General features: G+C 42.2%; 1 protein-coding gene across 5 annotated transcripts; it reads left to right on the top strand.

Moving 5' to 3' along the window:
- The first annotated feature begins 31547 nt into the window (after positions 1-31547).
- PFKFB2 (6-phosphofructo-2-kinase/fructose-2,6-biphosphatase 2) lies at positions 31548-67378 on the top strand. 5 transcript variants are annotated; one of them, XM_075853695.1, is made up of 17 exons: positions 31548-31990; positions 32758-32881; positions 33295-33420; positions 43567-43663; positions 44535-44601; positions 47280-47354; positions 47962-48018; positions 48980-49104; positions 50108-50315; positions 50508-50654; positions 51335-51439; positions 58507-58636; positions 61849-61911; positions 62187-62251; positions 62541-62720; positions 65163-65185; positions 66547-67378. In XM_075853695.1, exons 2-17 carry the CDS (start codon positions 32797-32799, stop codon positions 66614-66616), a joined length of 1623 nt encoding a protein of 540 aa, XP_075709810.1. In that variant the 5' UTR covers positions 31548-31990; positions 32758-32796; the 3' UTR covers positions 66617-67378. The 5 variants fall into 5 exon arrangements, with proteins under 5 accessions (XP_075709810.1, XP_075709813.1, XP_075709811.1 ...); XM_075853698.1 differs by having other exon boundaries at positions 31548-32026; XM_075853696.1 differs by having other exon boundaries at positions 31548-32042.
- Positions 67379-72089: the final 4711 nt, after the last annotated feature.

Below are 72089 nucleotides of genomic sequence, written 5' to 3'. Positions count from 1 at the left end.
AGCGGCGGCGACTGGAGCAGGTAAGGGATTTCTATGTATGTTTGTGTTTCAGTGTGTTTTACTAGTGTATGTAAACCTTCTACACTGTGTGTTAGCTCAAAAAATGGCGACACACAGTGTAGGAGGTTAGACCGTTCAAACCCCTCGTTTCTCCCGGCACTAGCCAGGATAAAGGAGGGGGGGATGCTGAGAGCTCACTAGAGCGAGGGCTTTTTACCCAATTTTGCAGCATAAAGCAATGTGGTTGCTTTACCACATGCAATGCTGCAATTTTGGGAATGGCTCCATCTAGTGACCAGCGCTGGGAAATATTATAAATTAGAATCCAATTGAATCCAATTTATAATATTTCCTGACTCGTGAAAAAAAAATAAATATTAGAACAATGTTTAATCACCTATACACTAATTGTTTAACTAAAAAAAAAAAAACATGTTTTGCTGGCAACACATTCCCTTTAAAGAGGCTCTGTCACCAGATTTTGCAACCCCTATCTGCTATTGCAGCAGATAGGCGCTGCAATGTAGATTACAGTAACGTTTTTATTTTTAAAAAACGAGCATTTTTGGCCAAGTTATGACCATTTTTATAGTTATGCAAATGAGGCTTGCAAAAGTACAAGTGGGCGTGTTTAAAAGTAAAAGTCCAAGTGGGCGTGTATTATGTGCGTACATCGGGGCGTTTTTAATACTTTCACTAGCTGGGCGCTCTGAAGAGAAGTAACATCCTCTTCTCTTCAGAACGCCCAGCTTCTGACAGTGCAGATCTGTGACGTCACTCACAGGTCCTGCATCTTGACGGCCACATCGGCACCAGAGGCTACAGCTGATTCTGCAGCAGCATCAGCGTTTGCAGGTAAGATCGACTTACCTGCAAACGCTGATGCTGCTGCAGAATCAACTGTAGCCTCTGGTGCCGATGTGGCCGTCACGATGCAGGACCTGTGAGTGACGTCACAGATCTGCACTGTCAGAAGCTGGGCGTTCTGAAGAGAAGAGGATGTTACTTCTCTTCAGAGCGCCCAGCTAGTGAAAGTATTAAAAACGCCCCGATGTACGCACATAATACACGCCCACTTGGACTTTTACTTTTAAACACGCCCACTTGGACTTTTGCAAGCCTCATTTGCATAACTACAAAAATGGTCATAACTTGGCCAAAAATGCTCGTTTTTTAAAAATAAAAACGTTACTGTAATCTACATTGCAGCGCCTATCTGCTGCAATAGCAGATAGGGGTTGCAAAATCTGGTGACAGAGCCTCTTTAAAGAGCCATAACTTTTTTATTTTCCTGCCAATGCAGCTGTATGAGGGCTTTTTTTTTTTTTTTTGCTAGGACGACTTGTAGTTTTTATTGGTACAATTTGAGTACATGCAACTTTTTGATCACTTTTTATCAAATCTTTTTGAAGGCAGGATGAACAGAAAATAGCAATTCTGGCATGTTTTTTTATTTATTTTTTTATGGCGTTCACCTTGCAGGTTAAATAATGTAATTGTTTTATAGTTGGGGTAGTTACGGACGTGGCGATACCAAATATGTGCAATTTGCTTTTTTTCATAATAAAGTATTTTGTAAGGGGAAAAAGTGGGTGGGTTTTTATTTGTTTTTTTACTTGGGACTTTTTATTTATTTCAAACTTTATTAAACCTTTTTAACTTGTTTTTTTAGTCTCAGTAGGAGACTTTACATTGCGATCTTTTGATCACTTTTATAATACACTGCAATACTCCCGTATTGCATTATATTATTGCCTGTCAGTGTAAGGGTATGTTCACACGGCCTATTTACGGACGTAATTCGAGCGTTTTAACCCCCGAATTACGTCCGAAAATTCGGCTCGATAGCGTTGGCAAACATCTGCCCATTCATTAGAATGGGTCTTACGATGTTCTGTGCACACAGGCATTTTTTTTACGCTCCGATGTCAAAAGACGGCGCGTAAATACACGCCCGCATCAAAGAAGTGCCTTTTCACTTCTTCAGACGTAATTGGAGCCGTTTTCCATTGACTCGATGGAAAAGCAGTTCCAATTACGTCCGTAATGGACGCAGCGAAAAAGCGCCTCAACATGCCGTTACGGCTGAAATTACGGAGCTGATTTCTCCTGAAAATAGCCCTGTAATTTCAGCTGTTACGGACGCTGCCGTGTGAACATACCCTTAAACCTCTGGCATGGCCTAACATGCTATTACTAGAAGCAGACCTGGGGACCGTTGTTAGGCCCCCGGCTGCCATAGAAACCATAGACACCATGCGATTGATCGCTGGATGCCAGTGGGATGAGAAAGGGAGCCCCCTCCCTCCAAAACCACTTAGATGCAGCGCTCAATATTGAGCTCCGCATCTGAGGGGTTAAATATGATCGGAGACCACTACTATTCATGGGGCACAGTGTTCACATCTGCTTAGCGACTTTTGTTTATAACTGAAGCCACAATGCCACGACTAATAATGGGGTCCATCGGGTGCCATTTGTGGTTTCCGTCATTTTGACGGGAAGAATAGTGTTGCATGTAGCCCTAGTCTTAGAAATTTGCCCTAGAAATTGAGATGGAGTCTACGAAAAGAACGTCCACTTCAACCCAAAGGTGAACACAGTCTAACAAGTACATTTTAATCAGTGGCGTTAGTACCGCCGTAGCAGCCATAGCGGCTGTTTATGGGGCCCGCGGCCTGAGGCACCGCTAGCAGCCACCATGGCTGCTACAGCGGTAGCGAGCCCACCTTCACTATTATCTGTGTCCTTAGTACGCTGATACCATTGAATCCTGTGGCAGAGCAAGGAGGTATCTCCCTGCTCTGCCATTTACTAGGCTACAGACCATGTCACTGGATCATGCCAGCCTATGCAAGGATCCCGTCAGTGTTGTGGAGCAGCTCCATTTGTCACGGAATGGGTGCCTAGGTGAGTACAGTTTTTTTGTTTTATATGTTTGGGGGTACTGTCTACAAGGTGGAGGTGGGGGGCACTATTGACAGGTGAGGCAGTATGGCACTATCTACAAGGGGGATGTCACACTACAGGGGCTGTATAGCACTATCTACAGGAGGGCTGTATGGCAGAATCTACAGTGGGCTGTATGGCAGAATCTATAGGGGGGCTGTATTGCGATATCTACAGGGGGGAATGTATTGCACAATCTACAGGGGCTGTATGGCACTATCTACAAGGGGGGCTGTGTGTGGCACCTAGGGAAGGGGCCCAGTCTCTCCTAGTTACGCCCCTGATTTTAATGGCCTCTGTAGCAAGGCCCTCTCCATTCAAGTCTGTGGGAGACTTTGCAAACAAGCAGCAAACTGCTGATATATTTTTTGTTTTGCAGGTTCCACTGTCTACATCGTAGATTTTGTGAACTACATCATAGATTCGGTGGACTACTGCGATGATCTATGTTTTTAAAAAAAAATAAAAAGGTGAAAGAGGGTTGTATTTTTTTTTTTATATCAATAAAAAAATATTTTCTTATGTCTCTGTATCGTTTTAATACTTTATTAGCGCCTTAGTTATGGCAGTTGTCTGTTTGACAACATCCATTACTAAGGCGTGGCTTCGAGTTAGCCAGGAAGAGCTGGGTACAATCCAGTACCCAACCATCTGTCGTGATTGTCGGGTACTGGGGCTGCCACAGGCTTGTATTATGAGGCTGGGAAGGGCCAAAAACCATGGTCTTTCCGACCCTTGTAATGCTAGGCTGTGGCTGCTTTATTGCATCTGGCTGGTTATGAGAAATAGAGGGGACCGCACGTCGTTTTAAAAAATAAATAAAATAATTGACGAAAATGACGTGGGGTCCCCCTAATTTTCATAATCAGCCAGATACAACATAGCAGCAGTAGGCTAGCATTACCAGGGTGGGAAGGGCCACTGATTTTGGCACTTCCCAGCCTAATAATACCAGCCTGCAGCCGCCAAGGTGCCCGGCCATCGCTGCAGATGGTCGGGTACCAGATTATACCCGGCTCTTCCCGATACCCCTGGTGGCAGTGGGTACTTGGGTAATAATGGGGGGTTAGTGCTAGCCTTTTTACTGGCTAGCACTAAGCCCCACATTAGTAATGGACCTCATCAAACAGACAACTGCCATTACTAAGGTGCTAATAAAGTATTAAAAAACAGACATAACTCCCTGTTCACACAGAGATTTTTGGCACGGAAACCACGTCGGAATCCGCGCCATAAAACCCCTGAAATTGCCCCGCATTGATTTCAATGTGATGCAGAGACGGCCTCTTCCCTGGCAGATTTGGTCACTTGCGGGAAAAAAAACGGTGTGTCCTTTCTTGGTGCAGCTTCCGACTCTGACCGCCTTTTGAAATTAATTGGAGGCAGGAAAAACCTGCTGCGCTAATTTCCAAGCGGTTTTTGTGGTGTTTTTTGCCCGTCATCGTTGCATTAGATTTAATGGCTGCGGGCAAGAACCGCACCGATAACCACGGACAAAAAAGCGCAGGCAGTTCAAAATCGACCTCAAAATTCCTGAAGGAATTCTGAGGCAGATTTTTTTCTGCCTGCAAAAAACTGTATGAGCAGAGGCTTAGGGTATGTGCACACACACTAATTACGTCCGTAATTGACGGACGTATTTCGGCCGCAAGTCCCGGACCGAACACAGTGCAGGGAGCCGGGCTCCTAGCATCATACTTATGTACGATGCTAGGAGTCCCTGCCTCGCTGCAGGACAACTGTCCCGTACTGAAAACATGATTACAGTACGTGACAGTTGTCCTGCAGCGAGGCAGGGACTCCTAGCATCGTACATAAGTATGATGCTAGGAGCCCGGCTCCCTGCAGTGTGTTCGGTCCGGGACTTGCGGCCGAAATACGTCCGTCAATTACGGACGTAATTAGTGTGTGTGCACATACCCTAAGAGTGTATACACAGTGCGGTATTGCTACGTTTTTTCCTGTGTGGTCGAAAAGCACATAGAAAAGTGCGTGCATTTTTATGGCAATTTTTCTATGCAGTTTTCGCCCGTGCTGCGAAGACGTAGCAAAACCGCACTGTGTGAATACACACTTACAAAATAATATATTACCCTTTTTAATTATTTTATTTAAAAAAAAAAAAACTTAGATCGACGTAGTCCAAACGGTCCAGCTGAACATGCAAAACAAAAAATTTAAGTTAGTAATATTGAAAATTAAAAAAAACTTACCTACGGCAGACTTCTGTCTTCTCTCTTTTTTAAAATACGGTTTTGTGCGCGTTTTTTGCAAGTTTTTTGGTGCATAAGGACTCCCACTGACTATGGGAACATTTGGAGCGTTTTACGCACCAAAGAATTGACCTCACGCCTCTTTTTTACGCAATGCGCTCTTTATTATTGCTCACGTAAAAAAGCGCATTGTATGTACTAACAGCGCACTTTACAATTGATGTAAATGGGAAGCTTAATCGAGCGTTTTTTGGCGTATAAAATGCGTAATATAATGATAAGTCATTCACCACAGGATCTGCCCTCTTGACTTTCATCATTCTCAGCCTTTTGGTGTGTTTTATAGCTGCTACTAGCTAACATTGTACAATCTCTTCAAAAAATGGCAGTTGGACACTGGTTGACAATTTGAAGACACCTTTTCCTGGCTTGTAGCCAAAAATAGGGAAGGGTTGGTGAGTCTCCCTCCCACATTTACAGCAGCTGTGAGTCAGGTCGCTTTGCCTGATTCACCTTGCTGTAATTTTGGGAAGTGCTCCCCTGGTGGCCAACATAGGAAAACATGTCAATTTATTATTTATTTTTTAATACTTTCCACTTTCTGGGAAAAAAAATACACCAAAAAAACGTAAAAAATATAATAAAAATAAGTAACTTGCTTGAATTTTTTTTAAAAATCGCGCCACATTCCCTTTAAGTTTGGCTGGCCTATCAGGCGGACGCATCATGCTGGATGCCCGACCAACTCACGGCAGTTCTATACAAGTGTTATAGGACTGGAGTCGTTCTATACAGCTACACAGCACCTAGCTGCTGAGCCCACAGTCTGCTTGCTCCAATGCACTGTTATCCCTACATGTAAATATAGAGATAACAGTGAAGACCTTTGAACAAGCAGACTGTAGATCACTCACAGTGGCATATAAGTTTGCGTGATACTAGAGGAGCCTACAGCCCACAACTCATCCTCAGACAGCGAGCGTGGAGCAGCTAAAAGAAGGGAGGAAACCCCCTTACTAAAGGTATGACAGTGGATTTGAGAACATTGATAGGTTTCTTTTTCAGTGTAGATTACAGCTGGGCAAAAAAAAATAACAGCCCAAGATGGAAATAACCCTTTAACTTTATTCTGTAGGTCAATACGATTATGGCGATACCAAATTTATATAGTTTTTTTTAAATCTTTTACAAAGAGAAATTTGTTGTGAGCCATAGCTTTTTTATTTTTCCATCAGTTGAGCGATGTGAGTGCTTATTTTTTGTGGGCAAGCTACCGTTTTTGGTACATAAGACTTTTTGATCACTTTTTATTAAATTTAATTTGAGAGCTAACGTGACAAGAAAACAATTCTGTTTTTTTTTTGTTAACTTGTAATAGACAAGACTTTTACGGATGCAGCGATACCAATTATGTTTTCATGTTTTTGTTTTTTTACATAACTTTAGAAATAAAATAGGAAGGTATTTTTTTTTACTTTTAATATATATATTTTTTTACATTACTAAAAACTTTATTTAACACTGTTAGATTGCTGCTACTATAGAATGCAATACTAATGTATAGCAGTATATTGTGAATGATACCTCCTATAAAGCCCTGCCATGTACAGTGTCATCATGGTGTGTCAAGGGGTTAATACTTCAGAACACTAGGTAACTTCACAATGAATGAGGTGTGCAGTGGTAATAATCACCTGTAGTAATGATGATGAATGTGCTGATGTCATAAATATGTATGTTTATGACATAAAGAAAATTCCATATTAGGTTTTAATGTCATGTTCAGTGCCATATTTGATGCAACTGAGGACCTTGAGCTTGACTTCCCCACCAATGCCTACCTTGATTCAGTTTGGAGGTTCTAGCAGGGAAGCCCCTTCACCGAAGACTTCTTGATGCCATCTTCTTCATAAGGGTTATCTGCTTTAGACAACCCCTTTACATACGCTGTTTAGGCATATCAATGTAATAGAGGGGGCAGGGGCATGACTAGGAAACACTGGGCCCCACGGCAAACTTTTGACTGGGCCCCCTCCCCTTGGTGTCACACAAAGCTCGCCCTTGTAGATAGTGCCCCCCTGTAGCTCGTGCCATACAGCCGCCCCTGTAGACAGTACTATACAGCCCCCCCCCCCCCCGTAGACAGTGCTGCACAGGCCCCCCTGTAGACAGTGCTATACAGCCCCCCTGTAGACAGTGCTATACAGCCCCCCTGTAGACAGTGCTATACAGCCCTCCCTGTAGACAGTGCTATACAGCCCCCCTGTAGATAGTGCTATACAGCCCCCCCCCCCTGTACAGTGCTATACAGCCCCCCTTGTAGATAGTGCCACCACCTCCTTTGTATATAGTGCGATATATCGCCCCCCCAAAAAAACAAGAATTTATTCTCACCTGGGCACCGTTCCCTCAACGCCGACAGGATCCTTGCGTGGGCCGGCGTGATCCAGTGACGTCATCACGCCGGACTGCGCAGAGATCCTGACCCTGCGCCTGATAGACTGCAGACCGAATGTGGCCTGTAGCCTATGGCAGAGCAGGGAGATACCTTCGGACGCAAATGCTATTGAATGTGGCGTCGCTACCGCAGTAGGAGCCATAGCTTCTATCAGAGCCTTGGGGCATGGGGGGCCGCGTCGGTGGGCGGCACGGGCCCCGTCATGCCGTGGGCCCCTTAGCAGCCGCTATGGCTGCTACAGCGGTAGTTACGCCACTGAGAGGGAGGTTTCCAGCACGAGATCCCCCTTTATTAGCCAGAGCAAAAACGGCTGCTACAAAGAGGCATCTGGAGGAGCCACCTTATGCATGCATTACATGGATGACCCATTAATTTGAATGGGTGCCAAGGAAGAAAGAAGAAATCTGCCTAGCCAACCGGATCAGCGGAATTAAGTGTTACTGGTAAAATGTACAAATTCTGTTCATACTGTAATGTTATATTTTGGCACCTTCTTAGCCCAGAGGAAAGGCAATCCTCCTGCCATGATTTCCCCCACAGGGGATTTTCTTCTCCTCCACGGTGGAGGGTGAATCTTTGCAAGTCGGAAGTTTGCTATTTTGGGTGTGGTCATATTACCTTAAATAAAGCTTTGACAATTTAACACCCAATTAAAATGTTTTGTGTCTTTATTTTGCATCTTTTCTGTTGATTCGTTTTGTTTGGGAGTCTGGGTCTATTCCATTTCACAAGTCTTAAGGCCAGACATCTACAAACAAAAATAGCCTATCCCATGGAGGAGTTTTTGACCCAGTTCACAAATAATTCTGCCATCTAATAGTACCAGCAATATCAGTGCTATATAACGAAACAAGCCATGCCAGTGCCTATATACAGTATGCCCTTAGAGTCATATTTCTAGACTCTATAAGGCTATGTTCACACAGCGCATTCGCTTGGGTTGCCGTAATGAGTTCTGTCAAAAAAAACCTCACCAAATTGTGCAGTTTTTCAGCCGAAGTGTCCGCTGCGGAAAACTGCACTTAAAAAAAAATAAAGTTTCATACTTACCCATAGCCGTGGCGGCATGTCCCTCTACCGTCCTGCACCCCGGCCTCCTGGGATGACATTTCATCCCATGTGACCGATGCAGCCTGTGATTGGCTGCAGCGGTCACATGAAATAAAACGTCATCCCAGGAGACCGGCCTGGACGAAGAAGCAGAGAATTCTGGGTAAGTATAAAAATAATTTTTTCGGAGTTACGATTTTTGCGGCGGAATTGCAGTTTTTCAGCCGCAAAAATCGCAACATCTCCTATTTGTTGTGAATTTTACCTCCCCACTGAATTCAATGGGGAAAAACCGGCAACAAGAATGCAGCGATTACACAAATACAATTGACATACTGCAGATTAAAAAAAAAACGCACCGCATGTCGATTTCTGAGTGTTTTTTCCACTTATCATTTATGCAGCCTGTAGATGAGATTTGTTCAAATCTCATCCACTCTGCTGTTACTGTATTAAATCTCATCCACTCTGCTGCTACTGTATTATGCTGCAGATTTTCCGCACCGAAATCATTTGCAGGAAAATTCTCAGTATTTTCTCTACGAGTGAACCCGGCCTTACGGTGAATTCACACGCTGCAGATTTGTTGCACAAATTTCATCTGAATGGGGCTTGCCGAAAACCATGTGCTTTCTGACAAAACAACCCTATTCAGGTAAATCAAGCTAATTTTCTGTCGCAAACATTCCTGCAGCAAATCTGCCTCGTATGATTTTACACTAAGGATCAAACGTAAACTTAGAGGTTAATAACCTATAGGTGGCACTAGAGAGACCATTTTCTTCTAGAGGAGAGCTATTTTGCATACTTTTTCCCCAGAAAGCAATGTTTGTACAGGTTTCCATCCAGTAAGGCAAAATGCACAAAGTGCCTCAACGTTGCAACAAATGTGTGTAGATGACAGGTATGACACATCTGATTTAGTGAATTAAGTTTTCCTTAGGCCCCTGATTTTTTAATAACGGAGCTCCTACTTTCTCTTATTTTAACCCCTTCCCGCTGCAGCCACTTTTGACCTTCCTGACAGAGCCTTATTTTTCAAATCTGACGTGTCATTTTATGTGGTAATAACTTTAGAATGCTTTTACATATCCAAGAGATTCTGAGATTGTTTTCTCATGACACATTGGTGTAATGACCGGGGGGTAGGGAAACGGACAAGTGAGCCCTAATCTACCCGCCACTCTGTCCCTGCCTACCTGCAACGACCCGCCCTAGGCGACGGGGTACAACTGGGCGGCGGTCCCTGCACTCAGTAAGTGCACGACAAACATACAAGGGAATACAAGCAAGGGAAAGGGGCAGTTGCCCACGGCAACACCGTGAGCAACCAGAGTGGTGAACGAGCCGAGTCAAGCCAGGAGTGTGCGAGGTACCAAACGAAGAGCAGAAGAGTAGTCAGTAAGCCAGGGTCAGTATGGAGCAGGAACAAAATAGAAGGAGCTGTAGCTGGGCCAGGAAACCACACGAAAAAGAATAACAAGCACTGGAGGAACAGGAAAGGCAGGTATAAATAGACCGAGGGCGGGAGCTAGCTGAGTCTGGCCAGGCTGCGATAGGCTCTCCCAAGTCCTAAGCCTGCCAGCCTGAGTGGTGGAAGCTGGAGTCAGTCTCAGGGATGTAGATTCAGGTGCTGACTGATTAATTAAGGGAGTTAACCCCGAAGCTGTGCCTGGCAGATCCTTTACAATTGGACTTTAAGTTAGTGGTAAAATTTGGTCAATACATTCAGTATTTAATTGTGGAAAAACACCAAAATTTTGTGAAAAATTGCAAAAATTTGTATTTTTATCAATTTAAATGTATCTGCTTGTAAGACAGATAGTAACACCACACAAAATAGTAGCTAATTAACATTTCCCATATGTCTACATTAGATTGCTATCATTTTTTGAACATGTTTTTATTTTTCTGGGATATTACAATGCTTACAACTTTAGCATAAATTTCTCACATTTTCAAGAAAATGTCAAAAGGCTATTTTTTCAGGGACCAGTTCAGTTCTGAAGTGGTTTTGAGGGGCCTATACAATACAAATCCCCAGTCACCCTATTTTAAAAACGGCACCCCTCAAAATATTCAAAACAGCATTTAGGAAGTTTCTTAAAGGGGTTGTCCCAAGTTGATAAATGGAGCTATAAAGCTCCCCCATGTAAAAATAAGAAGAATTCTAATTACCTGTCCGTCGTCCAGCGATGTCGTTTTCTTGATATCGTTGATTGAAGTTGCGGTCGGTCCCTCTTTGTATCTGGCTCGTTGCCTAGGTTCCCGGCCACCGCTATTTACCTTTAGCGGTGGCCGCGCATGCGTAATGACATCCTCTGCGCCCTGAGCAGAGGATGTCATTTGCTCGTGAACGCGCATCTCGGCGCTTCTCGGCGCATGCGCAGAAGATGCAGTGGAAGGCACCCGTCGCAAGGAGAAGTCTGCGCTCCGCTAAAGGTAAGTGTGTATATGTTTGTGTGTGTGTGTGTGTGTATAAATGGGTGTGTTTGTGTATATGTGTTTGTGTGTGTGTGTGTGTGTGTGTGTGTGTGTTTATGTGTGAGTGTATATATGGGTGTATTTGTGTGTATGTGTATATGTTTGTGTATATTTTTGTGTGTGTGTGTGTGTGTGTATGGGTGTGTTTGTGTATATGTTTGTGTGTGTGTGTTTTTGTATGTGGGTTTGTGTATATATGGGTGTGTTTGTGTACATATGTTTGTGTGTATATGTTTGTGTGTATATGTGTGTGTTTGTGTATATATGGGTGTGTTTGTGCATATGTGTAAAGGTTTGTGTGTATGTTTGTGTATGTTTTTGTATACGTGTGTGCTTGTGTATATATGGGTGTGTTTGTGTATATATGGGCGTGTTTGTGTATATTCGGGTGTGTTTGTATATGTGTGTGTGTGTGTGTGTATATATGGGTGTGTTTGTGTATATGTTTGTGTGTGTGTGTGTGTGTGTGTGTGTGTGTGTTTTTGTATATGTGTGGGTTTGTGTTTGTGTATATATGGGTGTGGTTGTGTACATATGTTTGTGTGTATATGTGTATATGTTTGTGTGTATATGTGTATAGCTTTGTGTGTATGTTTGTGTGTGTTTTTGTATACATGTTTGTGTATATATGTGTGTGTTTGTGTATATATGGGCGTGTTTGTATATATATGGGCGTGTTTGTGTATATATGGGTGTGTTTGTGTATATGTTTGTGTGTGTGTGTTTTTGTATATGTGTGGGTTTGTGTTTGTGTATATATGGGTGTGTTTGTGTACATATGTTTGTGTGTATATGTGTATATGTTTGTGTGTATATGTGTGTGTTTGTGTATATATGGGTGTGTTTGTGCATATGTGTATAGGTTTGTGTGTATGTTTGTGTGTGTTTTTGTATACGTGTGTTTGTGTATATGTGTGTGTTTGTGTATATATGTGTGTCTTTGTGTATATATGGGCGTGTTTGTGTATATATGGGCGTGTTTGTGTATATATGGGCGTGTTTGTGTATATATGGGTGTGTTTGTGTACGTATGTTTGTGTGTATATGTGTGTGTGTGTGTGTGTGTGTGTGTGTGTATATATATGTGTGTGTGTGTATATGTGTGTGTGTGTATATGTGTGTGTATATATGGGTGTGTTTGTGCATATGTGTATATGTTTGTGTGTATATGTTTGTGTATTTTTGTATATGTATATTTGTGTGTTTGTGTACATGTGTTTGTGTATAGGTTTGTGTGTATATGTGTGTTTTTTGGAGTTTATGTGTGTGTGTTTGTGTATATATGGGTGTGTTTGTGCATGTGTATATGTGTGTGTTTGTGTATATGTGTGTGTTTGTGTATATGTGTGTGTTTGTGTATATATGGGTGTTTGTGTATATGTGTGTGTTTGTGTATATGTGTGTGTGTTTGTGTATATGTGTGTGTTTGTGTATATGTTTGTGTGTATGTTTGTGTGTTTGTGTATATATGGGTGTTTGTGTACATGTGTGTGTGTCTATATGTGTGTGTTTGTGTGTGTTTGTGTATATGTTTGTGTGTATGTGGTTATGTAATATATGGGTGTGTGTTTATATGTGTTTGTGTATATGTTTGTGTGTGGTTGTTTGTGTGTGTATAGGTGAGTATAAGTATCAGTATTGTTCACATTGATAACTTTTTTTTATGTTGTTGCAGATTTTGATGTACCAATTGGACTACGTCTTCGATTCGTTGGACTACTGCGTAGATCTACGTTTTTAGAAAATTTTTATAAAATGGTTAACGAGGGTTTTGTTGGGGATTTCTTATTTCAATAAAAAAAAATTGTCTTTGTGTTTTTTTTTTCAAACTTTATTAGTGCCTAGATAATGGTAGTTGGCTGATTGACAGCGTCCATTATAAAGGCGGTACTTAGTGTTAGCCGGTGCAGAGGCTAGCACTAACCACCCATTATTACCCCGGTACCCACCACCACCAGGGTTTCCGGGAAGAGCTTGGTACGATCCAGTACCCGACCATCTGTTGTGATGGTCGGGTACTGGGGCGGCCGTAGGCTGGTATTATGAGGCTGGGAAGGGCCAAAAACAGTGGACCTTCCCACCCTTGTAATGCTAGGCTGCTGCTGCTGTGTTGTATCGGGCTGGTTATAAAAATGTGGGGGACCCCCACGTAGTTTTTTTTTTAAAATTTAACAATAGACGTTGGGTCCCCCACATTTTTAATAACCAGCCATATACAAGGCCGCAGCAGCCTGGCATTACACGGGTGGGAGGGGCCACTGGTTTAGTACATTCCAAGGCTAATAACACTGTGTTTGTGGCTGGTTATGATAAATTGGGTGGAACCCCATGTCTGTTTAATAAAAATAATAAATAAATAATAAAAAAAAATGACGTGGGGTCCCCCCCATTTTTATAACCAGCCAGATACAAAACAGCAGCAGCAGCCTAGCATTACAAGGGTGGGAAGGTCCACTGTTTTTGGCCCTTCCCAGCCTCATAATACCAGCCTGCGGCCGCCCCGGGGCCAGACCATCACAACAGATGGTCGGGTACTGGATCGTACCCAGCTCTTCCCGGCACCCCTGGTGGTGGTGGGTATCGGGGTAATAATGGTGTTTAGTGTTAGCCTCTGTACCGGTTAACACTAAGCCTCCCCTTAGTAATGGACCTTGTCACTCAGACAGCGGCCATTACTAAAGTGATAGTAATAAAACTTGAAAATAAAACACAAAGATATAGATAAAATATTTTATTGAAATAAAGCACCCCCAACACAACCCTCATTAACCATATTGATGAAAAAAAAAGTGTCATCTAAGTAGTCCTCGAAACCGAAGTAGTCCAAACACCAAACCTGTAAAAAATTAAAAATATAAGAAAAAAAATGAAATAATTTATACATTTATACAAACAAACATACATACAGACATGCAAACATACATGCACATATACACATACAAACATGACAACATACATACATGCAAACATACATACATGAAAACATACATACAAGCAAACATACATGCACATATACACATACAAACATGACAACATACATACATACATGAAAACATACATACATGAAAACATACATACATGAAAACATACAAACATGAAAACATACATACATACATGAAAACATACATGCAAACATACATGCACATATACACATATATATATACACATACAAACATGACAACATACATACAAGCAAACATACATACATACAAGCAAACATACATACAAGCAAACATACATACAAGCAAACATACATACAAACATGACAACATACATACAAGAAAACATACATATACATACATACATACATGCAAATATACACATACATGACAACATACGTACAAAAATAAACTCACCCAAGACGTTCCCACGAAGAGCTGAAAGGTCCCGTCACTTTTCTTCTTACTGCTCCCATTCACAATAACAGAGCGGTGGGCGCAGATGACGTAATCACGTGTGCCTGATATGATTACGTCATCAGCGCCACAACGCATTGTTACTATGAATGCGAGCGGCGCCAAGAAGAAGGAAGATGGCAAGTGACGGGACCGTTCAGAGCGCCGTTAGAACGTCTTAGGTGAGTTTATTTTTTTTATATATTTTTAGTTGTTCGCCGGGTGCTGATGCAGCACCGATGCGGCGGGTACACAAATTACATGTAGTGACAGGGGGGGAGAGAGAAGTTGTTTGCCGAAACGGGGTGAATGTAGTGTAGTGTAGTGTATTGTAGGGTTGATGACATTCACGGTAAGTTCGTCTCAATCGGGCTTACCATGCCCGCTTGAGACGAACATTCTCCCGATGTTGCTAGAACTACAGTATCTAGCAACATCGGGAGCGCGCACACTGCAGAGCAGAGCGGCTTGATTGACATCAAGCCGCTCACGCCCCTTTTTAGAAAAGATAACCAGCACTTGCTGAGTTATCAAGTGTAAAAAAAAGGCACTTAGGAAATTAATTTTTACATTTTTTTAACAGCAAATGTTTTAAAATTCATTTCCTGCTTAGAATGTTTAAAAAAAAAATTTGAGTCAACTTGGCACAACCCCTTTAACCCTTAAAGAGGCTCTGTCACCACATTATAAGTGGCCTATATTGTACATGATGTGATCGGCGCTGTAATGTCGATTACAACAGTGTTTTTTATTTAGAAAAATGATCATTTTTGATGGAGTTATGACCCATTTAACTTTATTCTAATGAGTTTCTTAATGGACAACTGGGCGTGTTTTACTTTTTGACCAAGTGGGCATTGTGGAGAGACGTGAATGACGCTGACCAATCAGTGACCAATCAGCGTAATACACTTCTCACCATTCATTTACACAGCACATGGTGATATAGCTATATCGCTATGTGCAGCCACATAAACACACTATAACGTTACTGCAGTGTCCTGACAATGAATATACATTACCTCCATCCAGGACGTGATGTGTATTCAGAATCCTCACACTTCGCTAATACAATCCCGACACTACAGCACAGCAAGCGTAATCTCGTTTGAAATGACAGTTTACAGCGTAATCTCGCGAGATTGTATTAGCGAAGTGTCAGGATTCTGAATACACATCATGTCCTGGCTGGAGGTAATGTATATTCACTGTCAGGACACTGCAGTGACGTTATAGTGTGTATATGTGGCTGCAAATAGCGATATAGCTATATCGCTATGTGCTGTGTAAATGAATGGAGAGAAGTGTATCACGCTGATTGGTCAGCGTCATACACTGCTCTCCACAACGCCCACTTGGCCAAAAAGTAAAACACGCCCAGTTGTTCATTAAGAAACTCATTAGCATAAAGCTAAAATAGGTCATAACTCCGTCAAAAATGATCGTTTTTCTAAATAAAAAACACTGCTGTAATCTACACTACAGTGCCGATCAGATCATGTACAAGATAGGGCACTTATAATGTGGTGACAGAGCCTCTTTAAGCGTTTCACAAGAATTAGAGCATAGTAGAGGTGAAATTTACAAATCATTTTTTGCAGAAATTCATATTTTATCAATTTTATTGTGAAATACAGAAGGTTTTACCAGAGAAACGCAACTCAATATTTATTGCCCAGATTCTGCAGTTTTTAGAAATATCCTATATGTGGCCCGAGTGTGCTAATGTACTGAAACACAGACCTCAGAAGCAAAGGAGCACCTAGAGGATTTTGGGGCCTCCTTTTTATTGCAATATATTTTAGGCACTATGTCAGGTTTGAAGAGTTCTTGTGATTCCAAAACAAAGGAAACACCCCAACAAAAGACCCCATTTTGGAAACTACAACCCACAAGGAATTAATATACGGGTGTAGTGAGCATTTTAACGCCACAGGTGTTTCATAGATTTTATTAGAATTAGGACGTGAAAATGAAAAATTTAAATTTTTTCCAATAAGATGTAGTTTTAGCTAAAAAAAAAACAATGTTCACAAGGAATAAAGAAGAAAAAGCCCCACAACATTTGTACAGCAACTTCTCTGGAGTACGGCAATACCCCATATGTGGGCATAAACTGCTGTTTGGGCACACGGCAGTGCTCAGAAGAGAAGGATCGCCAGTTGGCTTTTGGTGTACGGATGCTGGACTGGTTTCTTGGCACCATGTCACTTTTGCAAAGCCCCTAAGGTACCAGTACAGTGGAAACTACCCAAAAGGGACTCCATTTACAAAACTACACCCCTTGAGGAATCTACGGGTGTAGTTATCATTTTGACCCCACAGGTGTTTCATAGATTTTATTAGAATTGCGCTGTGAAAAAAAATAAAAAATCCTGGCTGGTTCTGACTGCTGCTATTCCTGATATCCACTTGCTTACTGATTTGGGCTTTCTGTTTACCCTCTGGCTGTCTTGTTACCTGTTCTGGTATAGCCTGCATTGCACCTCTTATCCAACACTCAACTCTGTTAAAACATCCTTGTTTCTTTGCAGCAAAAACCAACCTGTCTTGCGGTGGGCTCTGGTGAACACCATAGAGTAGCCTTAGGGTATGTTCACACGGCCAAATTTCAGACGTATACGAGGCGTATTATGCCTCGTTTTACGTCTGAAAATACGGCTCCAATACGTCGGCAAACATCTGCCCATTCATTTGAATGGGTTTGCCGACGTACTGTGCAGACGACCTGTTATTTACGCGTCGTCGTTTGACAGCTGTCAAACGACGACGCGTAAAAAAAATACAGCCTCGTCAAAAGAAGTGCAGGACACTTCTTTGGACGTTTTTGGAGCTGTTTTCTCATAGACTCCAATGAAAACAGCTCCAAAAACGGACGTAAAAAACGCCGCGAAAACGGCGCGAAAAACGCCGTGAAAAATGCGAGTTGGTAAAAAAACGTCTGAAAAGCAGGGTCTGTTTTCCTTTGAAAACAGCTCTGGATTTTCAGACGTTTTTGTTGACTACGTGTGAACATACCCTTAGACTCTGTTGATCAGAGTTGTGACTGATTTGGGGTTGCAGATTTTTTTTTGTATGCTCACTCCCGATACTCTCTAGCAGCCTTTGGGGAATCACTCACCTAGCAATTCCATGAACTTCTTCACTGGGAATTACTCAACTAGTGATTCCATAACAGAGTGCCATTTGGCTTTTTGAGTGCAGATTTTGCTGGATTGGTTTCTGTTCGCTATGTCGCATTTGCAAATTCCCTGTGGAACCCAAACAGTGACCCCATTTTGGAAACTACACCCCTCAAGGTATTCAACTAGGGGTGTAGTGAGCATGTTAACCCACAGGTATTTTGCAGAAATTAGTGTGCACTCGAAGTTGCAGGGTGAAAATGTGAATTTTTTGATAGATATGCCAATATGTGGTGCCCACTTGTGCCACCATGAAAAGACAGCTCTCTAATTACTATGCATTGTTTCCCGGTTTTAGAAACACCCTACATGTGGCCCTAATCTTTTGCCTGGACATACGACCAGGCTCAGGAGTGAAAGGGTACCATGCGAAATTGAGGCCTAATTTGGCATTTTACAAAGTATTGGTTCACAATTGCAGAGGTTCTGATGTGAAATAATAAAAGAAACCCCTGAGAAGTGACCCCATTTTGGAAACTACACCCCTCAAGGCATTTATTAAGAGGTGTAGGGAGCATTGGTGATGCTGTGGCCGGGGATTCCCTCCGGGAGGAGCCCCTGACACCACTGTCCATATATGGACAGTGACATCAGTGGCTACTGATTGAGCAGAGTCCCCGTTGCCTATGATCTGGCCAGGGATTACGCTCCTAGAGGAAACCCCTGAGGTTACTGTCCATATATGGACATTGATGTCAGGGGCTCCTGGATCGGAATCCCTGGCCAGAGTCGGCAACGGGATTCCGCTCAAGGAGTAGCCACTGACGTCACTGTCCATATATAGACAGTGGTATCAGGGGCTCCTCCCAGAGGGAATCCCCGGCCACAGCATCGGCAATGCTCCGGCCGGGAATTCCGCTGCTAGAAGTGGCGCTATCTACCGGGGGGCTATGTGGCACAATCTACCGGGGGCACTGTGTGGCATCATCTACAGGGGGTGCTGTGTGGCGCTATCTACAGGGGGGCACTGTGGCATTAGCTACAGGGGGATGTGGCACTATATACAGGGGGTATGTGGCACTATCTACAGAGAGCATTGCGGCATTATCTACAGGGGTGTGTGGCACTATCTACAGAGGGCACTGTGGCATTATCTACAGGGGGGTTTGTGGTACTATATACAGAGGGCACTGTTTCATTATCTACACATGAAATTCATCAGTTTTTAAAAATTGGACAAAAACGGGAAACAAGGAACGGATACAAAACAGATGCAAAACGGCCGTCAAAAACTGACCTAGACGGCTGTTTTTAATGGCCGACACCCGAACCATGTTGTGTGAATAGAAACAGCAATCCCTGCGTGGTGTGGGGTGGGTAGGAGATGCGAGGTGGGATTGGGTATCTGTAAAGGCGCCAAAAACAATCTACTCCCTGAAGTTAGGGCTACTGTTTGGCCTCTTTGCAGGCTCACAAGGCTGCTTCGAAGATTTGATCTGAGGCCAGTGGACATCAGCTATCTTCTGGGCTCTCTCTCTCATGGCGCAAGCCTTGGCGCTGCACTGAATATGACAGACGTGACATTACAATGTGTGTGTCAGACTTCAGTGTAGCGCCAAGGCCGGAGCAGAGAAGGAGAGGCCTGACATGGTACACAACAAGTATCTAATCTATCATGTATCCAATCGAGGGGCGTCGCTAGCACCGGGCCTTCAGGGCACAAGACCCGGATCTTTGGCCTGGTACCCCGGATTCCCTGGCGACTGCCACATTTGGGTCGCAGCGGTCGCAATTGCGACTGGGTCCCGCCCGCACCGCATCTATAAAAGATACTATAGTAACTGGGGCCAATGTAATAAAATACACGGGACCACGTTACTATAGTAACGACACATACTTACCCATCTTCCTTCCGGAGCGCAGCGGAAGTACTGGCGTCTTCTCGCGTCATGACGTCACGGTGCTGAGCTCCCCAGATGACATCACAACGCTAGATGGTGTTGGGACATCTGCTGCACCCGGAGCCGAAGAGGAGGGTAAGTGTAACGTTACGGTCAGCTGGCGTTCTGTATCTAAGCCTACCTTGTGGTAGGCTTAGATACAGGGTCTAACCGACCATGCCACACATGAACCCTGTATCTAGGCATACCACATGGTATTCTTAGATACATGGCCCATGTCTGATCCTGTCTGATGGGCCCTGTATCGAAGCTTACCACATAGTAGGCTTATATACAGGGCCCCAGCAGACCGTAATTTTATACAGTATAAGGTTACTGTCTGCTGGGGCCCTGTATCTAAGCCTACCTTATGGTAGGCTTAGGTACATGGTCTTACAGACAGTATCACACATGGGCCCTGTACCTGTATCTAAGCCTACCATATGTGTTACTAATGTGTTTTTTGTTGTGTTTGTGGTTTTTTACAGGTTCACTCGTTGGACTACGTCGGATTCGAGGACTACTTAGATCACAGCTTTTTTTATTTTCAATAAAATGGTAATGAGGGTTGTGTGGGGGGGTTTATTTCATTTAAATATTTTATCTATGCCTTTGTATTTTCTTTTAAACTTTATTACTACTGCTTTAGTAATGGCCGCTGGCTGATTGATAGCGTCCATTACTAAGGCGGGTGTCACGACCCACTGGGACCCACTGGGCCGTACCGCGTAGCGGGATGGCAGCTGGCCAAACAGGTAAAGTACAAGAGTCAATAGCTCAGAGAGGATACCTGAGGCAACGTAGACAGTAGCAAGACAAAACACATCTGGGACCAGGCGGCGGGTAGACGTCAGGTGTGGCGCAGCAGAACAGGCGTGGAACACAGCACAACACGGCAACAGCTCAGCATGGCACTAGAACAGGATAGCACGGAAACGGGATACAGGAACAGGGTACATTGGGAAACTGGAAGACACTAGGAGACCATTAGCACAACAAACTTCGGGAAACAAACAACGCTCTGGCAAGTAGCAAGAGGGCAGAGCCCCTTTTATAGCCCAGAGCATCCTGGGCTAGATTGCAACTTCCTGCAATATGCGTGCACTGGCTGTAAAGGATCTGCCAGACACAGCTTCTGTGTCGACGTCCGTGGTTAATCAGTCTGCACCTGCTCCTAGGTCTGATAGAGTGACTCGATCTGCTACCACTCAGGCTGGTAGGCTCAGGAGTGGGAGAACCTATCACAGCCTGGCCAGTCGGTTCTAGCTCCCGCCCTCGGCCTATTTATACCTTCATTTCCTGCTTGTCTTTGCCTGTGATTCTTTCCTATTTCCTGGCTCTGCTGCTCCTGCTATTATTATTGACCTTGCTTCATTTTGACCCTGGCTTTACGGACTACGCTCCTGCTCTGTGTTTGGTACCTCATACACTCCTGGTTTGACTTGGCTCATTCACTACTCCTGTTGCTCACGGTGTTGCCGTGGGACACTGCCCCATTTCCCTTAGCTTCTGTGTATGTTTGTCTGTCGTACACATATTGAGCGTAGGGACCGTCGCCCAGTTGTATGCCGTCGCCTAGGACGGGCCGTGCAAGTAGGCAGGGACTGAGTGGCGGATAGATTAGGGCTCACCTGTCTGTCTCCCTACCCCGTCATTACACTGGCCCTTTAAGACCGTGCACGCACGGGCGCGCGCACCCTCCGGAGACAGTCTAGGTATCCGGAAGTGAGTGCCGGCGCCTCACAGGAGGACAATGCTGCACACAAGTCAGATGTCCATGGCCACGGCCGTCGAGGGGTAAGTCAGAAATACGGGCTGTTGCCATAGATGTTACAGCTTTGGCTTAGTGTTAGCTGGTGCAGAAGCTAACACTAACCCCCATTATAAGCCTGGTACCCACCGCCACCCGGGGTACTGGGAAACGACAGGTATTATCCAGTACTTGACCATCGGTAGCGATGGTCGGGCACCGGGGCGGCCGCGGGCTCATATTTTTAGGCTGGGAAAGGCCAAAAACCGTGGGCCTGGTAATGCTAAGCTGCTACTGCTGCTGTGTTGTATCTGGCTGGTTATGAAAATTTGGGGGGAACCCACATACATTTTTTTAAATTAATTTATTTTTTAAATTAATAATTGGAAAAAACTACAATCCCCCCCCCCCCCCCCTATTTTTCATAACCAGCTAGATACAACATAGCAGCAGCAGTCTAGCATTACCGGGGTGGGAAGTGCCGCGGTGTTTTGCCTTTCCCAGCCTAATAACACCAGCCTGCGGCCACCCCATTAGCCGAGCATCCCTACCGATGATCAGGTACTGGATCGTACCCTGCTCTTCCCAGCACCCCTGGTGGCGGTGGGTACCGGGTAATAATGGGGGTTAGTGTTATCAAATATGCAAGTGTGAATGAGGCACACGCCTGTAAAACAGTCCACGTAGGCCGTATATCAGGTATGCTGCCGTACAGGCTCAGTCAGTGGAAAATACCCCAGCACAAGCAAAATCCAAGGGAGCATGCCACAATTTCTATAGAATTCATACGGTATCCAATAGGAAAAAACAATATATATAATTGGAGGCATATGGAGGTACAGTAAGGGCTCATACCAGTGGTCCTTAGGACGCAGATACAATACAGTACTGTGGCGGGGCAGGGAGCTATCATCTCCCTGCTCCATTCATTCATCAGCTTATAAAACGCTGGGACAAGATTCCTGCACAGGTCGACGTCATGACTTCACTTCATCGTGTCGGCTTACGCAGGGGTCCCGTCTCGTCATCTCATAGGACTGAGGAGGCCGTGAGGTTGTGCAGCTCTGTTCGTTGAGGGAATGGGGCTAGGTGAGTATAATATTTTTTTTGCCGTGGTGAACCAATGACATGAAACTGTCTTCCACAAACTGATCATTGTAGCAGAGTTTGGCTGTTCCTAATCCTGTTTTAAGCCTCCTACACAGCTGTTTCTGTTACAGTTAACGATTGTGTTTCAACCTACATGTGAAAATGATGATCATTATCACCTGTTTGGTATAATTGCTTAATCATATACCTGAATATAATTCTACAAAATCCATGATTTTGTGCAAGTGTACCTAGAAGAATTGATGCTGTTTTGAAGGCAAAGGGTGGTCACACCAAATTTTGATTTGATTTAGATTTCTCTTTCTCTTCTGTTCATTCACTTTGTATTTTGATAATTGATTAAAAAAAAATATTAACCCCTTCAGGACCCAGCCTGTTTTGGCCTTCTGACGTGTTACTTTATGTGGTAATAACTTCGGAATGCTTTTACCTATCCAAGCGATTCTGAGATGGTTTTCTCATGACATGTTGTACTTTATGTTAGTGAAAAAATTTGGTCGATAAGTTCGGTATTTATTTCTGAAAAACGTTTAGCATTTTTCGAAATTTAAACGTATCTGCTTGTAAAACAGATAGTAATACCACACAAAATAGTTACACGTTAACATCCCCCATATGTCTACTTTATGTTTGCAGAATTTTTTTGAACGTCCTTTTTATTTTTCTAGGACGTTACAAGGCTTAGAAGTTTAGCAAATTTCAAAAGGCCATTTTTTCAGGGACCAGTTCAGTTCTGAAGTGGCTTTAAGGGCCTTATATATTAGAAAATCCCAATAAATCACCCCATTTTGAAAACTGCACCCCTCAAGGTATTCAAATCAGCATTCACAAAGTGTTTTAACCTTTTAGGCGTTTCACAGGAATTAAAGCAATATAGAGAAATTTACAAATTAGATTTTTTTTTTTACAAAATTCATTTCTAATAAAAAAAAAATTGTAACACAGAAGGTTTTAGCCGAGAAATGCAACTCAATATTTTATTGCCCAGATTCAGCAGTTTTTAGAAATATCCCACATGTGGCCCTAGTGTGCTAATGGACTGAAACACAGGCCTCAGAAGCAAAGGAGCACCTAGTGGATTTTGGGCCTCCTTTTTTTTAAAATATATTTTAGGCTCCTTGTCAGGTTTGAAGAGCTCTTGTGGTGCCAAAACAGTGGAAACACCCCAAAAGTTACCCCATTTTGGAAACTACACCTCTCAAGGAATTTATCTAGGGGTTTAGTTAGCATTTTGACAACATAGGTTTTTTGCAGAATTTAGTGAAATTAGGCCGTGAAAATGAAAATCTATTTTTTTTCTGAAAAAGCATAGAAATCTTACATTTTTACAAGAAAAAAAAGAACCACAACATTTGTAAAGCATTTTCTCCTGATTACGGCAATACCCCATATGTGGTAAAAAAAAAAACCTGCTGATTGGACCCATGGCAGCGCTCAGAAGGGAAGGAGCGCCATTTGGATTTTGGAGCACGGATTTTGCTGGATTGGTTTTCAACCCTGGAGGGACCAAAACAGTGGAAACCCCCCAAGTTACCCCATTTTGAAAACACCCTTCAAGGAATTTTTCTAGCGGTATAGTGAGCATTTAGACCCCACGTGTCTTTTGCAGAATTTATTAGAATTAGGCCGCAAAAATGAATATCACAATTTTTTTTCCACGAAAATTTTGCATTTTCTCATTTTCACAATTTTTGTAAAGCAATTTCTCCCGAGTACGGAAATACCCCACATGGGGGTCATACATTTTTTCATTAGAAATGAATTAACCCTTTCAGGACTGATCCATTTTTTGCTTTCTTATTTTCATTTTTCACTCCCCGCCTTCCAAGAGCCATAACTTTTTTCTTTTTCCATCAGTAGAGTGATGTGAGGGCTTATTTCTTGCGGGAGGAGTTGTAGTTTCTAGTGACACCATTTAAAGTGCCATAAAATGTACTGGGAAACTGAAAAAAAATACTTTGCGGACTGATATAGGAAAAAAATCTGATTCAATTTTCTTGGGTTTTCGTTTTTACAGCTATCGCTGTGCGATAAAAACAAAAACGTTACTTTCTTCTGCGGCTCAATACAATTACGGTGATACCCAATTTATATAGTTTTTTTTATATTATACTACTTTTACAAAGAAAAATCTATTTGTTAAAATAAAAATTGTTTTGTTTCACCACATTCTGAGAGCCGTAACTTTTTTATTTTTCGGTTGATTGAGCGGTGGGAAGTCTTATTTTTTGGGTGATGAGCTGTAGTTTTTATTGGTACTATTTTTTGGTACATAAAAAGTGATCAAAAAGTTGTATTACATTTTTTTTTTGAGACCTAAGGTGACAAAAAAAAATTGAGATTTCGGCGGTTTAAAATATTTAAGTTTTTTACAGTGTTCACCGTGCGAGTTAAATAATGGTATATTGTAATAGTTTGGCCTTTTACGGACGTAGCGATAACAATTCTGTTTATTTTTTTACATTACTTTAGAAGAAAAATAGGAAAAGGTTTTTTTTTTACTTTAATTTCTTTTTTTCTCACTACTAATAAATTTAGGGGACTTGAACCAGCGATCATTGGATCGCTGGTACAATATACTGCAATACTAATGTATTGAAGTATATTGTTATTTTTACAGGCCTCTGTAACCGCACGATCACTGTTCCTATCCGTTAGTCCCGGGTATCAGCTGACACCCGCAGCGTATGGAGCGGGCTAAGCACGTGAGCCCGCTCCATAAATCAACCCCCGCACCATGACGTGCTATTAAGTCATAGTGCGCAAAGGGTTTAATGCACAGTGGCTGGTTCAAAGTGAATATTGCATTTTTCCACTGATATGCCATTTTAGTGCATAATATGTTGTGCCCACTTTGTGCCACTGAAGACAAATACCTCATAAAACGTTAAGCGGGTTCTCCCAGGTATGGTGATGCCATATATGTGGGCGCAAACTGCTGTTTGGGCACACTGCAGGGCTCAGAAGGGAGGGACGCCATTTTGCTTTTGGAGAGCAGATTTTGCTTGGTAGTAGTTTTGTCTGGAGTTTTGCTGGTATTTCAGTTTATAATGCGGGGGGGGGGGGGGCATATGTAATCAGGGTATAATAAGAGGGTATAATAATGGGGTAAATAAATAATAATTCATAGATATGTGGCCGGTGTCGCACACTGATTAATGGTGCCCGATCTTATCCACTTTTGGACACTGCACATTTTGCATCGCCATATTCTGAGAGCCAGAACTTCTTTATTTTTTCACCACCGGAGCCGTGTGAGGGCTTATTTGTTGCGGGACAATCTGTAGATTTCATTGGCACCATCTTGGGGTACATGCGATTTTTTATCACTTTTATTCCATTTTTTTGCAAGCAAGGTGACCAAAAACAAGCAATTCTGACCATGTTTTTTGAGTTTATTTTTATGTGGCGTTCACCGTGTGCTATAAATGACAATTTTACTTTATACTTTGGCTTGATACGATTCAGTAATACCATATATATATATATATATATATATATATATATATATATATATATACTTGAGAAAAAAAGAGTCCAAAGATATCTAATATTGGGAAAATACAAAATTCTTTATTGATCAAACACAAAGGAATCTAAAACACATTAATAACTGGATCAAAATAAGCATATACATTGAGTAGAATTTGAGTATAGGTAATATATGGCACAAATGAAAGTTAAATATATACAATATATGGCATGAAAAGTCACTCATCTATTGTAGCACATGTTAGTAATATACTCAAATAGCTCGGCATATGTCAAAGCAGAAAAAGTGAAAGAGTTGAAAGTGACGTTTACCATCTAGTAAGCACAGACGTCACATTCAACTGTGTGTAAGGCCTGACAGGGCCGTTGCCATATGCATACCCATAATCAGTGGTGTAGTAGTATGACCCAATGGATAAAGTGATGCCCCAACGCGCGTTTCGCGTGCAGCTTCTTCAGGGGGTATTGTTTCCATGTCCGGACCCCAATTAAATACTAAACCCTGGTGGTCATATGGTCTGTCACTGGCCAATCCCCACCGGGAATTACGGCGCATGCGCGCGATTTAGCAGGGAGACGCGAGATCTCCACCGCCGGACGCCGCCGCTCATCAGCGCATGCGCGAATCCCAGGACGCGTCACCAGGGAAACTGCGCACGCGCATAGAGCGGTAGTTGGCGGCCGACGGAGGAGGACCGCCCCCTCATCACAGCTCATGCGCACCCCGGTAAAGATACAGGACGTAAGTATATCAGATATATAGAAAGCCTTCTTTCATCTTACGTGATACTTAAGATATAATCAGTATATGTATTTCTATACATGTTTGAAATATATGTATGTTGGTGCCATCTTGTGGATTTATTAGGAATTACCAAAAAATATGCCAAAATATAGTGCACATATAACAGAAGAAGTTATATTGTTATAAATACCGCAGTGTTTGTCTGAAATAAAATTCAATTCAGCATTGCAGTATAATTAATATACAGACCAAATAAAAAATACATTACCAATATATAACAAAACACAACAAAAATAAACAAAATTGTGATTAAGGCAATACATAGTATGCAGGAATAATTATATGAGGGCTGCCGATGTGCTTCAAACCACTTAAATGCGGCGACGGCAATCCTTTCGCCGCACTTAAGGGGTTAATTGCCGAAAGCAGCGGCGATGGTCCGCTGTCCGGCGAGACTGATGTGACAGCTGTCTAGGACAGTTGTCAGCGCGCGCCTGTCACTCTGTGTTTACACTGAGTGAGTTTGAAATACTGACGAAAATGAACGTCATGGTGCGGGAACTAGCAGCCGACCATGACGTTCATTTTCGTCATTGGTCGTGAAAGGGTTAAAGCCATTTTATATATTTATGTATTTAATAAAAAGGTCAGTGTTTGGTGAAACTTTATAAATAGTTTTTATTAAAAATTAATTTTACTTTTTAAAAACCAGCTGCTCTGTATTCTCTATACAGAGCAGATGTATCCTTCGCTAAGACCTGAATCTTTCAGTCCTGCGGACCTGACGGGTTCAGTGTCAGAGGGTCCTGCGCGCAGGATCCACCTGTAATCTATCACATCTAAGTTATGAACTTAGATGTGATAGAGTACAGGTGGATCCTGTGTGTCAGAGACACAGGGGCGTAGCTAAGGGGGGCAGGCAGGGCATGTGCCCCGTATCAAAACAGCTGACCGCTGCTGATATGTGCCCTGTACCCTGGGCGGCTACAGCAGGCATTAGCTAGCTGATCGCTGCTGCAGCCTGCCCGACATATGGGGCGCCCATGAGCTGCGATCAGCTGTTTTTATATGGCTGCTCAGCGGCAGGCCCATCCTACCAGAGCCCCGTGCTGCTATAGGGCCCACGCCGCCCAACACATCACATTTGTGGGCCGGGCGGCATGGGCCCCCTCATACATGGTGGCGTCACTAGCACCGAGGGGGCCCCGGTGCTAGCAACTGCCGCATTCAATTGTATCTCTGTCCCCAGGACGCAAATACAATTGAATACTATAGCGGAGCAGCTCCCTGCTCCACCATCGCTACGCTACAGGCCATATCAACCCTGCAGCCTATAAGACGCTGGGATAGAGTCTGAGCGCAGGCTGGCGTAATAACATCACTGGATCACGCCGGCCTACGCAATGGTGTCAGAGCAGGGAACGGGGCTAGGTAAGTAATTTTTTACAATTTCTTTCTACAAGGGAGGGGCTGTGTGTGGCACTATCTACAAGGGGGGGGCTGTGTGTGGTGCTATCTACAAGGGGGGACTGTGTGGCACTATCTACAAGAAAGGGGCTATATGTGGAGCTGTCTACAGGGGGCTGTGTGTGGCGCTATCTACAAGGGGGCTGTGTTTGGCGCTATCTACAAGGAGGCTGTGTGTGGCGCTATCTACAAGGTGGCTGTGTGTGGCCCGATCTACAAGGCGGCTGTGTGTGGCCCGATCTACAAGGCGGCTGTGTGTGGCCCGATCTACAAGAAGGGGGCTGTGTATGGAGCTAATTACAGGGGGCTGTGTTTGGCGCTATCTACAAGGAGGCTGTGTGTGGCGCTATCTACAAGGTGGCTGTGTGTGGCCCGATCTACAAGGCGGCTGTGTGTGGCCCGATCTACAAGGCGGCTGTGTGTGGCCCGATCTACAAGAAGGGGGCTGTGTATGGAGCTAATTACAGGGGGCTGTGTGTGGCACTATCTACAAGGGGGGCTGTGGGCTGTATGTGGTGCTATCTACAAGGGGCTGTGTGTTGTCTCTTTAATATATTTTCTTTTAATTTATTGTTATGGCAACTCCCTTATAGAACTATATTGCTTGTAAAATGTTGAAATGTTTTTATGCTCGAGTTACCTTAAAAAAAAGAAAAAAAAATTACACCTCATTGATTGGTAGAGAAAGCAGAAATTTCAGAAATAAGTTAGGGGGGGGGGGGGTGCCAATCTGAATCTCTGCCCCTCACCTTTCCGTCTCCCTATCCCGTCATTACATAATCACAGGCCCAATACCTTTTCTACCCTGGTCCCTGACACAACCATGGACCCCCTTGAGGCCCTGGCTCAGCAAATGCAGGGTCTCTCCCTACAGGTCCAAGACCTGGCTCAGAGGTTCAACCAGCGTGATGCGACCCAGGTGGTGCCCTCCGCCTCACCTCTTGAACCCCACCTCAAGTTGCCTGACCCGTTCTCAGGGGACCGGAAGACTTTTTTTTTCCTTTCGGGAGAGTTGTAGAGGTAAAGAGGGAAAGTTGGGAGGTATGCGTAGGCCTTATTTACACGAGTGTATTTCACGTCCGTGATACGCGCATGAAAATCACGCACGTCAATTGGGCCATTCAGACATTCCGTGTTTTCACGTAGCGTGAAGTCAATGGGTGCGTGAAAATCACAAACATCACACGGACCCACATGTGGTGTGCGTGATTCGCGCAACAGTTTCTCAAAAAATGATGAGAAAAAGAAAACCACCTCCTTCATTTCATTTTGCATACGTCAAAACTACTTGACATAAGGATGCCATATGCGCAAAAAAAACACAGACACGCACCAAACACTGATGACACACGGAACTGCAATGCGCACAAAACGCTGCATTTTTTACGCTCGCAAAACGCACACCTTCGTGTGAATTAGGCCAACTGTCATTGTGACGTGACAGTCACACTGACCGGAAGCCTTGGAGGACTGGCCGGAGGCTGCTCCTCCGAGGCTTCCGTACATGGCAACCCGGAGGTCATTGTCTGGCCTCCGATTGCCACGACAAGCATCGGCAGCCCCCACAATCACTTCGTGGGGGCTGCCGATGTGCTTCAAGACCCTTAAGTGCGGTGATCGCAATCGGTCGCCGCATTTATGGGGTTAATTGCCAAAATCAGCGGCGATGGTCTGCTGACCGGCAAGACTGGAGTGTAAGCTGTCGGGCGCAGCTGACCTCCAGGTTCCCGGACACTGTCCGTCAGCAGAGTGTGCGCCGGGAACGGCTCCGCAACTGTACGTCCTGGTGCGGGAAGCAAGCCCTCTGCAGGACGTACAGTTGCGGCGCAACGCGTGAAGAGGTTAAGGGCCTGTTCACATCAGCGAAGGCTTTCCATTGAGGGGTTCAATCGGAGGCTTCCGTCGGGAGAACCCCTCAATGGAAAGGCAAATGGAAACCTTAGCTTGATATCAATGGTGACGGAAACATCGCTAATGGTTTCCGTTTTTGTCACTATTCCGTCAGGTTTCCGTTTTTTTGACAGAATCAATAGCGTAGTCGACTGCGCTATTGATTCCGTCAAAGAAACGTAAGCCTCAACCAGGTAGGCCGGAGAGAGCGTCAGAGTAGGGAGGGGGTAAATTTGTGCGATAATTTACGCAGCAGTATTTACGCCCGAAAAAATGCACCACAGTGTGGTGCGGTATTTCGGACAGCATTCCCTGCAATATTCAGGGCGGATACGCTGCACAGGTTGACGCAGTGTATCCACCCTGAATACGCTGGGTGTGTTTGTACCCTTAAAGTGTTAGCTCATAAGATGGATTAACCTCTTTGTGCACCACGACGTACTATTGAAAGTTAACATGCCATTTTTACTGTATGGTGAAAGCCGTAAAAACAAAAACCCTTCAAAAGATTGAGGAATCGCTGTTTTTTTTCCTTTTTCACCCCACAAATAATTTTTTTTCAGTATCTAAATACATTATATGGCACAATAAATATTGCCGCGAAAACCTACAACAAGCCCTCATATGGCTATATCGCCGAATAAATAAAAAAGTTATAGCTTTTGGAAAATGGGGGGGGAACGAAAACGAAAATCCAAATAATGGCTGCGTCCTGAAAGGGTTAAGGTCTGTTTGGACCATAGTGAAACTAAGCGTATGTTCACACGCAATGTTGTCAGCCATTTTTCAAGGCGTAAACGCAACAAAAAACGCCTAAAAAGACGGAAGCTGAACGCCTCCGAACATCTGCTAATTGATTTCAATGGGAAAAACAGCGTTTCGTTGAGACGGGCCGTTTTTTTACGCGGCCGTTTTAAAAAAACGCCCTGTAAAAAGAAGTACATGTCACTACTTGAGTCGTTTTTCGTGTCAATAGAAAAATAGCTCCAAAAACTGCTCCAAAAATGCATCAAAAAACATTTGATGCTTTAAAAACGGCTGAAAATCTGTTTTCCCTTGATAACAGCTCTGTATTTTACAGCCGTTTTTACTTTAGCGTGTGAACATACCCTAACAAGTGACTTTGATCTCAGGGAATATTTACATGAGACTTTTTTTCTGACACATTTTTTGCTCTGATTTTTGTAAAAATGGCAACATATTAGTAAAAAAAAATGTTGAAAATCGCAACACTTCTCTTGTAAACATAGCCTGACAAAAGACAAAGACACTTTCCAGTCACCTAGGGTTACAATTTCTAATAAAATCACGTGTGAACTCGGCATTTACCACAGCCCGTTGCCATGGTATCGCAGTTTGATTGCTATTGGGACACCTTACACCGCAGCTAATTGGCTGTTCTGAACACACCTCTCCAGCAACACCACCTTAGCGGACCAATCAAATATCAGGGGCAGGTCATATTTCTTGCGCAAACTTTATTACGGCAAGCCTTGAGGCGTTTGGTGCGCTACTGAGGAAGACATGTTTATTGTGGGCAAATGTATAGTTCTCAGACTGATTTGTGTCATAACATGGCTGTAGGATTACTCAGAACATAATGAAACCGTCCCATAAATTGCGGCCTTTTGTAAAAGGAGACATTGCAAAAAAACGTAAGCCACGCAGTGATAGCCGGTAACGAGCCGGAATGACTGTCTCCAGCACAAGAGGGAAGATAATACACGGTGCACTGCAAGCCTCAGACCTGGCTCATTTATATATAATGCAAGCGGCTGTACACGACTATATGGAACCTAGTTTCCCTCAATAAAGAGGGAGTCCACGGAGTCGCTTCCCGCCCTTCTTGACGTCACTTCAGAGCCGGTGCCGCGTCCTTCAGCTAAGCCCCCACCTGTGTGACCGAGTCAGCGAGGACAGCGCCGGTGAGAGCCCTGTTATCCGCATTTACACGCCGTCTGGTATACGTGGCTATTGGTAACTGCTGACTCCGGGTTCAGGCTGTATACGTAGTCGGTAGTCCTAGTGTCCTCTTACCTGCGCATTCGTAATATACTATAGTGTGTATGTCTGTCCTTCAGCCGGTGTATATTGTAATGCCTCCTGTCCATACACTGACTCCAACTTGATGATGGAAATCCATCTATGAGAATTTCATCTACCGGGGTCCTTAATGTGGTCACATAGTAGCCATGTGTGTCTTTTCTTGTGATTGATCTGAGCTAGCAAGTATCCGTATGATGTGAAAGTACTACCCGCTATGTATAGAAAAGAGACCATCCTCGCTTCATGTGATTGAGCTATTTAAAGGGAAGCGATCGAACCCTAGATCTGTGTTGTAACGAGCCATTGTGCAGCCTTTAGGCGATCACCGTAAGCAGCACGGTCTGGATCTCAGTACTGGAGCGGCTTTATGGGGGCTGTGATTTCTGTAGGGTAACTCCTATATCCAATTCTTGAGTATTGTCATACATTTACCGTCCGCTTTGTGGAGACTGTATAGTTACCCTGTCCTATATTTTGATGATCTATAATAATGAAAGCTATTGGTAAACCGTGCTCATCCCGTACTGTCAGGATGATCAATGTCAAGCTCTTGCGTTTATGCGCAGGCTGTTCTGATCAGAATGCACTGCAGGAATCCAGCTAGACCAGGAATATACAAGTTTGTATCTATGCTTCATTTTTGCAGCGCGTGGAACGGCTCGGTTGGTGACTGTCAGTTGCCATCATGTCAGAGGAGAAGGATCAGGACCCCGGACAGTTCAACAGTGGGGGAGGCAAAGTGCCGATGAGGGGCGCAGAGAAAAAATGCTGTAAGTATCGGCTTTACTCCTCTTGTGAAATCTTGCTACTATTATGAGGCTTGTTTTTAGCCCACTTTTATGTTTGTACAGTTACATGAGATTAAAGTTTTCTTTGTACCACTAGCCTCAACTCCCTCCATTAACCTGCACGTTCAGCTCAGCCAAACTTCCATGTTATTCCAATAAGGGTGAGACAGATAAGCGGTGTTAGGCACACTTGCTGACGCTTATCTCTGAGGGGAAGAAAAGATCTGTCAAGTTTAAAATTAAACTTTAGAGTAAAACCTAATCTGCCAACTAATATCTAATCTCTGACCACCACTGGATCTTGTGGATTAAATTTGTTCATACCGTCCCATTTATAGCAGTCTTTGTATTCCGAGGCTTGTTCTCTAAAGCTTACGTTTCCATTCTTTCCGCAGCGTGGGCATCATATATGACGAACTCTCCGACCTTGATTGTTATGACTGGTTTGCCTGCTAGAGGCAAGACCTACATGTCTAAGAAGTTAACACGATACCTCAACTGGATTGGCGTGCCCACTAAAGGTAGGTATTGTAAGATTGCAATTTGCCATTGTATGCTATAAGGAAGTATTTAAAAAAAGAAAAGCATCGTGGAGTATTTTCGGAATATTTGGAGGCATTTGCTAAATCAAAATAATCCACTGTACGGCGTTCGTCACCGGCATCTGTTAATCGTACACGTCATTAGGTTGTTTTTTTTTTTTTTATAGCTTTTCATGATTTATGGGTGATGGATGCCACTTTTAAGCGTCCGTTACAGCCTACGTTTAATATATACGTGATCTTTTCCCGCTGTGTACATCAAACGTAGGCAAAAAACGTGATGTAAATGGAGCCTAATGCTCTGTTCCTGCTGGTGTCATGGTGTCCATCTTTACAGGATCCATGACAAATTCATTGTGATCCATCATGTTTTTCTTCTTTATACTGGATCCTTACTGCTATTGACTTTTAGTGGGTCCTTCAGGTATCCGTTCTTTTTACTAGATAGAATAGTCCATTATACTCTATTCATTTTTGATAGAGCAACAAAAACATGATGGAAAAGAAAGGAAAACCCAAGTGTGAAAAGAGCCAGCTATAAGCTTAGTTTGGTTGCTATAGGTAATATATGTTACTTTATTCACTTTTGAAGTATGTTCCTTCCTATTTTACCCTATATGTTAACTTTATCTTATGCACCCAGGCTGCATTAGGCTTCCTAATGTTTACACGGTGGGTCTCGTGGTTAGCGTTTTTGCATTGTAAAATCTGATCTGTAGTAAAGCCTTACACTTTATGCTTTACAGGTACACTGATGCCACAATAGTTAACTTTTTATAAATAAAACTTCAATACAAAGAGTAACACCATGCAGAAGCACCTTTGTGAGCACATTAGTAAGAATTAGAGCAGTGTTTTCTGCTTTGCATTCTCCTGAATGTAAAGAGATAAATGAGTGATTCTGTGGCTTAAATGTCAAAAGCCTTATGTTTTTTTTGGGGTTTTTTTTAAATTCATTTTGCAGACTTTCTTTGGTTGTTGGCTTCTAAAAACCCTGCATATTCTTGACAGATTGTGTACAGCAGTGCACCCTGAACGGTGCCACTCTGGCTCCTTACATGTGGCTCCTCCTTTGTCAACTGCTGAAAACTCCCTTGTGGACCAGTGATATTGGGGATGTCCAGTGGCGAAGCTATAGGGGCCCTAAGCCCCCACAGGCCGCCCTTACCGCAATGTGCACTGCAGCCAAGGATGTGGGCGGTGGTCTTCACTCTCAGAAAGTTCTGACAGGTAGGGCGTGGAGTTAGTGACGCCCCGTCGCAAACTCCGCCCCCTGTCTGCACTGTTTGGCTGAGTAGATCTGCTCTTTGCGAGAACGGGGCTAGGTGAGTAAGGTTTTTGTTTGGGGAGCACCCAGGCACTATCTACAAAGGAGGGGGGCAGTGTGTGGCACTATCTACAAGGGGCACTGAGTGTGGCACGATCTACGCTGGTTTTTATGCTACTAGTAGTGGTCAGCACATATTACCTAGCCCTAGTGATAAAGTGAGACATCAGCTGCCTGTATACAACTAGATACCCTGAGCGATATATTGGCCACCATAGTAGTCAGCCAAACTAGTGCAGAAATTTTAGTTAATTTGTATGCGAAAATTCTGGGACGAAAGCCACGCCCACATAAGACACACTCACCAGAAGCTGCACCCGAAGTGTCCCTGGAAAATTTTTTCAAATGTTTGCAACTATGCACTGGTAAGGATGCCTTTCTGCGTCATGATGTCACAACGCAATGTTGTGACTCTGAAAGGTGTCCGTTTTCGAGTGCAGCACATATCTTAAGTGGAACCTGTTCAGCGGCGGGTAGGCTTAGATACAGTGCCCATCAGTTGCTGAGCCGCTGTATCTAATCCTATCCATAGTTATAGGGGTCGTACTCTTATAGATATGCTCTCTCCCAGATATATATATATATATATATATATATATATATATATATATATATTATAATTTATTTGAAATTAAACATCAGAGATGCAATTGAAGTGTAGACTTTCTGGTTTATGTTATGGGGTTGAACCAAAATATCCTGTGAACCGTTTAGGAATTGCAACCATTTTTCTACACAGCCTCCTTATTTCGGGGGCTCAAAAGCGATTGGACAAATTAACATTACCATAAATAAAATGTTGTTTTTTTTTTAAATACTTTGTAGAGAATCCTTTGCAGGCAATTACTGCCTGAAGTCTGGAGTCCATAGGCTGTCTTCAGTTGTTGCTTGTTTGTGGGTCTTTCTGCCTTAACACCTTCCCGACCGCCCACTGTCTTTTGACGTCAGCCGGTGCGGGTGCTTAATCTACAGAGACGTCTTTTGGCGTCGCTGTAGATTAGGCTCATGAGCGCTCGTGAGAGCGCTCATCCTCTAAGCAGGAGCTGTTACTAACAGCTCCTGATCTTAGAGCAGCCTCCTGAACACAGCTGGGGTCGGCACACATTCGGACCCCAGCTGTTTAACCCTTTGATTACCGTGGTCCGTGACCGCGGCAAGATCAAAGGGAATTCCCCTCTTCTTCGCATCACCAGGATTCCAGTGATGCGATCAAACACCGGGGAATCCCTCTGCAGTCAGCCCTGGGGACCTACAAAGGACCCCAGGGCTGTCTGTTCCATGTGCCTGCTGTTCGATCAGCAGCCTGTGTCATAGTGTCACAGTGTAATGTATTAGCGTACAGAAGTATGCTAATACATTACAAGTAAAAAATAAAGTTATCCCCTGATGGGATTAAAAAAAAAAAAAGTAACAAAACAAATAAATAAATAAAAAAAGTCACAAAAAGAGTCTTTATTTTGCATTAAATACATTTTATTGCCCCTACACTAAATAAAAACAAAAAACCTATGCATATTAGGTATCTACACGACCATAATAACCTGAAGAATTAATCTAATGGGTTATTTAGCGTGAAACGTGAACGGGATAAAAAATAAACAAAAAAAACGATTCCGAGAATCGCTTTTTCCTATATTCACGGCGTAAAAAAATTTTTTTTTACCCCCCAAACTGTGGGAAAAAAAAAATACTATTTCTATCGCATAAAACAAGGCCTCATACAGCCACGTCAATGAAAAAAATAAAAACGTTATGGCTTCTGAAACGCAGAGAGGCAAAAACAGAAAAATTTAGCTGGTCATTAAGGTCTTTTCAGCTCCGGTCATTAAGGGGTTAAGCAAGTGAAATGCAGCTCGATCGGGTTGAGATCAGGTGATTGACTTGGCCATTGCACAATATTCCACTTCTTTGCCTTAAACTCCTGGGTTGCTTTCGCAGTAAGATTTGGGTCATTGTCCATCTGTCCTGTGAAGCGACATCCAATCAACCTTCCTGCATTTGGTTGCATCGGAGCAGAAAGTATATCCCTGAACACTTCAGAATTCATCCGGCTGCTTCTGTCTTCAGTCACATCATCAATATACACTAGTGACCCAGTGCCTTTGGCAGCCATGCATGCCCATGCCATTACACTGCTTCCACCATGTTTTACAGAGGATGTGGTGTGCTTTGGATCATGAGCCGTTCCAAGCCTTCTCCATACTTTATCGCTCCCATCATTCTGGTACAGGTTGATCTTAGTTTCATCTGTCCAAAGCATGCTGTTCCAGAACTGGGCTGGCTTCTTTACATGTTACTTGGCAAAGTCTAATCTGGCCTTTCTATTTTTGAGGCTGATTAATGGTTTGCACCTTGTGGTGAACCCTCTGTATTTGCTCTTATGAAGTTTTCTCCTTATGGTAGACTTAGATACTGATACACCTACTTCCAGGAGAGTGTTCTTCACTTGGGTAGATGTTGTGAAGGGGTCTTTCTTCACCATGGAAAGGATTCTGCGATCATCCACGACGGTTGTCTTCTGTGGACGTCCAGGCCCTTTGGCGTTCACGAGATCACCAGTGCATGAGGGAATAGCTCATGCAGCCCATTAAATAGTTTTTCAGATAATTGTCCAGTTACCTTTGGTCCCTTGAAAAAGAGGCAGCTACATATTAAAGAGCTGTAATTCCTAAACCCTTCCCCAAATTAGGTTGTGAATGCACTCAAATTAAAGTTGAGTCTGAACTTTAAGCCCATATTAAATGTACAGTTATATAATCAATATTTTTTTGTGTGTGTGTGTATATATATATATATATATATATATATATATACACACACACACACACACACATTCTTTGTTTTTTGTGGGGGGAGGGGGCAAAACATATATATTGGGGCTATCACCCCTGATGTTTTAAAGACCATGGCAACTCCCCTGGCTGCTAGTGCTGCATCATTGGGTCACTCAGGAGACCAAGCGATGCAGCTGAAAGTTTGCGGGCCGTCGTCCATGAGAAGCAGTTTAGGGGGCCCCAAGAAGAACTTTTGCACTTGGGCTCATGAGCCTTTAGCTATACCCCTGGGGATGTCATAGCACTGAACCTTGCCACCAAGGTCAGAATCATATTACTGGCATTGGCACTTGGCTAGCGGATCAGGGTAGTATGATGGCCCCTGGCAACCATTTTCCAACTATACTATTCTATATATATATATATATATATTTTCTCTCAATTTCACCCTAGGGAGAACGTGTGCTAATTTGGTTACTGTGGGCCCACAATAAAGCTCCTGCTCGGGACATTCCTCTATTTTCAAGCTCTGGCGCGTTTACCCGTTACATGAATGGCCGCTATTGTAACGCTACATGTATTCCTAGATGCAACTTCCAGTAATAATAGCCCATCACTGGGGTCAGAGAAAATGTACCTGCGGCGATCAGCCGGCTTACTTTCAAATCTGAAATGTCTCCACTTTTCCCTAATTGGAAAGTTTTTGTCGTTTACATAGATGCGTGTCTTGTGGTGTTTGTTGTGACCTACAATGTTTGTGTATAGTACTAGGAATGCTAAAGTTTACGTAATTCCACCCAAGGCTACTTCGTACCTTAAACAATCTTCTGTCAGGAGAAGCACAGATAAAACATTCACATTAAGTTTTTATGTTCCTCTGACTTACTAGTGCTGCTATTGTAGCTTTTACAAAAAGGAAAAAAACCAAGCAGTATCCTTCTTTCCGCTTATGGCTCTTTTTATGTTAGAGGGTCCAAGTAAAGTTAATTCCTATATAAGCGGGAAATCCAGTCATGAAAATCTATTATGTTTATAAATTCATATGGAAAGCTGCAATGGTGACGTCTGATCCGTGTAGAATGTTGTATCAGGTTTTGAATAGTAGGAGTGATAGGTTTGCTTTTGACTTTTTATAGAGCCCTTTCATTCTAAACACCTAGTATGGTCTGAGCTCAATGTGATCTATTCACATAGTAGGCTGCTGTACCAGGCTAGCCATGTGTAGTGACAATAATTGTAGTTGTATGATCCCTTTTTTATTTCTTTATTCCCTAAGCTGTCTCCAGAGCTTATATCCAACTGCAATTCTAGTCTTTTCACATGTAAAAAGGTCTGTACATTAGTGTGACTGAAGCCTGGCATTTACAGGGCACATGTTACATTGTTAACCGGTGGAAGAGAGAGGCTGTAGATAAAGGTAAGGGATCGGGATACATTTTATAACTTTGTTTTCCCCTATTAATCTGAAGGAAGGTAAAAAAAAAATCTATTAGGCATGAGACAATTTTCTCCCCTCTTGTTTTTTGAGTTTACGAGGAACAGCTTTGGAGCAAATGTTTGGCATTGGCGATTTATATACTTACATAGATTTATCCTGTGCCCTCTCAGAGGTCTCAAGACTAAATGTAATTTAGTCTCTTTCCTCATAACTTAGATTCTCCATGCCCCTTATTATCTTCGTTGCTCTTCTTTGTATTTTTTCCAACTCCAGGGCATCCTTCCTATGAACTGGAGCCCAGAACTGAACTGCATATTCTAGATGAGGCCTCACTAATGCTTTGTAAAGTGGCAATATTACACCCCTGTCCCGCGAGTCCATTCCTCTTTTAATACACAACAATATCTTGCTGGCCTTAGAAGCAGCTGATTGACATTGCATGCTGTTATTTAGTTTATGATTTAGAAGTACACCCAGATCCTTCTCAACAAGGGGCTCTCCCAGTGTAGCTCCCCCTAGGACATATGATGCATGCAGGTTGTTGGTACCCAGATGCATAACTTTACATTTATCTACATTAAACCTCATTTGTCAAGTGGATGCCCAAGCATTTAGTGTGTCTAAGTCCGTTTATGAACATCTTCTATAGACTGAACCACAGCAGACTCCAGCAACAGATACCGGGACTGACTGAGCGAGTGTCTGACTGTATTGCTCTGGTATATATGACACGGTCAATGAGTACGGAGTTGTGCCCGTACTCCTCTTTACTATCCCGCTCGTGTGATCACTTATAAAATGGTGTTACTTATGCTCTTTATTACTAAGGCACCATGCACACGGCTGTGCCTGTAATTATGACCCGTAATTAAGGGCACGGTTAGCCGTTTTTATGGGCCGTGCTTCCATTATAAAGTATGGGATCACGGTGCGTAAAATAAAAAAAAGGATATGTCCTATTTTTTACGGGAAGTTTCTAAGGCACGGACACCTTCCCATAAATATATCAATTATTCCTACTCGACCGTTTTTTTTTCTTTTCCCGTTTTTATATACTTTTTATATCATTTTTAGGGATTTATTTGACATTAATTTTGCATTTTAGTCCATTATTGTTTCGTTTTAACAGATTTGAATTAAGTGCTTTGTAATTTTCAAAGGCTAAAGCTGAGCCCTAAGATGTTTAAAGGCCCCTTTTTTTTTTTTAAAAGTAGGTATAAGTCATTGGTCCCCACCAGTGGCTCGTGACCTCTAGTTGTGTGGCTCATGATAGGATCCCTGAGTTATGACCATATGCATTGACTACAATACGTTTTCCACATTTACTATATTGAAGACCTATTCTAACCTCTGGACCATGCGAATTTGGATGGTTATAATACATATTTTCTACTGTATATACAACTTAAAACATGCAATACCACTACTGTTGAATTCGCCACATGTTTGGACTGTGGCCTGCAACCATCACTCTAAATTTATTGTAGCTCACAAGGTCCAAAAGGTTGGGGACCTCTGGTGCAAGCCTTGTAAGATTTCATTTTAGTAATTTTATAGTTGTGACCGTATTACCCAAAATAGATTTAACCCATTCCCGAACTCCGCCGCATATATACGACGGTGGTCAAGTGGGGGAACTTGGAGCGGGCTCAAGCAGACACTTCAGTGTAATGAGCAGGATCCCACTTGTTTAACCCCTTAAATGCCACGGTTAATAACAACCACAGCATTTAAGTGGTTAAATAGGGGGCAGCCACGGATAGCACCCTGAACCCATTCATTTTAATGCAGCCATGCACACTTCCGTTGTTTTAACGGTGCCGTGCAGCTGTTCCGTCAAAAGTAGTGCAGGTACTACTCCTGCCCGTTTTTGACGGAACAGTCTCGGCCTTTGCATTGAATTTGGTCCATGAAACAACGGGCTGCACACGGAAGCCATCCGTGTGTGACAGGACCGTCATTAACGGCCGTACAACGGCCGACGGAAGTCAGCATGAGCCCTAAGTGCGGACTTCAAGTTGTGGAAATTTGCCGCCTTCTTTTTTTTTTTTATTTATTTTTTTTAAATTTGGTGTTTTTTTTTTTTTTTTTTGTCCTTCATGCCCATGTTTTGCTTTTTACAATTTTTAGGTGGGAAAATCGATGTGACATAAAATAGTATAAATCTTTATTGAGGGGGTCTATAGATTTACACCAAAAATAATTTTTCCAGTGTTTACCTCCCTTTGTAATGTATTGTCTCTTTCACACATCCCTTCATACCACTTCTAACATACAGACATATGTACTCTACGGTCTTTCCAGCTCACCTTGTCTCTCTAAATGAGTGTAAAGCCCTGAAGAATGACTGCCCGGTCATGTAAAGCCATGTTACAGAAACACTGCAGTGAAATCGCTTTTAGATCCCCCACCAATAATTGCAGTGAAAAATGGTCTTCTGAATGCCGATATACACAGAAGATAGGAGAATTGAAAATGTGTTGCAGGATAATCCGGTCTAGATTTGAGGGGTAGTTACATAGTTAGGCCCCATGCACACTAACGTAAAAACGCCTGTAATTACGGGCCCATAGACTTCTATTGGCCACGGGTACCTCCCCGTATGCTTATGGGCAGGTGCCCGTGCCGTTGAGAAATATAGAACATGTCCTATTTCAGGCCGTAATTGCGGCACGGGCAGGCCCATAGAAGTATATGGGGCTCCCGTAATTACGGGTGACTACGTGTGTGCACCCGTAATTACGGGAGCTTTGCTAGGCGATGTCAGTGTATTGTCACTGTCCAGGAGTTAAACAATCGGCAGTAACTCTTTCAGCACCAGGGACAGTGGCTACCAATCACAATGTAGATAAAGCTGTAAAAAAAAAAAAGACGTTCATACTTACCCAGAACTCCCTGCTTCTTCCTCCAGTCCGGCCTCCTGGGATGATGTTACAGCCCATGTGACCGCTGCAGCCAATCACAGGCCAATCACTGACTGCAGCGGTCACATGGACTGCGCGTCATCCAGGGAGGTCGGACTGGATGTCAAGAGAGGGAAGCGTCACCAAGACAACGGCCGGGTAAGTATGAATTTTACTTTTATTACGGAAAGGGCTGTCACTTCCCTGCACTGATAGAGAGAAGGGCTGCCGATTACTGCAGTGTAATTTTGCAGCGAAAACGTGCCCGTAAATACGGGTGGAATACGGGTGACACCGGACACGTATTTACGGACACGGATCCGTAAATACTGGTGCAAAACGGGTCGACTACGTGTGACCAAGGACCCGTATTTACTTGTGGACAAAAATACGGTCGTGTGCATGGGGCCTAACAATGTACCTTAGTTCTGCCATACACCAGTTTATTTGTTTTGCACTGACGTGTATAAAGCACTGCAATACAGAAGTATTGCAATGTATTATATAAGCGATCAGAAAGTCAGATGTTCAAGTCCCATAGCGGAACTACAATAATGCTTTCTTTTTTTAAACTTGGTTTTGAAAAAAAGAAATTAATAAAGAGGTAAAGTCTCACCTCCCCCCCCCCACACACACACGCGCAAGGCACGGTTTTGTTTTTTTATACTTGTTTTCAAAATAAACTATACATATGTGATGTCGCAAAAGTAGAAAAACAAACTATAGACAATATCATTTTGGTATCCCCGTAATTGTAGTGACCCACAGAATAAAGTTATCATGTAATTTGTAGCGCACGGTGCGCTCCATAAAAACAGAACCCCACAAAAAATTGCAGAATTGCTGTATTTATTTATTTTTTTTTTTTTTTTTTTAATGTAATCAATACATTATAGGTAACCCAAAATAATGTCATTCAAAATACAAAAACAAGTCCCTATACGACTACTTTGGTGGAAAAATAGGTTATTGCTATTGGAATGCGGAAATTAAGCCTCAAACACTTTTTTTTTTTTTTTTTGTTTTTTTTTACGGCCTGCAAATGAAATAAATAAAACAAACTATACTTGCCCTCAGCAATCCAGTGCTGGCGCTTCGGTAGCAGACCCGGTGCATGCGACTGCTGCAGCCAATCAGAGGACTCCGCAGCCATTTGTTGTATTCGGGCATTATACCAGAAATACGATTTGTCACCAGAGAGCCCCGCTGAGCCCTCTGATTGGCTGCAGCGGTTAAATGCATGTAAACAAGCACCAGGACTGCTGCCGGAGCGACCATGCTGGATCGCCGGGGGCAAGGATAGGTAAGTATTGTTTGTTTTTTTTTTTTCTTTATTTCATTTGCGACCCCTATAAAAAAAAAAAAAAATTCACTTCCCGGATAACCCCTTTAAAAAAAGTAACTTTTTCTTCTAGGGTTTGGAAAAAAATCTGAGCTCACAAAAGATCCATTTGATCTCTCGCATATTTTGGACAAGTCAGAAGAATGCTTTTTGAGTGGATTTCTCCTTTAACTTTGCCAAAGTTGCAGAAGTGTTCTGTGTCCTTTTTTTTTAACTTTTATAGGCAAATTCATTGCTTTGGTATATCTCTTCTAATGCTTTCTGGTATTTATTTTTAATATTACTACATTGTTGAATTTACAATATTTTCCCAACACTTATGTCTTTATTTCTTTTTCTAGTGTTTAACCTAGGAGCATATCGTCGTGAAGTGGTCAGATCCTACAAGTCTTACGAGTTTTTTCGCCATGACAATGCGGAGGCCATGAGAATTCGCAAGTAAGTAGAAATGTGTTTGGGCTCTTTGCAGCTTCCTATCCATTTTGTTATTAGAGAGTGACCTAATGTCCCTCTTATCATGGGTAAAAGTAATGAATGTCTTCGTTCTTAAACTTCAAATTTTAAAATTATAATTTCATTGTTCCAGCAGACGTCTGGATTCATTGCTGGGTTCCAGTTTGGAAGATTTGATGCTGAAGTAACTTACAGTGAACCTGTTGGTGCAATATGTCAGTGTATTAGATTTTGGGCAGGCAGCTAGTCCCAATCAGCAGCCACTTTAAGGCAGTGAATATCTAGTGTAGTTGTAATAGAAACTTCTAGTGTCACCAACTTCTAGCCGTATATCCTGTTGAAATTTGCAATCGGCGGAATTGTTTTTTCTGCCGTCACGTAGGGTTTTAGCGTAATAATGTGCTTAATACATATCCAGTGTTTTATTCTCATTACTCTATACAAATTATCGCACACATGTACATGATCATGTTAACCATTCAGTGTGTGTTGCTTCAATAAATGACCTAATTTTTTATTTTTTTGACTTTTTACATATGTTTAGTATTGAATTAGAACTATTGCTGTGTTCACATCTGTGTTGTGGCTTTATAATGGAAGCCATAACACTGTGCCGGGTTTGTTGTCGGACTTTATCCCCATTGACTTATTTTATATTTGGGTCTGTTGTGGTTCCATTGAGGTTTCTATTTTGACAGCAACGTCAAAGGAAAGCCCCAATACAGATCTGAACAGAACCTAATATTTTTGTGCGGAATTATTTGTGATAATGTTAAAAAGTATTTAGTTGGAACCATGCAGCTTAATGTTCTTGAGCAGTACGTGCTGTTCACTAATCCCTAATCTTTTCTTGTAGGCAGTGTGCCCTCATTGCCTTGGAAGACGTGAAGTTTTATCTAACAGAGGAAGGAGGCCAGATTGGTGTAAGCGAACAAAACGTACACGTGAAAAACATATGTCGGCTGATCAATAATTGTACTTTATTCAAATAGTATATAAAGATGAAGGTGATGTAATTGAATGAAAAAAATAAATTGACTTTGCAATAATTTATTAAACAAAAAATTTAGATCCGTCATTCCCTTCTGTGGCTGAAATATTTGGTATTGTCCCATATGGCAGAAATCACCTCCAGCGGGCGTTTTCTTCTAACGGTCTAGCAGCTTTTGACATAGACTGGGAGACTTTTTTAATTCCTTATGTTTTTCTCACTCTTCCATGGATAATTTTTTTTCAGTTGTGCGATATTTGAGGGGTTGCTTGCATACACTACCTGTTTTCACCCCTTGGCATCTCGATAAAATTTATATCTGGGCTTTGATTTCATTATTCAAGAACCCTCCATAACGCCTGCCACCATGCGGTTCAGCTTTTGACATCAATTGTAGCAAACGCTACCTGTCAGTAAAAATTCTGTTTGTTTTATTTTTGGTTTAGCATCTTGTTTTTTTTGCTTTGGCTGAACTTGCTGGGTCAGCCTAGCCTGGAAAAGTTGGCAGCAGTTTGAAGTCTTCCCCAGTTGTAGATGATTTTCTGGGTATTGGAACGATTCATTTCCGATTGTTTGCCAATCTGTTTAGATCCTTTTCCGGACTCATAGGCGTCTATAACCTTATTTCTGAAATCCTCAAAGCTCATGGGGTCTACACATATCAACAGAGATCAAACCAAAATGCCTGGGCTGCGTTTTTGTTCTTTTTTTTTTTTTTCTTTTTTTTATTTTGTTTGTTTGTTTTTTCCCCCACTAAGAACCCTTATCACCAGGATAGGTGATAAATGTATAATTGATGTAGACCCCACTGCTGGGACGCCCACCAATCACTAAAACAGGTGTCCTGATTTCTTTCCCCCATTCCTTCTCACTGCACAATCCCAGTGAGGAAGTGATTAAATGTAGCAGTGGTCAGGCGTGCGCCCTGCAGCTCTATTCAATGTCTATGTGGCTGACGGAGACGGTTAAGTACAGAGCTCCGTTGTTTCTATCAGACGCAAAGACATTAACTGGAGCGGCAATGCACATGCGTAACAGCCACTTTATTTTTTTTTTTTTTTTAACTCCTGCTTATTACAATCGTGTAGTGAGGAGGAATTGAGACCCCCCCCCTCCCCCCCTGTTCTAGTGATAGTGGGGGGACCCAGCAGTGGGGCCTTCAGCGCTCATACTTTAATTTGAGCTTGCTTTCCGTATCCCCAGCCACCTTGTAACTCAGTGGCCGAAGAGCAGCGACTGGTTCGCGGCAAAAATATTTTGTGCGGAGCTCTAGCACCTTCATGTATATATATATATTTTTTTTTTTATTTTTTTTAATAGTTCTTTTTGAGAGATGCTTCCAGCAAACTTTAGACAGCAAAGTGCACAGAGTCAGAGAAAAGCAGGCAATCGAGAAATGGTGGTAAATCAGATTATAAGAACCATACGCTGGAGAGAGAGGAAAGTATGTATGAAATAGAGTAGGAAGCAAGAGCGCTGGCTTGCTGAAACGGAAAATAGCTATAAAACAGCAGACAGAGATACAAACAAGCAGCTACTGCAAGAATTACATGAGAGAGCAGTACTAAAAAGAGAACTTATATGTGTCCCAGGAGCCATGAACTGACTGTTTATATAAAGAGCTGTGTGTGTGTGTGTGATATATATGTATGTGTGTGTGTGTGTGTGTGTGTATGTGTATATATATATATATATATATATAGTAGATATATATAATATTATATTTAGTTATGTATAATGAGAGCTAGTCTATTGGCTTTATTATCGTGTGGACTCCTGATGGAGCCCCAAGGCATGCTTGGAAGTGGCAGATTTGCGTATCAGTGACATGCCCCCCCACTATGGAGAGAACAGAAAATAGAAGAGCAACTGAAACAGAGGGAATAGAAGGTAACAATTTTTAGAAAACACCAAAATGTGGGTGAACATCATAATGTTTGGTAGCGAGTAGCATGATGAATTTTTTACTTATTGATAAACTCAAGTACACTTTAAATGACTCCAAGTAATAACTACCGTGACAAAAAGATAAACTGCAAATCCTAATTTGGGCTCGCATCCGTGTAGATACAGACATACATGTTGTTAGTTTAGCATATATTTTTTGCCTGACCAAAGATGAACATGATACAGTAATGATGTAGTGCTGCTGTGAATAGAAATATGCCAAGCATAACTCATGCCAGTGAAAAATCATGGCAGGGAAGTATCACAGGCAGCACTGACTTATCACCGCTAACAATTTTCTGTACTCTGTACTTACATTACACTGTAACAATCCATCTCTGGACTAGGAACACCCAACTAGGTGCTGGGACTGCTGGGCAGCAACAATAGACATCATGAGGGCTGCCATTTATTGGCTGGCTGTGCTGGTTACGTCTGTTGTTGGGGCACGGCAGTCCCAGCGATGTTACTAGTTCCGATATAAAAAAGCAAAGGGGTCAGACAGGCGTCATTGTGGCCTCTGGACGAACACCTTGTCTCGCCTCTGAAAGACTAGCTAAACGCTTACCCCAGCAATAACAGATCAGCTCATCATCAAGTTCTTCCAGTCTAATGATCGTGAAAACAGAACATTTTCATTTTGCCTAAATTCTCTTCACACAGGTATTTGATGCCACAAATACTACTCGGGAAAGGAGAGACCTTATTTCAGACTTTGCCAAGGAAAATTCTTTCAAGGTAATTCACATTATGTAAGTCCTCACAGGTCGGATTTGCTGCAGATTATTTCATCAGAAACCTGCAGGGAAATCCACACCAAATTGTACAGATGTGCTGCTGTGGATTTTTCCAAGGATCCCCTAAGAAGCCATAAAAATCCTTTTAATGTGGCTTTCCATCCTACATCCATTTTTAACCTATCCACTGGATAGGTAATAAATTCTAGATCGATGTGGGTCTAGAAGGCGGCTAGGAGAAGTTTAAATAGAGCGGAGACTGGGCATGCGTGGTACCGCTCCATTTAAAGTCTATGGGTTTTCTTGTCCTATCTGCAGCAAGCCATATGGAGAACAGGCTTTCATGTGGAAAAAAATCCTACATTATTAGACTTGAAGCTCTGTCAATAACACTTGCATTAATTTAGTTTGTTTTTTGTTGTGTTTTTTTTATTTTATTACTGGTAATTACAAATATTTACCAAATTATACAGCATACATCCTCATATACTATGAAAGCCGAACCTTCATACTTTGATATCTCCTCCGTCTCTTGGTTTACCTCATCTGTTAATGTTGGGTTACTTCATGGCAACAACTAATATACACTCTTCATTTCTGCTAATAAGGTTTTTTTTGTGGAGTCCGAATGTGATGATCCAGAAGTAATTGCTGCTAATATCATGGTAAGTGTAGAATATAGACTATTAAACCAAATCGTTATTCATATCATGGCATTGGCATAAACCTGGCACACTTCTAGTCTTGGCTAAATTTCTCCGCTCTTCCAAGAACTCTCTGGTGTCTCTCTCGTGTATTGAGATGCTGAAATAAATGGAGAGTATTTGGAATAACCTTGCCTTTACTGACTACCTTTGCACGTCTGTGTGAATGTTGCCGTTACTACCCAAGAGGCTGTGATCCATTTAGTGATTCTAACTTCTGGCCCGGTAATATTCATGTTCTTGTAGACCCTGGCCATTTTGTGAAGCCTGCGCATGCTCATAAGTAATGTTGGGACTGGAGTATACTGGCTTCCTGTAGTGCTGTGTCTGTAGAACTGTGCTCTGTATATAAATGGTCATGTTATACGCTACAGGCACATATATGCAGGTTTATCACAAAAAAATACCCTAGTTACATATGAGACTTCAATCTCTTTTTCTCTCCTCTCTCAACAACAATACAGCTTGTCAATTGGCGGTAGTTTGCTTCATTCATGAGGAGCAACGATCATTCAGTATTGGGACGAGTCATCGCTCATCCCCATGTATTTGCATCATATCGGCATATCACACCGGGAGATATGGTGCTGACTAGCGACCATTTTTTTTTGGCCACATAAAAGATCCGATGACTGAACGTTTGCACAGATCCGGAATGAGCGGTTGTACACCTTATCATTGGTCCGTGTAAAAGACCCGTTAGTCTGAACTCCGGGGTTTACGTAGGTGAAACCATAATAAAAACCAGAAAAATAACTTGTTCATGTAAAAGTTTTTCTGAGCACCTTGTAGTTTTGGTGCCGTATTTTCATGCCAAGTACTCTACGGTACCGACACGGTTGTTCTCGATCATGGCAAATGGAGAGAATGTATTTAGAAATAGGGAAACATTACGTTTATTATTATATCTGTTTAATTCCAGGAGGTGAAAGTCTCCAGCCCGGACTACCCTGAAAGAGACAGAGAGAATGTCATGGATGACTTCCTCAAGAGAATTGAATGCTATAAAGTTACCTATGAGCCACTGGACCCAGATTCTTATGACCAGTATGTTTTCTCATTGTACACACTGTGTTGAATTCAAATGATCTCAGTCTATAGAAAATTTTTGGATAAAAAAGCTAGTACTGGTCATGCGTTACAAAGGAAATCCACTGCCAGATACGAAGCTGTGAAAAAGCAGAAAGGCCTAGATTTCCGTAAAATAACTTGCAGGTTTCCTAGAAACCGGTACAAGGGTAGTGAAAGTTAAATATTAGCATAAGGGCAGAGATGCTGAATCTGTGATCTCTTGCCGAGAGCTATCGGGGATTTCTGGCTAACTACAATGACCACACAAAAGCTTAAAGGGACACTAAACCTAAAAACTTTTTTTTTTTTTCTTTCCATTTGCTGTGCAGTTGAATGTCATTTCTTGTTTGGAAGAGGCTGACGATGGTGTTACTTAGAGGTTTTCCCATCTGAGGCATTTCTTGCATATTCACAGAATATGCTGTAAAATTTTTATGTGTTCTAATTCTATTGGGAGAATGCAGCTTGGATTTGGCTGCCATCAGACAATTCTGACATATACTGTGGATATGCCCTAAATGTCTCCGATGGCAAAAACACTTTTAATGGAATTACTGACCGGAAGTCCAGAAGAATGACTGCCCCCATAAATTACTTCTTCTGAAGTATATGCATACATGAGTGTAAATACGAAGGGGCACCTACCACCCGCAGGTTAACATGTTTCAATGGCTATTGACTCAGTTATTCTGGTAGTTTCAGTTCCATCCTTTGACCTGTAATTTCCATATCATTGTAACATTTGGTTAATTCCTGATTGAGAGGAAAATGGGTCGACACTAGTCTCTTGTTTTCTGATGTTGGACAAATATGAATCTGAGTAAACGGGTGGAATACGAACCGCTTTCAAAATTCTAATTGTTTTGTGAAAGTCGAACAGATGTAATTCCTGCTTGAATATTGTGTGCTTTTCTGTATTATATGGTGACTTTTCACTGGCTGTACAAACATGTTTTAATCTACTTTTTTCTTTCTATAGGGAGCATTCTCTTATTAAAGTTATTAATGTTGGCCAGAGATTTCTGGTAAACAAGGTACAGGACTATATACAGAGTAAAATTGTCTACTACCTCATGAACATTCATGTACAACCTCGGACCATCTACCTGTGCCGACATGGCGAAAGTGAATGTAATCTAGCTGGGAGGATTGGAGGGGACTCGGGCCTCTCCGCACGAGGCAAACAAGTGCGTTTATTTACACTATACATGTGTGAGATGGTTGACAAATAATTTTTTTCAACGACTTGAAGTTTGCAAATTTAAAAATCCACAGAACAGCTTGACATGGCATCAACTTCAATGAAAATATCTTGTAGTAGTCTATAGAACTATATGAACCTTTACTCTATCTTACTGAAGTCTATTTTATTCATGTAGTTTGCCCAAAAACTCAGAAAGTTTATTGACGAGCAGGAAATTGTGGACCTCAAGGTTTGGACCAGTCAACTGAAGAGAACAATTCAAACCGCAGAGTCTCTTGGTGTGGCCTACGAGCAGTGGAAAATTCTCAATGAGATTGACGCTGTAAGTCAGTAACTGGCATACTGTGTGTCTTGAATAACCAGGATTGACATTACCTTCACATTGCTATGTAGAGATTTTTTATTTTTTTTTGTAAACGAGCCTTTCCCAATTTTTTTGTATTTTTTACTCCATGTATAACTAACACAGTGTGACCCCAATCCATATGATAAAGCCAATAGCTGCATCCAATATGGGTTGATATCTTGCACTGCGTGTCCCCTGGGTAGAAGCTGATCATTGCCCCCCATCCCCCCAGTTGATGCATTCACCCTTGGAGATCTGAAGTGTAAGATGAGGTTGTCAAAAAACTATTATTTTATACATTCGTAAAGTTGGCCCTTATAAGTAGTACAATCTGATGTATATTCTCAACCACACTGACTGGAGGAGAGCCACTGTTTGACACAACTGTTTTTTGTTTTTTTTTTCTTTTGTTTGGCCCGCTGTTTTTAGTCTTAATGCCCATTTTTACATGTGCACTTATTAAAACATCAGACATGTCATGGGATCATGGGAACCTAAGGGTTCAAATGTGTCTGCAAACGTATCTAGGTAATTTAAATGTGTGGGTATGGTGTGCCAATAGCTTCAGCCGAATGTCCTTAAAGCACTCATAATATGCAGATTTATTATTCTGGTACAGATATTACAGTATTTTTTATTTATTTTTTTCCTATTAGGGAGTGTGTGAGGAGATGACTTATAAGGAGATTGAAGAAAAATATCAAGAAGAGTTTTCACTGCGAGATCAAGATAAATATCTCTATCGCTATCCTGGAGGAGAGGTGAGCTTTACAAAACTGTTCAATTTGTTTTTCAATCTTTACGGATTTGTATTTTTTTTATATAGTTTAACCCCTTTAGGACACAGCCTGTTTTGGCCTTGTGGACACAGATGATTTTTTCAAATCTGACGTGTCAGTTTATGTGGTAATAACTCCGGAACGCTTTTACCTATCCAAGTGATTCTGAGATTGTTTTCTCGTGACATATTGTACTTTAGGTTAGTGAAAAAATTTGGTCGATAAATTCAATATTTATTTGTGAAAAACTTAAAATTTTTGCAAAAATTTGCATTTTTCAAAATTTAAATGTATTTGCTTGTAAAACAGATAGTAATACCACACAAAATAGTTACTAGTTAACATCCCCCATATGTCTACTTCATGTTTGCATCATTTTTTTTCACGTACTTTTGTTTTTCTAGGACGTTACGAGGCTTAGAACTTTAGCAGCAATTTCTCATATTTTCAATAAAATTTCAATAGGCCATTTTTTTCACGGACCCTTTCAGTTCTGAAGTGGCTTTGAGGGCCTTATATATTAGAAAGTCCCCATAAATCACCCCATTTTGAGAACTGCACCCCTCAAGGTATTCAAAACCACATTCAGAAAGTATTTGAACCCTTTAGGCGTTTCACAGGAATTAAGGCAAAGTAGAGGTGAAATTTACAAATTTCATTTTTTTTGCCAAAATTCATTTGTAATAAGAAAAAAAATCTAACACAGAAGGTTTTACCAGAGAAATGCAACTCAATATTTATTGCCCAGATTCTGCAGATTTTAGAAATATCCAACATGTGGCCCTAGTGTGGTAATGGACTGAAGCACAGGCTTCAGAAGCAAAGGAGCACCTAGAGGATTTTGGGGCCTCCTTTTTTTAGGAATATATTTTTGGCACCATGTCAGGTTTGAGGAGGTCTTGTGGTACCTAAACAGTCGAAACACCCAAAAAGTGACCCCCATTTTGAAAACTACACCCCTCAAGGCATTTTTCTAGGGGTATACTTAGCATTTTGACCCCACAGTTTTTTTGCAGAATTTAGTGGAATTAGTCTGTGAAGATGAAAATCACCTATTTTTCTGTGGAAACATAGAATTGTTTTCATTTTTACAAGGAATAAAGGAGAAAAAGCCGCCCAACATTTGTAAAGCAATTTCTCCCGATTACGGCAATACCCCATATGTTGTCATAAACTAATGTTTGGACCCACAGCAGGGCTCAGGAGGGAACGAGGGCATTTTGGAGCACAGATTTTGCTGGATTGGTTTTCAGTGCCATGTCGGGTATGCAACGCCCCGGAGCGACCAAAACAGTGGAAACCCCCCAAAAGTGACCCTATTTTGGAATCTACACCCCTCAAGTAATTTTTTTAGGGGTATAGTGAGCATTTTGGCCCCTCAGGATCTTTTTTAGAGCAAAGGTGACCAAAAAACAGCGATTTTGGCGCTTTAAATTCTTTATTTATTACAACGTTCACCGTGCGCAATAAATTATGTTTTAATTTATTCTGCGGGTCGGTACGATTACGCCGATACCATATGTGTATAGTTTTTTTTTAAAGTTTTGCAGGGTTTGCACAATAAAATTACGTTTCTATAAAATTATTTATTTTCTGAGACACGCTATTCTGAGCCGTAACTTTTTTATTTTTTCGTCAAAAAAGCTGTGGGAGGTCTTGTTTTTTGCGGGACGGGTTGTAGTTTTTTTATTGGTACCGTTTTGGGGTAAATGCGACTTTTTGATCACTTTTTATTCTATATCTTGGGAGGGGTGGTGACCAAAAAATAGCGATGCTGACAGTTTTCCGTTTATTTTGTTTGCGGCGTTCACCGTGCGGAAAAATTAACATTATAGTTTCATAGTTTGGGTCGTTACAAACACGGTCATACCAAATATGTGTACTTTTTTTTTAACGTTTTCATTTTTTCCCTATAATAAATGACTTATTATAGGAAAACAAAACCTTTCATTTTTACACTTTTATAAAACATTTTTATTAACTTTTTTTTTTTTTAACTTTTTACGCTTTATATTTTTTTGACCTGCAGCTCTGATCGCTGCTAGAATACATTACACTACCTAGGTAGTGTAATGTATTCCAACTGTCAGTGTGACGTCACAGTCACTCTGACAGTTGGTCTACGAGGATCAGCAGAGGCTGATCCTCATAGGCTGACATACATGGCAGACCTGGGGGCCGTTGACTGGCCCCAGGGTGCGATCACAAGCATCAGAAGCCCCCACGATTGCATGGGGGCTGCTGATGCGCTACAAACCCGCTACATGCGGAGATCGCAATCGAGCCCCGCATGTAATGGGTTAATTGCCGAAATCAACGGCGATGAGCCGCTGATCGGCAACACTGGAGTGCAAGCTGTCGGGGAAAGCTGATCTCCAAGTTCCCAATGCACACCTTGTCGCCGACAGTGTGCATAGGGAACGACAGTGACTTCCTGTCACTCTGACAGGAAGCCTATCAGGACCAGCCGAAGGTTGGTCCTGATGGGCTACCGTCCATGGCAGACCCGGAAGCCATTGTTTGGCTTCCGTTTGCCATAGTAACTATCGGCAAACCCCGCGATTTCGGACCGGGGTCTGCTGATATGTTAAAAATTCGGAGATTGCACCCGATCGCCGAATTTAAGGGGTTAATTCGCCTAAATCAGCGGCAAAGGACCGCTGGCCGGCAAGAGGGGAGTGTCAGCTGTCGGTGACAGCTGACTGACAGCTGACTTCCCGGTGCACACTGTCGCCGACAGTGTGCACCGGGAAAAACTCAGTAACTATACGTCCTCGTGCGGGAAGTAACCTCCCGCAACGACGGACAGTTACGTCCTGGTGCGGGTAGGGGTTAAAGCAAGTGATGGAGAGGAGAACATATGCTTGTATTTTAGCAAATTGCATGTAAAGTAGGGATGCACGATGCATCGAAACTTCGGTACTGTTTCGATACTTTGCATCCCCAAATGGTTCAATACCGTTATATTAAGTATTTCGATACTAAGCTGTGCGACCGCACAGCTCAGTATAGTAACACATGAATGAATGAGAGCGGGGCTGCGGCTGTGTAATACAGCCATTGCCCCGTTCCTGAGTCCTCACAAGTGCGCGGGGTCAGGATGATGCGACGCGGCTAGCGCTGCAGTAATGAGCGGCGGCACTAAAGACAGAACATGGCGGGCGCACTGCAAAACATCCCCATGTTCTGTCCTCCGTGCTTGAACCGACGCTTATTAGTGCAGCGCCGGCCGCATCACCTCATTCTGACCGCGCGCACACTTATTGTCACGAGCGGCGCAATGGCTGTATTACACAGCCGCAGCCCCGCTCTAACGGCGGAGATCAGAGAAACCTCTCCCCTCCTATTCCCCTGAATGCCACGGACAAAGCTGACTGCAGCATTCGGGGGAAAATGAAAAGTGGGATGCCCTTGGATCGCATCACAGGAATCCCTGTGACGCGATTGATGGACATAACATATATGGGCAGACAGCCCAGTGTCCATTGAAGAACCCCAGGGCTGTCTGACCATATTTCCTGTTAGGGTATACTTATGTATGTCCTAACAACTGCCTGTGTACGATCAGTCATATAGATATATGCCAGTACATTAAAGTAAAAACAAAGTAATATTAAATTTTAAAAAATACACATACACCTTTTTTACAATAAGCATTAAAATAAGTCTCAATACATAAAATACACATATTCGGTATTGGCGCGGCTGTAATAACCTGCACAATAATTTTTTTGCATCTTTTATGATGTGTACGCTGTAAAAAAAAAAAATAAAATCGGCTTTCTATCACTTATTGTGGGGCACGAGGTGTGATGAATTTAACCTCCATGTGCTTCACATTAATAGTAATTAACCCCATCATGTACCTTACATATTAACCCATTATGACTGAGAAACATGATGGGGTTAATTACTAATAATGTGACGCACATTCAAAATTCATCACACCGCGCCTCACATCAGAAAATGGAAGACTTTTTTTTTTAAAAATTTTTATTACTGTTGGCAAAGTATCGTTTTGGTATCTAAATCATAATACTACACAAAGTATCGGTATCGAAGTCTCAAATTCTGGTATCGTGACCTCTCCAATGTAAGGCAATTTTGTGTTCTCCTTCTATTCTATGTCTGATGTGCCAAAGATATTAGGCTATGTTCACACGGAGTATTTTGGGGGAGGAATATCTGCCTCAAAGCTCCAAACGGAATTTTGAGGCAGATATTCCTCCCCCAAAATACTCCGTGTGAATAGCAATTATCGCGCCGTTTTTCGCCCGCGGCCATTGAGCGCCGCGGGCATAAAACACGCTTTCTCCTGTCTCCCATTGAAGTCAATGGGAGGTCGGAGGCGGAAGCGCCCGAAGATAGGGCATGTCGCTTCTTTTTCCCGCGAGGCAGTTTTACTGCTCGCGGGAAAAAGATGCCGACGCCTCCCATTGAAATCAATGGGAGGCGTTCTTGGGCCGTTTCTGCCGAGTTTTGCGACGCGGTTTCCGCGTCAAAAAACTCGACAAAAGACCCCGTGTGAACATCTCAAACCTTAAAACATAGCTTTTGGCTCCTGAAAGGTGCGCCTACACTATAAATGTTACATCAACCAAATATTTGCTTATACTAGCTTTGTAATAGCCTATTTTATACTTTGTCAGGCCTATAGCATGAGGCCAACTCTAGCCTCTTATGTCAACATTTTATACTTATTCATCTTTTTTAACAGAGATTTTGATGGTGGTACTATGCATAAAATTCGAAGAGCCGGCAAAAATTTATCAAAGTGGGGCACTTGGTATAATGTATTTGGGGCAACTCAATAGCCATGTTAGACTCCTCTCCTTATGCCACCTCATGGCTGGTGTACATATACACCAGCATTCTGTATACGGTACGTTACTTTCTGGTAGTTCTCCTTTTAAGGTTCAGCTCCACCCCAAGGCCCGTTCACACATTCAGGATTTGATAAAAATGGAAACCGTGTCCAAATCAAATCCACGAACATTCCGCATCCAATGCATGTAAATGGAGTTTTTGTAACCCGTTCACATGCAGCAGAAAAAAATTAGCACAGGTTTTTTGCCACATCAGACAGAAGAAAATGGGTGAGAATAGGTAGCATGCTACTGTTTTTTTGCAGATTCTTCACGGTAAAGCTGATGGGTTAGTTCTATTGAATGGAACTAATCCTTGTGCAGATCTGCGGCATATCAAATTGCACATACGTGACAGAAATCTCAGTGAACACACCCTGAGGCTTGAATAAAGCATGCAGTTTTTGAGCCAAATCCAGTAGTGGAACCAAAAAGAAAGAACAGTATAAAGGAAAGACTTATACGTCTTTTCTTTTGTATTCACTCGTGTTTGGCTCGAAAAAACTGCATGTGTGATTCCAGCCTAAAGAAATATTTTCAGAAATTGCATACAGCAATTCGCTAATGTTACGAGAAACGCTTTATTTGTGGGACCATTCTCAAAATAAACTGCTGTTGAGGGGAGCTTGAGATCGCATGGTTATACTGCAGATTTATCCTCGCTATACAGGGTGCTGTAAGGCAGACTTGCAGGCTATTAACATTTGGCACCCAATGCTAAAATGTTTTTTTACAGTGCCATTTTATTATGGAATTGCTATTTTATGCAGCGCTCCTAAAAGGGTCCTCCACATTAGACAATTCCTACTAATTAGAAGGATACCTTGACAAAAAGATGACAAATGGTCCCCCTACTTGGACCCTCTCATCAGCTGTAAACTGTGAGAAATCCTGGCCTTAAGGCCTCATTTACACGAGCGTGTGCGTTTTGCGCGCGCAAAAAACGCAGCGTTTTGCGTGCGCAAAAGGCACTTGACAGCTCCGTGTGTCATCCGTGTATGATGCGCGGCTGCGTGATTTTCGCGCAGCTGCCATCATAGAGATGAGGCTAGTCGACGTCAGTCACTGTCCATGGTGCTGAAAGAGTTAACTGATCGGCAGTAACTCTTTCAGCACCCTCGACCGTGAATTCCGATCACGATATCGAGTAACCTGTTTAAAAAAGAAAGAGGTTCGTACTTACCAAGAACTTCCCGGCCGTTGCCTTGGTGACGCGCCTCTCGACATCTGGCCCCACCTCCCTGGATGACGCGGCAGTCCATGTGACCGCTGCAGCCTGTGCTTGGCTTGTGATTGGCTGCAGCTGTCACTTGGACTGAATTGTCATCCCGGGAGGTCAGACTGGAGGAAGAAGCCGGGAGTTATCGGTAAGTCAGAATTTTTTTTATTTTTTTTTACACGTATATTGGAATCGGAAGTCACTGTCCAGGGTGCTGAACCAGTTTAAACTCTTTCAGCACCCTGCACAGTGACTGTCTCCTGCCGGGTTCGGTCAAAACGAGTTCGGCCGAACCCGGTAAAGTTCGGTTCGCTCATGTCTAAGACACTCCGTTCGGATGTTTGTAAACAGAAAAGCATGTGGTGCTTTTCTGTTTACATTCAGTTTGACAGCTCTTGCGCAAATCACGCAGTTCGCACGGAAGTGCTTCCGTGCGACCTTCGTGGTTTTCACGCACCCATTGACTTCAATGTGTGTGTGATGCGCGAAAAACGCACGATTATAGAACATGTCGTGAGTTTTACGCAACGCACTCGCGCTGCGCAAAATTCACGCATCGTCTGCACTGCCCCATAGATTAATATAGGTGCGTACGACACGCGTGAAAAGCACGCGCGTCGCACGCGTGGATATTACGCTCGTGTAAATGAGGCCTAAGTGTTCAATTTTCCTGTTACGCCATTACAGGGGAAATTAAGCACTACACAGTTCCCATTCACCTCAATGGGTTGTCTGTATAATACAGGACAGGTCCTCCAGAATGAGAGATGCTCTTTGTAACTGCGCTCTACTCTGGCCAAAAAATGAGGATCCTGAACAGAGGACCCCTCGATTGACTAGAATTTTCAAATGGGGTATATGAAAATGGACAGCCCCTTTTAAGAGGCTGCGAAGGGGAAGATTCTCTTTACGTATTTGTTATCTTAATTTGGTAGCTCACTAATACTTTGTAATGTTGTATCTAGTCTTATCAAGATCTTGTCCAGCGCCTAGAACCAGTCATAATGGAATTGGAACGTCAGGGGAACATTCTAGTTATTTGCCACCAGGCTGTCATGAGATGTCTTTTGGCTTACTTCCTGGATAAAAGTGCAGGTAACCAGTTAAAGCGATTTATTCTAAATAGTTCAATTATAAATGTTGTTTTTTTCAGTGATCTTTTATCAGAAGGTTTAACACTTTACAAATAACAGACTGCCTGTATATATCAAACAAACTTCACAAAGTCCTTTGCAGACTGTATACAATACCAAGGGCTGGCATTAAAGGACACCGTAAAGGCGAATTATTTCGGAATAACCGGAATATTTCTGAGGTGGGATTTGTACCTACAGTACCAGGCATACACTACCGGTCAAAAGTTTGGGGTCACCCAGACAATTTTGTGTTTTCCATGAAAACTCACACTTATATTTATCAAATGAGTTGCAAAATGACTAGAAAATATAGTCAAGACATTGACAAGGTTAGAAATAATGATTATTTGAAATAATAATTTTCTCCTTCAAACTTTGCTTTCGTCAAAGAATGTTCCATTTGCAGCAATTACAGCATTGCAGACCTTTGGCATTCTAGCTGTTAATTTGCTGAGGTAATCGGGAGAAATTTCACCCCATGCTTCCAGAAGCCCTCCCACAAGTTGGATTGGCTTGATGGGCACTTCTTGCGTACCATACGGTCAAGCTGCTCCCACAACAGCTCTATGGGGTTGAGATCTGGTGACTGCGCTGGCCACTGCATTACAGATAGAATACCAGCTGCCTGCTTCTTCCCTAAATAGTTCTTGCATAATTTGGAGGTGTGCTTTGGGTCATTGTCCTGTTGTAGGATGAAATTGGCTCCAATAAAGCGCTGTCCACAGGGTATGTCATGGCGTTGCAAAATGGAGTGATAGCCTTCCTTATTCAAAATCCCTTTTACCTTGTACAAATCTCCCACTTTACCAGCACCAAAGCAACCCCAGACCATCACATTACCTCCACCATGCTTGACAGATGGTGTCAGGCACTCTTCCAGCATCTTTTCAGTTGTTCTGCGTCTCACAAATGTTCTTCTGTGTCATCCAAACACCTCAAACTTCGATTCGTCTGTCCATAACACTTTTTTCCAATCTTCCTCTGTCCAATGTCGGTGTGCTTTTGCCCATATTAATCTTTTCCTTTTATTAGCCAGTCTCAGATATGGCTTTTTCGTTGCCACTCTGCCCTGAAGGCCAGCATCCCGGAGTCGCCTCTTCACTGTAGACGTTGACACTGGCGTTTTGCGGGTACTATTTAATGAAGCTGCCAGTTGAGGACCCGTGAGGCATCTATTTCTCAAATTAGAGACTCTAATGTACTTGTCTTGTTGCTCAGTTGTGCAGCGGGGCCTCCCACTTCTCTTTCTACTCTGGTTAGAGCCTGTTTGTGCTGTCCTCTGAAGGGAGTAGTACACACCGTTGTAGGAAATCTTCAGTTTCTTGGCAATTTCTCGCATGGAATAGCCTTCATTTCTAAGAACAAGAATAGGCTGTCGAGTTTCACATGAAAGCTCTCTTTTTCTAGCCATTTGGAGAGTTTAATCGAACCCACAAATGTAATGCTCCAGATTCTCAACTAGCACAAAGGAAGGTCAGTTTTATAGCTCCTCTAAACAGCAAAACTGTTTACAGCGGTGCTAACATAATTGCACAAGGGTTTTCAAGTGTTTTCTAATCATCCATTAGCCTTCTAACACAGTTAGCAAACACAATGTAACATTAGAACACTGGAGTGATGGTAGCTGGAAATGGGCCTCTATACACCTATGTAGATATTGCATTAAAAACCAGACGTTTGCAGCTAGAATAGTCATTTACCACATTAACAATGCATAGAGTGTATTTCTGATTAATTTAATGTTATCTTCATTGAAAAAAAACTGCTTTTCTTTCAAAAATAAGGAAATTTCTAAGTGACCCTAAACTTTTGAACGGTAGTGTATATGACATATCTTGTGGATATGCTATAAATAACCAAGATGGGAATAACCCTTTTTAAAGAACCTCCAGCATGAAGGTAGCTTTTCATCATTGCACCATCTACAATATTAGTTTTTAGTTCTCTACTATCCAGGATACTCTGCATCAGATAAGACATCTTCTCTTTCACATCTGCTGGCAGGAAGTTTGTGGTACCAAACGCATGATACCCCATCACAGCATTACATGAGCTGGTCCAGCCAATACCATTTCTACCTGCTGTCTGTGCCAGGCAAGACACTGATTATTCTTCCCTCGATAATCTTCTAAATAAGATTAGAAACTAGGGAGGCTAAGCTGTAATCTTCATTAGTACTGTGTAATCGGAATCTGTCTATGCGTCGTCCGTAAAGGCCCTTTTACACAGGCCAATGATCAGGAAAACTAGCGTTCATATGAATTCTCGTTAACAGGGCAATGATCAGCTGATGAACAGGGAAACGTTTGGTCATCGGCTGATCACATATTTTATGCGGCCAAAAAAATGGTTGCTAGTCGGCGAGACAGAGAGATGTGCTGATTGCATGATGCAAATGCATAGGGACGAACGATCGTTCTTCATTCGGTCCAGACATCCATTGAGACGACTTCCGGCTGCTCAGATGCCTTCATGTACCTCATGGAACTACAGCTCCCAATATTGCCTGAACAATGGTAAGGTTATATTGGGAGTTGCCATTTCACCTAAAAGAATGCTACCACCTATCACACTGTAGACCATACTACAATACTGATCATTTAGGGGGAGAGTAAACCTTTTACATTCAGTGACATCTTCTCTGAGTGAAGTCGTTCACTTTTTCTTTTCTTCTCCGTCCGATCCAGACCAACATGACAACTTCTCCCGACCACGACTCCTCCCTGATGTGTTTGCCCCTCAGATGTCTTCGGCTCCTCACTTTTCCAACCTATCTGCAGCTCTAATCTAAGACAAAATCCTCATGGTGCCACACACACGCTATGCCCCTGAATATAATAGCACCATACTTTACCTCAAAATGTACTTCCATGCAATGTGCCCCTAAATACGATTGTCACACACTGTGCTTTCTGAAAAAAGTGCCACACATGCACCGTACCTCCTGTAGGGCGTGCTACAGTGCCCCCTGTAGAGTGCTACAATTATACTGACCAACCGTGTTTCCATGCTGTTATATTACAATGCAGGCCTGGTCTTTTCTGAACAGGTCTTCTCCAGTGGAACGACACACGCGGAACAGGGAACTGATCACGAGGGTACAGGAGGACCGTGTCTTTATTAGAATTTGCTTCTAACTTGCCCTTTCTTTTTCTTTTTTTCTTATTCAAGATGACTTGCCATATCTTCGTTGTCCACTGCACACAGTACTAAAGTTGACACCAGTGGCTTATGGTGAGTAGTTATTCATTAGATATCATTCAGGACATATATTGTGTTTTTTTTACAAAGAGGGATTTCCTTCCTTCCTTCCTTCCCACCACCAACTATGCTATAGTTTAGTATTGCCTTGACCCAGCCATTCCTGATGCAGCAATCTTTTTTTTTTTTTTTCCCCCCCTCTACTGATACTGAATATTAATTATTATTTTTTTTTTTAATGTTTTAGCATCAAATCCTGCCTCTCTTCATATGTTCTCTTTAGATTGACTCCGATTTTTTTCTTAAAGGCTGTAAAGTTGAAATGATCAAGCTAAATGTGGATGCCGTTGACACACACCGAGAGAAGCCAGCGGTAAGTACTAAACTTTGAATGTTTTATCCAGTTTATGGTTAAAGTACAGCGAATTCGAAGCACATTTTTTATTTTCATGGTCATTACATTATGTACCAGCTGTAAGTATTTTACTTTTCTTTCATGATTGGTTTTGACCATTCTTTAGAAATATAACCTAGTAGAAAATACTCAGAGAATGGTTTGCGCACTGTGGGACCTTCATTTTCATCACATACCGCCACAGCTATGAATGAACCAGCCGATGCTTTTAAGTTACTGTATTTTATGATTTTCAAAATCCTTTTAGGGCACCATAGATGTGAACCAAACACCTATGCGAATGAGGCGAAACAGTTTTACTCCTTTGTCCAGTTCTGACACAGTCCGACGACCACGAAACTACAGTGTTGGGAGCCGCCCACTTGATCCAGTAGGGGCAGACAGATTCAGGATGGCTGCCAAGGGTTCTGATCGCCCACTAAAACAAGTCAGTGTGCTTTCTTTGTGTGTCACCTCACAAATGATTTACCTAATTGATTGTTAGCTGTCATAAATGCTTCGTCAATACAAGCAAGTTTAGCTGAGAGCTGTAGTAAGTCATAATGTCTATTGTTAATCAATGCTAGGAATTTAGTTCTGCGGTCTTTTTGCCATCCTTTTCCATTAAAGGGCTTGGCTAATTTAGGTATTCTATTTCCAAATGGGAGTCAAACCTTTAAAATAGGCAACTTTTTAACATTTTTTGTGGCGGAGAAAGTTTAACCCCTTAGTGACCACTAATACGCCTTTTTACGTCGGTCACTAATGGGCTTTAGGCTAGGCTGACGCCTTTTCACGTCAGCCTAATCTAAGTCCTGCACGGGTCTCCCGTGCAGGCATGAGCCGGGGCTCTGCTGTCTGATGACAGCTGAGCTCCTGCTCCAACGCCCGCGATCGAAGTTTACTTAGATTGCGGCCGTTTAACCCGTTAAATGCCGCCGTCAATAGCGACCGCGGCATTTAACTTTGTTTACAGAGGGAGTGAGCTCCCTCTGTCACCAATCGGCGGCCCTTGAATGCAATCGCGGGTCTCCGATGGGGTGTCATGGCAGCCGGGGGTCTGATAAAAGCCCCCAGGTCTGCCCTGGACATATGCCTGTTAGGACGCGCCGGAGGCACGTCCTAACAGATTGCCTGTCAGATTTACACTGACAGGCAATAATGCTCTGGTATACGAAGTATACCAGAGCATTATAGAAGCGATCAGAATATCGCACAGTAAAGTCCCCTAGTGGGACTAAAAAAAAAAGTCATCAAAGTGAAATAAAGATTATTAATAAAAAGTACAGTAAAAAAATAAATTTTTTTCAATTAAAAAGTGGTTTTATTTAGTAAAAGTGTAAAAAAAAGTACATATGTGGTATTGCCGCGACCGTAATGACTCCATTAATGAAGTTAATATGTAATTTAAACCGCAAGGTGAACACCGTAAAAAAAAAAGGCAAAAAACCATGGCGAAATTGCAATTTTTTTCCATTGCCCTCCAAAAAAGTCATAAAAATGAATCAATAAGTCCCATGCACCCCAAAACAGTACCATTCAAAACTACGTCTTGTCCCGTAGAAAACAAGCCCAAAAAATCACTACATTGATGGCAAAATAAAAAAATTACGGCTCTTGGAAAGCGACGATGCAAAAGCAAATAATTTTAGTTCAAAAGTGTTTTTATTGTGCAAAAGTCGTAAAACATAAAAAAACCTCTACATATGTGGTATCGCCGTGATCGTACCGACCCATAGAATAAAGGTAACATGTTATTTACGTCGCATAGTGAACGGCGTCAATTTAAAAACGCATAGAACAATGGCGAAATTTCAGGTTTTTTTTATAATCCCCCCCCCCAAAAAGGTTAATAAAAGTTAATATAAAAATTATATGTACCCAAAAATGGTGCTATTAAAAAGCACAACTAATCCCGCAAAAAACAAGTCCTCATACAGCTATGTAGACTAAAAAATAAAAAAGTTATAGCTCTTTGAATGCGACTATAGAAAAACGAATAAAATAGCTTGGTCATTAGGGCCTAAAATGGGCTGGTCACTAAGGGGTTAAAGGTGTTTGCTGGGATTTCTTATTGATAGCCTATGCTTAGTATTTGGCTGTCTGTGTGGTTAGTAGAGGTCAGACTCCCGGTATCCCCATAATCGGAAAGAGGATTTTATAAGTGTTAACGTCACAGGGTTAAAATGTAACGATCACATCAGAAAATATTCTTGAGTTTGCACGTGCTGGTAAACCCTTAGTCACAGAGGCATTCATCAGAGTTCTGCCGTTACATGCAGAAATATTTTTTTTAAAGAATAAGTCCAGGGCTCCACAGCAACCTGTTACCATGGCAAAATCGCCGCCTTATTGACTCATGAGGTAAAAAGATGCACGACTATAACGAGACTTTCTAAATTTAAAACATTGAGGTCACACAATGCAGAACCCCCACATCATTTTACATTAAACAAGTCCCTGTGGAGCCCTTCCCTATAAAATAGTTCTAACCCTAGCAATATAAATCCCTGATGTTTTCGATCATGTCGATCCATCTATGATCACCGTTTTCAAATGCAGCTTCTCCTATAGTTGTCACAGTTTCCCTGATAATGCTCACATTCCATTTATGTAAAGTTATTGCTTTGGGCTAAACAAGCGTGTCAGAGCATAGCCTACGTGGATATGTGTACACCCAGCTTACAAACAGTACCTTTTTGATTTTATTTTCTTGTCACTTTAAATAATTATTTTTATTTTTTTTGTTACTTTTATTGCATAAGATACGTTTTAGTGATGTAGGTCTATAGGGGTAGAGTGCAGGAATGTAGAAGTGAGAATGTAATATAAAATGTGATCTAACTTATTGTCGTTTTTTTTATTTTTCGTGTTTTTTTAAATTTTATAGCGTTCGCTGGAAGCTGCGTGCATGTGAGTATCTATTATATTTTGACTTCTTATTTTAAAGATGACCGCAGTATGATAAGAAATCGTTAGCAAACTTTTTTTTTTTATTTTCCAAATAAAAATATAACAATGTTTTGAAAATGTTACAGAAAATTGTTGGAAATAATCTGTAAGGAACTTAGATTTAGGCCCTGTTCACACAGTTTTTTTTGCCGTGGTTTTTCCTTCTGAAACCGCCGCATAAAAATGGCCGGAATTGCCTCCTATTGATTTCAATGGGAGGTGGAGGCGCCTGTTTTTTTTTTTTTTTTATGTCTTTTTGTCTTTTTTTTCTTGCTCGCGGGAAAAAGAAGCGACATGCCGTATCTTGAGGCCCCAAAAACCCCATTGAAATCAATGTGAGACGGAAGTAAACACGTTGTTTTTATGTGGTTTTTTTTTTCCACTCATTTTCAAGCGTTTTTGGCAAAAAACGCTCGCGGTTATCCAATCTGTGTGTTGAAGAAATGGATAAAAAAAAAACACGTAAAAAATTGCGTGTGGTGCAAAAACACTTGAAAAAAACCGGAGCTGATTGTTCCAGACGGAATATTCTGCCTTCAAAAAACTCTGTATGAACATGCCCTTAGGTGGGATTGTTAATTGTAGAGTATTTTCCTAGACCTTCTACCACCTCTGAACTCTATTTTGGCTATTTTCATTAGCAAAATCCTCTTTTTGCATTGCCATTTTTACGGTTCCGTTTTGCTGGCATAGTATAGTCTGCATCACTATTCTTGCTGTGAAAAATACTAGAATCCCCACCAGACCGATTTATACAGATCGCATTATCTAAAGGGTGAATTATCATACATTTTACAAACAGACACACTCAACTGTAAATGTATTAAAGGGGTTGTCCACCTTCTGACAACTGATAGGTCATCAGTATGTCATCTGTGCTGGTCCGACACGGGACCCTGCACCAATAAGCTGCTCCGGTGGCCTGCGGGCTCCGGATGTTGTGGCACATAATGCTATTGAACGGAGCCCGGAAGCAGTTGTCTCCGTACATAGCATAGCGGCCATGGTGCAGAACTGCAGGTCTGCTATTCACTTGAATAATACAGTATTGCATCTCTGTCGCTATTCTGTGGCCGGAGCTAACTGCTTCCGGCTTGTACGTCTGGTGCGCGGAGGCATCGGACCAGCTGATCCGTGCGGGGCCCGGGTGCTGGACACCCACAGATCATGTACTTCTGATTCTATAGAAGGAAGAGGGGGATCCTCTTCCATCAGACAGGAGCTCTCGTTCTTTTTGGTGCTGTTGTGTTGCATGTGCTCCCTGGATGGCATGTTTCATCTGGCAATCCTATGTTGACTTTTATTTCTTCTTCTTCTCACAGGGGAACTGCCGATATGAATGGTTGTGATGCCTTTAAGTCTCTTTCTGCCGCTGTGTATTTTGCGGACTAGTCTGAAAAATGTTCCTGTTTCATCCATTTAGTTTGTTCCATACTTCATAACTGCTTCATTATTGCTCTTTAGTCTCCTAGCAGTGTGTGAAGAACGACTTGTGAAGGACGTTCTTAGATATGGAATCGGTGAAACATCTGCAGGGACCAGCTGTTGAACTTTATTATAAATGACATTGTATAACATTTTTTGTTTTTATTGAAGCGACGGAGAACATCTTATGCCTAGTTGCATTTTTCATCGAAGTTACTATAAATACTGATCGTGTCTTTACCTAGAAACAGAATTCTTTGGGCCAACTGATATTATGGCTACATAGCGGACAATTTATGGGCCACTAGTGAAGTTGGCATTCAAAATTCAATTTGCTGTTAAAAAACAAACAACGATGTTGGTTATGGGCATTCATTGCTTGGCAGATACGTCTCCTGAAGTAAGCAGAACTTTCCAGTTACTACAACTGCCTTACTCCATTTTCATGATGAAGTAGGAATAACCTTGCATGGCTGGGTTTTGTTTAAAGTGTTTTGACTTGATAATCCTGTTCCTAGATAGACTATATTTGAGAACTAAGATGAGGTAAGGACAAGAAAGGAAAGAGATAAGACCGGCATATATTAAAGAAATTGCTTAAAGAGAACCTCTTACCTGCCCACATGTGTGCAGCATGTAATAGGCAGGGCTTCACAAACACACTCACTTTACATTTTTTTCCTGTCTTCCTCCTTTATTTCCATATCAGTGTGATGTTTGACGCCCGATATGTAAATAAGCCCCTGAACTGTCATTGGGGCATTTCTTTCTAACTAAATGGCAAGGGGGCGTGATCTCTTCGCTCTAACACTATCCAATCAGCTACGGACAGTGTCAGGGCGGATTGCGCGGTGTTTCCTCCCGCGAGAACACACACAGACTGAGAGCACTCTCTGCAGAACCACCAGTCTGTGTGTCTCCTCGCAGGAAGGTAACACAACGCAAGCCGCCCTGACACTGTCCGTAGCTGATTGGACAGTGTCAGAGCGAAGAGATCATGCCCCCTTGCTATTTAGTTAGATAGAAACGCCCCATTGACAGTTCAAGGGCTTATTTACATATCGGGCGCCAAATATAACGGCACCGATATGTAAATCACGGCGGAAGATAGGAATAAAAAATGTAAAGTGAGACAGTGTTTGTGAAGCGCTGCCTGTTACATGCTGCACCTGGAGTCAGTCCCCCACCAATCTGATATTGCTCACCTATCCTAAGTATAGGCAATCAATATAAAATGCCCAGAGAACCCCTTTAACTGAGGGCAATGGTCTGAATTCTTAGTCTCGGCCAAATTGTGTGTGTTTTTATTTTTTTTCAAATTTCACTATGGGAACCGTTGGTCACTTTCCCTGCGTACTTACATTTTATTACCAAAGAGTGGTAAAGTTTCTACTAAATGTAAATTTGGGCAAATGATCAAGATGTATTCGTATTATCAGGTTTTCCTGGCTGGTGGTTCCAGAGATTGCCTATTAAACCTGATTTATAATTTTTAATTTTTTTTATAATATACATTCCTTAGGCCCCGTTCACATCCCGATAAGGCACTACATTTATCTAGTATGTCAGGGAAAGCTCTCGTCGTACAAGATAAACGTGTCCATAGGGCTCAATTATCCCGATGGAGACCAAAAGAGTATCCTTTTGGCCTCCGTCAGGCTGGTATATGTCGGTCTACCTTTGTTTTGAAAGATGGAATGGCGTAGTAGACTATGCTATTCCATCCTGAGGGATCCCGCAGAAAAAACTTATACCACAAGGTATACGTTTTTTAAAACGGGAGCCTATGGGTGACTGATGCCAATGTATGACATCCGCCTCAGATATAGTTTAAACGTATACCTCGGTGAGCTTCTGACATCACTGTCCATATATGGACAGTGAAGTCAGGAGCTTCCATAGCGTTGGAGTCCCTAGGCAGAGCACTGGCTCTGTCCGGGGACTCCGGCCCCGGGAAAACTCCTGAAGTCACTGTCCATATATGGACAGTGACTTCAGGAGTTCCCCATCGCTGAATTCCACGAGCAGAGCATCAGCTGATGCTGTGCCCGTGGACTCCGGCACTCCTCCTGACGTCACTGTCCATAAAAGGACTGTGACTTTAGGAGTTTTGCCAGGGCTGATCCCCAGGCGATGTATCCCACTGTATGCCATACAGTGGGATACGTTTGGGCCTTTTGTCCTGGGTATTAGTCGGGGGTCTTCCTGATGTATACCTCCGACGGAAGCCCCTAACGTGATGTGAATTTTTGCCTTCTCCTCACCTTGGTATGATTATACTACACAAAGACTACACTATTTTTTTCCCCTGTGCCATAGTTGTGTTGCTGACTCCTGCCGATTTTGAATTCTGGGTATTCGCTTGTAGTTTCTGTTACCGTTTTTGTCCCCTTTAATTTCTTTTTAATATTTGAATGTTTGTGTGGCCTTGATACAACATGTGCCATTTAGATTTTTTTTAAGAGTATATTTATTAATTTTAGAATATGTGGAAAAAAATTTAAAGTCCCAATTTCCACACAAATTTACAACCTCCATAATGTCAAATGTTTGTATCTTTTAATTATTGTATATTGTTTAGCACAATTATGCACCGTGACACTAAAGTCTTTCTGATTTCCCATATAACTGTTTGACATGGACCATTGGCATGTGATCGTGTATGTGTGTGGTTGCTGGTGAAAGTCAAGTGTCTGCAGAGGGTGAGTGTATTGATTTGGTATTTATAATAGATTTGTACTAAACGTCATGCCGTTGGTTGTAAGAATTTTTTTGTTTTTGTTCAGCTGCCGTTCATTCTTTTTGTAGAGATAATGTGACACTGGTAAAATGTGACACTGGTGTTTTTGTTGTGTTGACTGTTAGGTTACACCTGGTTCCTCGCGGTTTTATACGTCTGTTAACTACACTCAATGGAAAGAGCAACTTTTCGGACAGTGGACCAATATTTCTGACCGTACAATAATTCTTAATGCAATAGTCCTTTTGAAATGGCTGTAATAATGGCATGTTAAGGCCCCATGCACACGACCGTAAAATCGCCTGTAGTTACGGGCCCATTCATTTCTTTGGCAGACGGACACCTTCCCGTATATGTCTACGGGAGGGTGTCCATGCCGTAGAAACCTGCCGAAAAAAATAGGACATGTCCTATTTTTTTCATTTTACGGACTGTGCTCCTATACTTTATAATGGGAGCACGGATCGTAATTACGGGCACGGTCGTGTGCATGAAGCCTAAGGAACAAGAAAAGTTACATTTACACAAATGTTAGTAATTGTTCTCAAATTTGCTGCCTCCACTGTATGCTTGCTGTAGAACACCCTAAGCTCTTGTTATTGTCGGCAAATAGCAGCAATGTATTTCTTATTGTATACACGTTTGTAGAGGACAGCAAGCTGCTACTTTCATTGCAATAAATGTAAGATACATAAGCACTATACCTCTACTTATCTGTGTCTAATGTAAAGTCGTCTTTTTTTATATCAATAATAAGTGAATCTAGGCGGCATTTGTGGTGACCGAAATATGTGCAAAAAAAGTTTCAGGCCCAGTTCACACAGTGCAGTTTTCAGTGTTTTATGTTTTTTGTTTCGTTTTTGTTTTTTTAGCCTTGATTTGAATAAATAAAAAGGACGGACAAATGCTTTTTTTTTTGTTTCCTCTGTTAAGGTTCCACTCCTGGTTTTGGCTGAAAAACGCATAAAAAAAACTGCACTATGTGAGCAAGTACTAAAGGAGAGGAAACTTGTATGTATTTTGAAGCTGAATACACACCATTTCTTTTGAATCTAAATGGTTAACCCTTTCATTAACCCGTTCAGTTTTAATGGTCACATGGCATCCAACAGCAAATAACACCGCCGGTCTCCTACGCATGAGCTGGGTAAAACCAGCAGCATGCGCCGGGGACCAGTGTCTTTTTGTAAGTGGTTTACAATCGACAGTGCTGAAGCAGTCCTGAATGTACTGGAAACGCTTATGATGCCATGATCCATTTTAAATAAAGTTTAATACAATATCTAGTTAAACTAAAAAAACAAGGCTAAACGATATTTAATTTAATAAAAAACATTATTAACCTCTTCACCCTCCGCAATAGTACGTCATAAGCAGGACTGCATTCCCGCACTCGAACGTACTATTGCGGCGCAGACATAAACAGTCACGAGCAGTGACTTATCGGGGATAGAACGGAGATGGCGGCTGTCATGGATAGCTGACCATCTCTGTCATCGGCCATGGGACCAATAAGGGCGGTCCCATGCCGGAGATCGCTGTTATTGGTCTGTCAATTATGACAGGCCATTCACAGCACTTCAGAAGCGATAGAATAGTAAACTGTCACAGTTAGGCACAGATTACTAAATGAGACAATGATGGTAGCTGTCAGACAGCTGACCATCGCTCTCATCGGACGGGGGAACAATCAGAGCGGTCCCAATACGGCGATCGCTGTTATTGGTCTGTTAATTATGACAGACCAATCACAGCACTTTTTAGTAAATAAAGAATAGTGACAGAATAGCAATAAGACAGTGATGGCAGTTGTCATAGACAGCTGACCATCGCTGGCATCAGCCAGGGGACCAATCAGATCAGTCCCTTGCTGGCAAACGCTGTGATTGGTCTTTCAGAAATGACAGACCAATCACAGTATTATTTAGTAAAAATAAAGTGGCTGGATACAGTAACCAGCTCTGATCTCCTCATTGTGTGACAGAAATCTGAGGAGATTAGAGCTGTATTACCTGAAGAGCCTGTGAAAAAAAAAAAAGGTTATCCTATACTGTGTCCCATCCATTACCCTTTGAATCCCCCAGTGATCCTTCCTTTTTTTGAGTAAATAAAAAAATAAATAATTATATAGTTTTAGGGTTAGTTCGTTTGTGATAGTTAGGGATTTTATACGAAATACCCCCAAAAAACAGTTAATGTCTCGTCGCCTATATACCGCCGAGGAGGCGTATGCTATTGTCTGTTCAGACACAGACAGTGACGAGGATTTCCAATTTTTTTTTATCATCTTCCTCTGCTGATAATGAGGATATTCAGGAACCTTCTCGAATGCGCAGAAGAGGTGGCGTTGAGTCAGCCTACCGCAAGCCACACCATCTGGCTGCCCCCCCCCCCCTTCTATGTATACACCACATATTCCTGATTTTGTTGCGCATTCAGGAGTAAAAGTGGACATCATGGGTAATGGAAATAGTTTTTTTTAGAATTTTTTTTCTTCTCAGTTAGTTGACCTAATAGTTGTGTAAACCAACTTATGCACAACGCAGTTTATTGCCACTCGTCCCAACTCCCATTTTGCCAGGATCCAGAGATGGGAACCTATAGAATTATTTTAAATGATGACATTCTGGGGGCTTCTGCTAAATATGGGCCTAATAAAGAAACCCACAATTAGGTCATATTGGACTACAGATGTCCTCT

The sequence above is a fragment of the Rhinoderma darwinii genome, chromosome 2, assembly GCF_050947455.1.
Source record: "Rhinoderma darwinii isolate aRhiDar2 chromosome 2, aRhiDar2.hap1, whole genome shotgun sequence".
In the NCBI taxonomy this organism is placed as follows: domain Eukaryota; kingdom Metazoa; phylum Chordata; class Amphibia; order Anura; family Rhinodermatidae; genus Rhinoderma; species Rhinoderma darwinii.
The sequence above is the reverse complement of the archived record's forward strand: the minus strand, read 5'-3'. Positions and strand labels throughout refer to the sequence as shown.

Excerpts from the sequence above, each read along its gene's own strand:
- PFKFB2 (XM_075853695.1), top strand. The coding sequence starts at position 32,797 with ATGTCAGAGGAGAAGGATCAGGACCCCGGACAGTTCAACAGTGGGGGA. Across the intron at positions 48,019-48,979 it reads TAATTGCTGCTAATATCATG|GAGGTGAAAGTCTCCAGCCC; the intron begins GTAAGTGTAGAA and ends GTTTAATTCCAG. Across the intron at positions 50,316-50,507 it reads TCTCCGCACGAGGCAAACAA|TTTGCCCAAAAACTCAGAAA; the intron begins GTGCGTTTATTT and ends TTATTCATGTAG.